Here is a 72,089-nt window from a genome sequence, read left to right as displayed (position 1 = left end):
ATACAGGTCTGCACCACCCTCTTTGCTGTGCTAGCAATCTCTGGATGCTCCCAGACTTGGGTAAGCAATTTCACAATTGCGGAAGCTCCAACATGTGCTAGCCCATGTGCCATCTGAACCATAGGCTGTACAAAAGCCGTGGGTAATTTCCATCTATCCATCTGCTTATTTCTCCAGCAACCCTCATCATCCAATTCTCCCTCACTAGCCCATTGTTCCCGCTCTTTGTCAGAAGCGGTCCTTTGCATTTCTCGCACTTCCTCCTTCGCATCATGCCATCTTTCCACCTGTGACTTTACTACATACACGGCAGTAGTACCGGGCTGCATCGCAGTTTCCCGTGCTACTCGATCTGCCAACGCATTCCCTTCTCCAACTTTGTCAACTACTTTCCTATGGGCGCTACACTTAACGATAGCAATTTTCTTTGGGTATGTCAATGCGGTTAAAAGATTGTGAACTAACTCTCCATGCATTATCTGTACTCCATGTGACGTTAAAAACCCTCTCTCCTTCCAGAGTAGGCCGAAGTCATGCGCTACTCCGAAGGCATAGCGGCTATCTGTATAAACATTCACACATAGTCCTATACTGAGCTCACATGCTCGTATTAATGCTATCAGTTCCGCTGCTTGAGCTGATTTCTGTGGTATGCGTGCTGTCTCCACTATCGTTTGCAATGTGGTAATCGCATACGCTGCTGAAGTCGTACCATCTGGTAGCTTCAGGCATGATCCATCCACCCACAGTTCTCCATCTACATCTGGAAAGGGCGTATCCTGGAGATCAATACGACCCTTTGTTTGTTCCTCAGTCACGAGAATACAATCATGCGCTTTCCGCGCCTCAGGCTGGGTTTCGGGGTATGGCAACAATGTTGCCGGGTTTAACGTCACGCACCTTTTTAACGTAATATGAGGAGCCAAAAGCGTCAACTCATATCCCGTTAAACGGGCGCTGGTCAAATGCTGCGTCTTCGTTTGATTGAGTAGGGCATCGACAGCATGGGGGACTAATACCAACAACTTATGGGATAACACAATTCCCTCACTTTGGCGTATTGACACAGCTGTCGCCGCAACCGAGCGAAAACACCCCGGTAATGCTCGGGCGACAGGATCAAGTACAGCCGAAAAATATGCACAATGGCGCTGCTTATCGCCGTGCCTCTGTACTAAAACTGACAATGCACATCCATCTTTCTCATGCACATACAACGAAAAGGGTTTTGCATAATCAGGGGTCCCTAACACTGGTGCTGAACAAAGGGCCTGTCGTAGTTGCTGAAAAGCAGTATCACACTCATCTGACCAAGGGATTGGGATAGGCGTGTCCTTTGTCAAGAGGGCTAATAATGGCTTAGCTATGTGCGAAAACCCCAATATCCACTGTCTACAAAAAGAAACAAGACCCAGAAATGCACGCACATCCTTCTGTGTGGACGGTCTCGGTGTATCCAGAATTACTTGGATACGATCCGGTGTGAGTGCACGTCCCTCCTTAGACAAAAGGTGACCCAAATAAGTCACCTTTGGTCTACAGAATTGCAATTTCTTCCTAGATACCTTATGATTGTGGGATGCTAAAAAGGAAAGTAAGGATAACGTACTTTTCTCACACAACTCCAGGGTGTCAGCCGCCAGCAAGATGTCATCGACATATTGAATGAGGGCGACACCCTCGAGCAGAGCAAAGGAATCCAATTGTTGTTTCAAAGCCTGACTGTAAATGCTAGGGCTTTCTGTGTAGCCCTGGGGAAACCTACAAAAACGATAAGATCTATTATTCAATGTAAACCCAAAAAGATATCGGCTATCAGGGTGAATGGGAATGGAAAAGAAAGCATTCTTCAAATCAATCACTGAGAACATGGTCGCCGTAGGCGGGACCAAGGTAAGCAACGTCGTGATATCGGAAACCACTGGGTACTGAGGTATCACGATCTTGTTCACTTCTCTCAAATCAATTATAAACCGATAAACTCTGGCATCCGTATCCTTTTTCAGTATGGGAAGGATCGGACTGTTACAAATGTTGTAGGGGACTTCCTCCACTACCCCTACCGCCATCAAATCCTGCACTATCTGTATGAGAGCCTCCTCGCCCTCCTGGGAAATACGGTACTGTGGGAGGCGTGGTAACACCGCCCCCTCCTGGACGCTAATGTGGACCGGTGGAATCACCATTTGTCCTACATCAGTATCCGAAGTTGCCCACAAAGCACGAGGGAGGGTAGCTAACAGCGCATCCTCTGACATCGTACACATCCGTTCTGATCGGGGGTAATTGTCATTCAGTATTACCCGTACACCAGCAGGGGAGCAACGGATCGTAGCCCTAAAATGCTTTAACATATCAAGACCCATAATGTTGTCCGGTGTGTACGGGGCAAGCAGAAACGGACAGGGTGCAGAAAAAGAATCAACCTTAAACATGAGGGGCTGTGAAAGAGGGCTTCGGGAGAGCGTTCCGTCAAACCCTACCGATGTGACCATTAAGCCGGATGGGGGAGCCCCCGGAACCAATTGCTTAGACAGTGCACTACGTGTCGCTCCTGTATCCACTAGGAACTGATCAGTAGAGCCCAAAACCTCAGCCGATACATAAGGACCCTTCTGATCAACCGGCACCTCAACTGATTCTAACCCCCATCCAACGCATTCCTATGCATGCTGAGAGTCATGGTACCCCGACCGGTCAATCCCCGACGCTTGGTACTGATGCTGGTGATCAAAAACGTTTGATCTATCGCGGTGCTGTCCAGCAGAGTCAAAACGAGCCTGGTCGGTAGAATTCCCTCGGAAGTTGGAGAAACCCCCTCTACCTCGCGGGCCACCATAGGGATGCCCCTGACGCGATGCATGCAACACCGGGCAGTCCCTAGCCCAATGACCCGATTGCTTACAATACGCACATTGGTTCCTATTTAAATCAGATCGGCCCGAGGGAGGACCATAAGATCCTCCCCTACCTCTATTACTACCCCGCCGGGGCGGGCCATAGACTTGTGCCAACATCACCTTTGTTTTCAAATCTTTCGATTTCTTTTCCTCCTGGCCCTTTGCTTCTTGCTCCTGACGCTCATAATACTGGGCGATAGTCAGGAGGGCCGTCGGTGTAGCGGAGGACCAAGAACTCTCACTCGCTTTTAAACGGGCCGCAACTGCCAGCAGCAGATTAGCCACATATTTATCCGCAAAAAGGTGACGGCCCGTATCGTCAGTAAGCGACTGGCCACTGAAATCATGAAACGTCTCCTCAAAGCGCGTAAAGAAGTCCGCAACTGACTCGTCAGCTTTCTGTTTACATGCAGCTAACATATTCCAATCAATCTTTTTGGGGGGGATAATTGTCTTCAGCTTAGCCACAATAGCAGCGGGGAGATCTAAAATATTCTGGGGCGGTTTCTGCGCGGGCTTCCGTTCCCTATCCTCATCCTCAAGGTCAGACCACCGAGCCTTAAAGGCAACTACATCATCTACCTTTCGGACAGATCGCCACATATCCAGTGGTAGAATAAGGCCAAAGAACAAATCGATATCTGCTAAAGTCATAACGCAAGAATTCAAGGCCCCCTCGACTTCTTCGTAGAAGGCCGCTGGATTCTTGCGGGGGTCAGGCAGCGCATTCTTTAATGCCATCACATCAGCTCTATGCCATGGAGTATAAACCCAATTATACACAAAATATCCCTTAGCATCGGCGGAGGTAATGTCCGAGCTAGTCCCCGCTCCTTTAGGAGGAACATACAAAGGCGCCGCCTCGCGCATTGGCTTAGCATGCACTAGATCGCTCTTATCTGATTGAGAGGTGGATGAGTGGCCTTCTGCGGTACACGAATCCGACTGCGTCTCCTCCCCTGCTCGTTGGCGCGCTTTTTCTCTATGGGCCAGCACCGCGTCCCGCAAGGCGAATAACCGCCGAGCCGTATCAGGAGCCTTAAAGGGAGAAAAAACACCATCATGCAATGCTTTAGCATCCGATGTCACTTCTTCAGGCTCAAAGACACTAGAATATTTCCGAAAAGCAGCAATCACTTCCTCAGCGAAATGACTCAAAAAATACAATCTCTCTCTATCCTGCCACGACCCCCAAGTATGGAACAATTCATCCACGGACACCTTACCCTTAAGTGCACGGAAAGAGATTTGCCGAAGCTCAGCCATATGCTCAGCCGATAACATGGACCGCGTATCTACCTTACCCGTACCCGGGACGGAATCTTGTGGCCTCGGAGCAGATGCGACAACATAAGGGGGCGGAGAGCGATATAGTAAATAAAAATCATCATCAAGATTATTAAGGACAGGATAGAGTGGCTGCCGAACAGCATATTGACCCGAAACTTGCAGCCTACGCTCTTTCTCTTGTCTCTCTGTCTGTTCTCTGTCTTCCCGACGCTTCGCTTCCTGGGCTCGCACATGATCATTCTTCCGTTGTTCCTTATCAAACAGCGCTTTCTCACGCTTCTCTCGCTCACGCACCTCCTTCACCCACAACCGTACACACTCAAACATATCCTGACGAGCACGCCGCTTACACATACACTGTTCCACATACTCAATCTTACGTATATCAAACGATCCATACAAAGGCCATCGTAACTCAGGATCTTTTTTTGTATATTTCCTCCATACTGTGCTGTACATTATGGAAGAAAGACCATGCTTCACATACATATCCCTATTAGGAGTCCCCTCTGGGGGAGCTGGAGCAGATTCCTCGAGGTTCAACCGGTTTCCGAAACAGCAACACCACTTACGGAGTGCGCTGAAAGCAGGCATGCTCAGAAATAATGCAAAATATGCAATATTATAGAAAAATGGCACTTAATCGTTGCGCCGTTCAAAGTTACACAGCTCCGGAGAAATCTCTCCACATTACCTGCCTATATGTGTTGCAACGCATATATTTTCACAAAGACAAATACAAAATATGACTAGTCATCACAAATCAAACTCAAATAGCCAGATCAGGCTTCAAAAACTCGGAGCAAGTACCGTACACCGGTTCTTACCAATCAAGAGTCCAGATTCCAACTGCCAAGCTCCACAATCGCCCAAACGGCTTTCACGGCAAGACCGACAGAAGAGGTCTCAGTCGAGGACCGGCGCCACCCAGACGGTCAGTTCGGAAGGGAAGGAAGAAAAACCTCGGGATGCCAGGGCTAAGACGCCGCTGGCAGTGATCACGTCCCCGGTCAAATTCCTCACCTTCGTCGCGACCAGTCCTTCGAGCATCCGAGTCGCCGATGAGCCCCACGTGACGGGCGCCAATTGATGAATACAGGCCCCAGCTAGGCCCGCAGGACACAAGGGTTCGCTCTCCTGTAATGGAATCTATAAGGAAGTTGGCATGGAAACTGCAAAGTACAAAGACAGCATTTATTAACCCTTAAGGGTGGTCCTACAATCCACACAACACTCTTCAGTATTGCATAGAGTAGCACAAAGAACTTGCGTACACGGTCCCCTTTTATACAGAATAGAGGGGCTCATGAGTGGGTGGATACAACATGAGGCCGAAGAACATTACCATTTATGGTCATTTTCGATACTGAATCAATATGTGGGTGGAGCTAACACACTCCTTGAGCCCGCGAAAACATGGTCAAGCAAGGCTAACTGATAACAGATGTGGTCAAGTCTGGGCATGTGCCAGATGGACAAAGGAGCTATTTATAGACTGTTACTAGGCAGATTACAAGAGCAACTAACACAGAGGTTGGACTCTTCTCGTGGGGAACACGTGGAAGCATGACAGTACAAAATGGAGTCCAAACTTCGGTCAACATTACAGAGAAAACATGCTCTATAAGAGGGGAATTAATGTCTTTAGTAAATGCTTAATCACATCGTTGTTTCAATTTACAACACCACGAGCATACAACGTAGCTTACTGAAAATGAACAGCTAATCTTCCCCAGCAGCGCTCATCCCATACGGGCAGAGCCTAAAACCCCCATTGGCACTCTACCGCAATGCAGTCCCCACCCTCCAAACCCTCAAAAACAATGTGGCGCATGCAGTGCCTGGCCAAACAAACATCAGCCACCGGAAAACCGGGTCCTATCCCCTGGTGCAGTGCGAAGTCCAACCACTCGCACCCATTCTTATCAAGCCTGTGCTCTGATACTCCTCTATTGCATTTATAAACTTCATTGCAGTACCAGCAAATTAGAAAATGTGCGGCCCTGACACTTAAGACTGGAGCACAGCAAGCGGCAGCCAAACAGTGTTACTGGGAATGAACCCGGGCCGCAGTAACGTGGAAAGAAACTCCATCGAGTTCCCCCACAACTGCGCATCACAGACACTCCGTTGCCATGGCCGGTTTCTGCTCTTTGCGGGCCCTGATTTGCTGGCACTTTGAGGCTTGCATGGGTCAAACCAGCGAAACGGTTTATACATAATAACATTTAGGCAACGTACCCTTTATCCCCCAGAACCACCCCCACTTCATCCTGATTGGCGGGCTGCTTGGCGGGAGTGTGGGAAGACAAAATCGGGAGGCTTTGTTCCGCGCGGCAGAGCAAGGTCGGTTGGCAGGGCTGGGGCACATCTGATTGCTTTTAAAAAAGTGTATGACTGTGTTTTTAATCTGCCAATGCTTATCCTAAAGATCGCCACGTTTTAATTAATTGCGTGTTTTGCACAAATTGATTTCATTGTTACACCCGCCCTCATTCACTGCTGTTCACTCGCCTGAGCCTCCGTTTCCAGTCCGTCACGGCTACCTGTGCCGATTGCATGGAGAAACGCACCAGGCTCACTCCCTCTATCCCCCAGAACCACCCCCACTTCAACCTGATTGGCGGGCTGCTTGGCGGGAGTGTGGGAAGATAAAAACAAAATGCTCACACGAACGCGCAGCAGACGCGCGCAGTGGGCGCGCCGAATGCGCTTCGAAGGCACGGTTAAGGCAAGCCCGTCTGCGTCCGTCCGCGGCCGTCCTGGGCCAGGGGCCACTCCTAATGCCCATTTTATTAAGCATTCTTACCCGCCCTGGGTATTGAAAGCGTGGCAGAATAATCTTCCAATCCCCGAGGTAACCAAACGTACTCTTGTACACAAGGACATCTATTTACACTGAACTAACTTTCCAGAACTCGTTCTGGATAAGCACACCAGGAAAAATATACTGCGATCCACTGTCACTCCTTCTAAGGCCCTGGAAACCGCAGGTCTCACAGTTTGTTATTTAAATACCCGCTCTTTGGTGAAACATCAAGCTGAAATTTCCCTGTTGCTACAATCAGAAGCCCCAGATTTACTCTTAGTAACGGAAACTTGGCTAACCGATGACTCTGCCCCAGACATCCTAGCAGCCGTCCCTGATGGCTACTATATCCTTCAGGCTAACTGCCCTTTGGGGAGAGCCGGAGGCGGGGTTGAAGCCATTATCCGCAAGGAACATCAGTTTTCTAGCCTAGAGGCCACTGGTTTGTGTCTAATGGATTTTTTGATTTTAAAACTTGATTCCATACCGTCACCTTTTATCTGTGCTCTTTTTTACCGACCCCCTGATAATATGCCCAACTTTCCACAAGCACTGGGAGAGATGATTTCTCATCTTGTCATTAACCATGCCAGAATTCTCATAATTGGAGACTTCAATTATTGGCCCTCCGATAACCTGGAGAGTCCTAGTTCAAGAGAATTCACCGATCTACTCACAGGGATGAATTGTACTCCTCATGTGAAGACAGCCACCCATATAAAAGGGCATATCTTGGATCAAGTTTGGACCTCAAATTTGGAGATCTCTACCCTTTCAACATCCCCGTGCACATGGTCCGATCACTATTTGATCCAATTTACTCTCCGATGTATCCCCTCTCCTAAACCCCAACAAATCGAGAACAAACTATCTAGGATCTGGAGACGAGCAGACCTGGAACAGTTACGGTCATATCTAAAGAGCTCGGCTCCCTCTGGCCTAGAAGATCTCTAGACCCAGGCAACGAGTATAGAACTCTGGCTGAAGTCAGCTAGTGATCAAGTCGCCCCCCTAAAAAAAATTAAGTCTGTGAAACTCTACGACGCTCAGCGTTGGTTCTCGGAAGATCTCAAATTAAAGAAACTGGAACTCAGACTAGCTGAACGTCAATGGCGCTGCCATTATCTCTCTGAAAAAAAAGTTCGATATTTAGCCCTGATGAAAGAATACAAAAATGTGATCACTCTTACCAAGACTATTTACTTCTCACAAAAAATAATAATGGCCTCCAACAAATCCAAAGAGATTTTTTCTATAGTGGACCAATTCTCTAAACCCGATAGAGTCACGCCTAAACCTGTCCCCTCTCAACTTCTATGTGACTCTTTAAATTCATTTTTCATTGAGAAGATAGCCACTATTAAGGCTAGTATCCCTCTCGGGGCGGTGTCTCTCATGATGCCAATAGCAAGCGGAGCCTACATCATCCTGACCGTATTCCTCTTATCCCTGAGGAGACCTTCTTGACATTACTATATAGGGTTACCTCAGGCTCTCCTCTGGATTGCTGCCCCCCTCATATTCTTCGGGAAGCATTCACTATATGCCCTGACCCGCCCAGATCATTTTTGAACAACTCGTTGGAACAAGGTACGGTCCCAGCCTCCTTTAAAAGAGCCGCAATTATTCCTATCTTGAAAAAACCGGGCGCTGATCCTGCAGTTCTCAGCAACTATCGTCCCATCTCCCTGCTACCCTATTTAGGTAAGGTCCTAGAGACCTATGTAGCCAACTGCTTGAGCTCCTTTGTGGAACAGTCTCAGATCCTGGACCCCCACCAGGCCGGATTCAGACCTGCCCATTCAACTGAGTCAGTCATCCTCTCCGTTATGGATGTGCTCAGGGAAGGGGCGGACTCTGGCACTTCTCAAGCCCTGATTCTTTTGGACTTGTCAGCAGCATTTGACACGGTCGATCATGATGTCCTGATCGACCGTGTCGCCAATGCTGGAATTCGGGGCATGGCCTTGGGGTGGCTTTCCTCCTTTCTGAGAAATCGGTCTCAAGCGGTGCACCTCACCGGTTTTTCCTCTAAAAAAAGGGACATCACCTGTGGGGTTCCCCAGGGTTCCTCTCTTTCCCCGCTTCTCTTCAACCTCTATCTTCTTCCCTTAATCCACTCACTGAGGAATAAAAATGTTGAAATTTTGAATTATGCAGATGATCTCCAATTGGTGTTTAATATTAATACTTCCACCTCATCTGAAGCCAACGTCCAAGACACAATGGTTTTCATTAGTGACCGGATGAACAATAATCAGCTGAAGCTGAATCCCGATAAAACTGAGCTGATCCTGACAGGAGGTATTGCAAATCCTTGGCATTCTAATTTTTGGCCCCCTAAACTTGGTAATCCTCCTATGCCTACTGCCTCCGCCAAGAGCCTGCGGATCATTATTAGTAATGATCTCTCGATGAAGGCTCAGATCGGCTCGGTGGTTTCAGCTGGCTTCTTCCAGTTGCGTAGACTGAAGAAGATTAGTAAATTCTTGAGTAGGGAGGCTCTGATCCTGGCCACCCTCACCCTCGTGATCTCCCGATTGGATTATGCCAACTCATTATATGTGGGCATTCCAGCTTATCAACTCAAGCGACTCCAACTGGTTCAGAACCAGGCAGCTAGGCTGATCTTCTCACAGCCTAAATGGCATCATGTTAGTCCTCCTATGAAAAGCCTACATTGGTTCCCAGTGAGCTTGCGCGGCCTCTTTAAGATGGGTTGTAGCATTTTCAAAGCTCTACAAGGCATTGGTCCGATTTTTATCTCGGCGCGTTTGCATCGCTATATCCCCTCCCGTAATCTTAGATCCTCCCATCTTAATTTGTTGAAAGTCCCCATCTCCAAGCGAAAGAAGCACAGTGGACTAAGATTCTCCGTTCTTGCTCCTCAATTCTGGAACTCCCTGCCGGTTGAGATTAGGTCTTTGACTTCCTTGGCCCAATTCAGAAAACAGCTTAAGACCTTGTTGTTTACACAGGCCTATTCCGATTGAAGCAATCCTTCTGCTCACTGCTGTGACCTTTTCCCCGAGCGCCAAGAAACCGTTGGTGTATGTGCGCTTAACAAATATTTTTTAACATAACATAACATAACCCTCCCGAGACGATCAGCCTGCTCTGCTGAATTGCCATGCCCACATCATCACCATGCTGCTAAATTGTTCCCCACGCCCGAAACCCACTAATGACCTGCCACACTGAAGGCCACAGAGAGGATGGAGAAGGGCTGGCAGCCCATGGGCCGTGCTTGCTGTGGACCTATGTCCCTGTAAACAAAATGCCCCCCACAGCTGCACGTACGGCAGTCATGCCCGTTTCCTGCCCTCAACGACCCATACTTTCTGTGGTGACAATGCCAGAACGTGTCAAACCCACTACCTTACTGATAACAGCAATGCTCCTTATACACAGTGAGAGGGTGAGGCCAAGCTGTCTGCCCTAGGATTTTTCTAATACCAGACAGTGCAAGACAGTGTTAAAATCAGGGCTCGAGTCGGGGTACCACGCGGGTTGACGGCATCCCCCCACTTATTTTACCGGGAGCTCGATAACTGGGGCAAATGGAGCCACACATTAACTCTTTGGCCTCTCTGGGGTGAGATCGGAGCTCATTCAGAACGCTGCTCAGGCGCTGGCTTCTCTGATGCAATCGCATCTTAGGGGTGAGTGAGGGGAGGCAATGAGTCTGATGGTGCAAGCCTCCTTTTGTGACGTCACTTCCTGTTTTTTTAGGACTTGTGCCCTGGTTACAATGGAACAGAGGTCCAATAATGTACTGAATGCAGTATTTACCACCAGTGGCTAAAGGGTAGTCTGGGCGAAATGGAATGATCGGGGTCCAATTACGGAGAAAATACATTATTGTACGGATTGAAGTGGATGCCATCACCTGCACCAAGTGGCAGGGGCGACCACTCTCTGCCCGACTCACCTCCAAACCCAGACAAACCGAGACCACAACAATGACCCCGACATGACTGGACAGGGTGTCCAGCGGAGTACAAAGAGGGTAGACAGTGGGTGGGGGCAGGTATAAGTACCTGTCCTCAGCCCACCGCGCACTGGAAATGATGCTGCAGAGTTGCCAGACCCGAAGGGGGGACTCCCAGAGGAGGGGGGTCCCAGCGACAAGGCACAGGGAGGTGCCTGAAGGGGCACTATGGGAGCGCCCACTTACAGGGCCCACTGAGTGCGCCGCGGGCAGCCGCATCATTCAATTAGAAAGAATCTCTTTCACGGCAAGCTGCGGCACATGCTCTTGTTCTGTCGGCCCTGTACTCTGAGTGACTTGGGGAAGGCATTCCACATCCGTGAAAACACTCAACAGATTCAACCTCACCAACACATATTGTGTTATACCCAGTGCTTTAAATGGAAGAAAATAAGTGCAGGTAATCACCAAAAGGAGCAGTGGGCAGAGTTTAGGGAGATGCTAATGTAGGACAAGGGGCGGGGATACCTTTTTGACTTTGCCAAGGTTGTATGCACAAAATCTGCATGCATTGTTAGAATGTCGAATGTATCTGTCCATTAGTTATCTCACTAATAACTATATATATGGCACTTACCGATAAGTGTTTATTACTACCCAAAGTAGCCTTTTTTAGCATCCTTAAAATAAGAAAATATTGAGGAAATAAAAGCGAGGTTCTAAATATATGCCTTCTTGTTTGCAGGCTGGTCCTTGCTGCAGGGTCATAACTCACTAAGCTATATACAAGTGAAGGAGAGTAAGATCTGCTTCACATGGGTACCCCCACTTTTTGCTGGTGTTTCACTGTTTTTCGACCTTAGTCTGGCTGTGGCCCTGCTAATCAGGACCCCAGCATAGCTGCTTCCTCTCTAAGATGGTTTCCATGTACATTAGGTACATCTTTAATTGGATTCTGGAGTGCCTTATACATCCCTAGTATATGGTATACTATGTACCCAGGGCATAGGTACCTCAGAGGCCTACCAGGGGCTGCAGCATGTATTATGCCACCCCTGGGAAGCACTCCAAAATGACACCACAGGTCTGCAACTGCAGCCTGGGTAAGGGGGTGCATGCACCCCTTACTGTGGTATAGGCTACCTATATCACTATCATTGCACACACATATAAAACCTATAAGTCACTCCTATGGCAGGCCTTAAAAATCCTGAAGGCAGAGTGCATGGTTTTTATGTGAGAGGGTGTCCCTGCATGAGCAGAGCCCCTCTGCAGTGTTCGGAGTACCTCCTCTGATGCTGTTTGTGGTGCAGCCTGACCATATACTCTTAAGTGCATTATAACCTCGCGGTAAATGCTAATGCGGACTGGCTGCACGGAAACATGTCGTGTTTGGTGTCAAACACTTTGAAATACTACCCCCCGCCCCCAGTTCTGGCAGCGGGGGTAGCCTTCCACCCTTCTAGAGGGAGAGACATGTTCACACTGGTCTACCCGGTAAGGACTTTCTAGAGCCCTGGCATCACAAAATAGATCGGTACAAAAGGGGGTGGTGATGGACGGAGCATCGGAACCAATCAAACACTCACACCCAGTCAACAGATCTGGGTATGATCCATCACCGTTCTTTAGCCCACTCTGCCACCCCAGTTCAGACATGGCCAAATGCAAATCTGTCTGACCCTGTGCCTCATGGGAACAATCCAGCCCGAACTGCCAAGCCATGCCTTCCCTGGACCGGAAACAAGCTTCCTAGGACCGGTTTCTGGCATTTCAGCCGTCTTCAGCCAGGCTTGCTTGAATCCAGTGGCAAAGTGAGCAAGGGACTCACGTCTGAGCATACCCTGCCAACTTAGGGCAAACAAAGCGGTCAAAAGGGGGTGGTGATGGACGGAGCATCGGAACCAATCAAACACTCACACCCAGTCAACAGATCTGGGTTTGATCCATCACCGTTCTTTAGCCCACTCTGCCACCCCAGTTCAGACATGGCCAGACGTGAGTCCCTTGCTCACTTTGCCTCTGGATTCAAGCAAGCCTGGCTGAAGATGGCTGAAATGCCAGAAACCGGTCCTAGGAAGCTTGTTTCCGGTCCAGGGAAGGCATGGCTTGGCAGTTCGGGCTGGACTGTTCCCATGAGGCACAGGGTCAGACTGATTTGCATATGGCCATGTCTGAACTGGGGTGGCAGAGTGGGCTAAAGAACGGTGATGGATCAAACCCAGATCTGTTGACTGGGTGTGAGTGTTTGATTGGTTTTGATGCTCCGTCCATCACCACCCCCTTTTGTACCGCTTTGTTCGCCATAAGTTGGCAGGGCATGCTCAGACGTGAGTCCCTTGCTCACTTTGCCACTGGATTCAAGCAAGCCTGGCTGAAGACGGCCTAAATGCCAGAAACCGGTCCTAGGAAGCTTGTTTTCGGTCCAGGGAAGGCATGGCTTGGCAGTTTGGGCTGGACTGTTCCCATGAGGCACAGGGTCAGACTGATTTGCATATGGCCATGTCTGAACTGGGGTGGCAGAGTGGGCTAAAGAACGGTGATGGATCAAACCCAGATCTGTTGACTGGGTGTGAGTGTTTGATTGGTTCTGATGCTCCGTCCATCACCACCCCCTTTTGTATCACAAAATGGATGCCACTGCCACAGACATGGGTCTGGCCTCCTGCTGCTGACCGAAACTCCAGCAGGGGAGGCCTGCACAATAGGTTTCCTGTCCCAGGGAGGTGTAACCACCTCCCCAGACAGGCAGATGTGTATTGGAGCTGGGCGGGAGCGCTCTCTGGTGCTTTGAAGTCCTGCACTGGGGGCACACTTGGTGTCCCTGTGCATAGTCCAGTTCAAACCGGTTGCATGGGATACCTGCCCCTGCTCTGGGGTGAAACTGGACAAAGGAAATGTGTGTAACCACCCCTCTTTCCAAACCCTCCCATATGTGGGTCCCCAGAGTATGTCCAACCCCCTATCTTAGTATAAGTATAGGAACCCATTCCTTGAGGCTTTGGATTACCCTGGACGAAACTCTGCAACATATATCCTGGACCTTCGACTTTCTATTTCGACCAGAAGACTGAAGAAATCTCCCTTGGGGTCAAGGATGAATCCCCTGCTTGGCAGGCACCAAAGAAGCAACTGTCCGGTCTGCAACTCTGAAGCTCCCACCGGACGCCGAAGTCTTTGCATCACCAGAGGTGGATTTCCAGACTTCCGCGAGGCTACCCTGAGTCCACAGCAAAGCTGAGGCCCGTGGCTATTGTGGGTGACGTGAAACCATGACCCCTGGACACTGTGAGCTTTTGCCGGTACATCATCTTCCTGGTCTTCCTCGAAGTTGTGCTTTGGGCTTCGAGTAGCCCCAGCTTTGAGCACCAACTGCACTGAAGATCTTTGGCCTCCACTCCATGAGTGACCCCTGGGCCAGTTTCCTGTGCGACTGCTTGAGGCTCCTTTGCAATTGCTAGCCCATTGGCTAGAGGGTCCCCACGAAGCCAACTCCTTTTCTGCTTGGGCTTTCCTGGTTGCTCCAGATGTGCCCTGACTTACTCTCACTGGGTGAGTCCCCCAGACCTTGCTGATCTGCACTGACGTCCTTCTTCTATTTCCCACTTGACTTGCCGTTGCCAAGGCTTGTTGGGTCTATTCTAGTAGCCGATACCGCAGCAATCGACAGACTTTGTGGGACAGCTCGAATCCAGCTCCTGGTTGTCGTCAATGCCTCCTGGACCTCGTGGCTGCAGAGTCAAGACACATGTCGACTCACCTGAAGCCCCCGACATCTGTGGGCATTGGACTATCGTGTCCCTGGTCACTGGTAAGTGACCCAGACTCTGTCCCCTCTGCTTTCAGGTTCCTTCCATCCTCGATCCAGGCTTGGATCTCTTCGGACACTTCTCCTCTTCACGGCAGCAGCACTTCTTTGCCAGCTTCCATTGAAAACGACGCCGCGACCCGACACCAAAAGACACCTATGCACCCGGCTTTCCTGGGTGAGGTAACTCGAGTACTCCGGTGCTCCCTCTAAGTCCAAAAGGGTTTGCTTGTAGTTATCCTATAAGTGTCCTTAACTTGTAACTTTCCAACCGCGACTTTCCCCATAGAAGTTAATGGCGATTCGCGCCTGTGTTTTAACCGCGGGTCCCCTACGTTACTACCTTGGGTGGTTCCTTGGGGCCCAAAGCTTCTAAAGGCTCTTGGCCTTGTGTCTAGTTCAGTCGTAGTTCTTATACCACTTTATTGGTGTATGGTTTGGTACGCTCCTAAGGCCCAAACGTGTATTTGTGCTTTTACTGTTGAATACTGACTTGTAACTTAAGTACTTCTAACTCCAGCCTCATAAAGAGACTAGAGGGGTGTGTTTTATCTTAAATACATATATTTTGAATATATACCTGGTGTGGTTGTCCTTTCATTTGGTCATTCAAGAGATTATAGACTGGTAAAACAAGCTGCTTTACATTCCTTCAAGACTTAGCCTGAAGGCTGCTCTCCATAGCTACCACTAGGATAGCTTCCAATAAAAGTTGTCTTTAACGTATCACCATAAGGGGTTGTTTGGACTGGTACTAGGCGCCCACTTTAATTAGTGGACAGCATATACCAGGCCAACTTCTCCCAACAAGGATCTTAACATTTGACCTGCAGGTAACACAAGGCTCTATGCAACAAAAACAGTAATGTTTTGATTTGTTCTGCATTCCGTCCATCAATTGTGTGTCTTTTGCTCAGTTTGTACAGCACACTCTATACGTGGTAGTTATTTATCAAGATAACCATAAAGGAAATGTGACGTCATCAGATGTCATGCTGTGAAGAAAGGCGCATCAAGATACTGTAAGGTGACCAGTAGAAGCTCCATAGTTTCTTTTGTGAGTTCGTATGCGTTTGGCATGTGTTTAATTGTATGTCTGCATGTTGTGTGTCTACCGATGGAATGTGTGTGCTGTGTGTCCGTGCTTGTGGTTTTCACAAGTGTTTGCGTGTGCATGCTTGGGCATGAATCTTTGGTGCATGTACATCTGTGCAGTATGTACTCATCCATGTCTGTGCATCATGGTTAGTGTGCATGTATCCGTTACTGTGTTGTGTGCGTCACTACTGTGTTTGCCTACAGTGCATGTCTATTTGTGGTGTGTGTGTTTTATTTGTGCAACAGTGAAATCAAGCATTTCATGAACATTTGTTTTAAAAAAAATGTTAGTAAAATTGAAGGGTATCCGAAGAGTGTGTTCTTCCGAGTGAGCTGTGTTCATTCCTGTGACTCATTCTGAAACAGCAGCAAGAGTTCAGTGCCTTCCTCCAGCACCTACTTGTTTTCTCAACCACGTACACAAACACTTGGCACTTATCCGATATAAAGAAACACGTTTCGTAATTTTGAAAGCCGTGCCTCGTCGTCCTTCTACGTGAGTGTACTTATTCTGGAAGGAGTTACTGTTACTCGTATGAGGCATTATTATACTTTACAGAAAGAACACATTTCACAACAAGATAGAGTTTTAGAATGAAGAGGGACTCTGGAAATATAGATCAAGTTGTAATGGTAGCCAGTGAAGCACTTGCTTAATAAGAGCTGAAGAACGGTGCCCTCCGGTGGATCATACACCCAGGGCAGGCCAGCGAAGCCTGTACCCGGGAAGGGCCCAAGGCCGAGAAGGGCAGGCCAGCTGGCGCCTGTCCTCAGGTGCGCTTAATGGGCCGCTGTTAGATAACACTCAGTGGACATCAATCTCACAGCCATAAATCCACTTTTAAATGAAACGCTGCTGGAATATTCAATCCTGAACAGTGCGTCCCACCGCCACCCACTTGATTTTACAGACCCCTCTCAGCCCCACTGTGAAAAAAACAATGGATAAGATAACCACTCTTCAGACCCCCACCCCTGCTCTGTTGACTTCCTAAGCAGATCATGCTGGTTCCTGGTGACAAGAGCTCCTGTGATTAATTCCATGCAGTGCTTGTTAAAGGTGCTTCAGAGATATCAGTGGAGGGATAAAGGAAGCGCTGCCTGGGTTTAAGTCAGGTCCCATGAGTACCGGTACTCTCTTCGTTCTAGGAAAAGTGCCGGTACTCAAGGGGAGAAAATGAAAAAGTGACGGTACTCAGTACCGGTGAGTACCGGCCCATTTAAACTACTGGGCTTTAGACAGCAGACACTGATCAGTAACCAGTGACTTCTGAATAAGCCAAAGAAAAGTGAAGGGGTCAGACAAGCACTGTGGCACGAAATTGAGAAAAATGATTTCAACTGTATCCACAGCAGAACACTAGAACAATTTCCCTCTTCCGTTTATGTCACTAATAATCTTCATTAATTCATAAAGTCCCTCAGAACTGTTTTAACTCATGAATCTATGAGGTCGCCAATGGAACAAACTGCCGCAACTTGTCGACAGTAAGGTACCGTACAAGTACTGCTTCCACAGAATGCACTTAACTGAAGCAACCATCACACCCAGGTAATAACAAAACTACAAAGACAAGTGGGAAAGAGCGAGCAGAGACTGCCTCTCTCTGTTTCTGACTTGTTCTAGCTTCAGTTCATGCATTAAGTTTAAGTTCAATGCATGAAATTTCCACAACCGAGACCGAAAAGACATACACTCAGCACTGTGCTGAACCGGCGTAGCTCTTCTTCATGAAGAGCTTTCAGATGGAAATAGCCCCTCATGGACCGACGCGATAGCATTAGATAGCCCGTAGAAAAAAAAAGTGACACAAAAAAATACCTGTGCGATGATATGAAGACTGGAGGTGGGATTAGCAATGCCTCAAGAAAATGGCTGAAGGTTCGAAAACAAAATAATCTAATGTCTGAACAAGTCTGTTCCTAACGCTATGAAGTGAGCATATAATTAAAAAAGTGTTCCATGAATTATGAATGCAAGAGGCATGTCAAATCCCCAAAAAGAACTTTGTCATTTATTTTTATACTTTTTGCTTGTACTCTTTACTGTTTTACTATGTACTAATGGATTTTGTAGGCAACAGCCCCTTTTAAGCAAATACACGGAATACTTTCTGAGTGAGAGCCGGGTCCTCGATTAATCCAACAATGCAACTTGTATAGGAGTCTAGATACTGTTTAAGGGGGAGGGGGCTGCCTAGAGATTGGTAGTGGTGCAAAAATAAATTGCACCTTCTTCAAGCCTGCACTCTTGCGAGCCTTGGGGCACTAACCAGCGATGGCACTCGATTGCCATTACAAGTCTGGAGAATTAATTTCATTTCCATCTATGAGGAATTCTTCAATAGCAATGTGAAAAATCAATGCACCATGCGCCATTCTGTCCAGAAAGAGAAAAGACACTCTAGCGTTCAGGAGCAGATTGCTGCCCTGTTGTGCATGGTAGTGTGGCTCAAAATACACCACAAACATGCTCTAAAGGAAAACACTGCGTCAGAAAGCATGGGTGGACGGAGTAAAATATTTTGGATTTACAACACCATGGAGCATATCAACAACAACCGGTGACAATTATCGCTGAGCGCACTTAGCGCTCGGATAATTATCGCCGGCTAGCGCCGATTTTTATCGCTGAGATAGCGTGCTATTAGCAACGCTTATCTCATCAGCGATAAAAATCTTAGCGCTAACTGGCTAACGTGAGATTATCGCTGGAAACCCAGCGATAATCTCACGTTAGCTAGTTGATAGGGACTCACAAACGTAGCCATGATATCCACCTTCCATAGGATATCATGGCTAAGTCAGTCCTGAAGCAGGTGTTAGGAAAGTAGCGATAACAGGTGTTATCGCTACTTTTCCTGACGCTATGCTTCATAGCGTGGGGCTTGATGATAGGAGAAATGTCGCTTAGCGACATTTTCCTATCATGTCAGGTCAGGAACGCCCACTTTGCATTTCATTAGAGATGCAAAGCTGGGCGTTAGACATCCCCACGCTAAAGCAAGGTTTCACGCGTTAGCGTGGCCTTGCTAATATAGCGATAAAATTATTGCCCCTTTTCGACCGAAAACGGCCGCTAAAGCGGCGATAATTTTTTATCGCCTCGTTGTAAATATGCCCTAAAATGCCTAAAATGTCGTGAAAGGTTTAGTAAAAGGTCACTATAGTACTCTGAAGTGACCTGAGGACCTGACCCAAGAAGGCTGTTCCTTACTTAAAAAACACAACTAAAGACAAATAAGAGATATAAATCAATCTATACAAGTGCATCACTTTGTATCCTTTACTCCCGACAGCTGTAAAACTCAACACACCAGCCAGCTTCTGTTGATTCTGAATCGTCCGCCAGCAAGTTCCAGTTCCACCCGGTGTGACCTTCTGTGTATTATCTCATTATCTCCAATATGCGATAATTTGGTGGCACAGTAATACATCTTTCATCTCTCTGTGGACCAGTGGCATAACGAAACTTGAGGGAGCCCCCCTGCACAGTACACAGATGGTGCCCCCTGCCCACCACCTACCACCTTTGCTGAGGGGGCCCCCTGGAGCTGTGCACCCCCGCACTGCTGGGACTTATGTTACGCCACTGCTGAAGAAAAATAATCACTGAAGTTTTGCATACAAATGTTACAGAAAAAAGAAATAGGGGCATGCACAGTTTATTCTGAATGTGTGGATGTGAAGCACGATTGGGTATTAACATTGCTATATTAACAGAACACCGCTCCTCCAGAGGAAGCATGGGATTGAAGACATTTGGGTCTTGCCTTTTGTCTGCTTTCATAGTTCCCACCCAGGGTGTAAGGGAGAATGGCTGTTGCTAAAGCCATTTGTCAAGTTTTTCATGTGTCGCAGCCCATCCAGAGACCCCGGACGCTCCAATAAGGAAACATCAATACATCAAATACCCTCGCAGGGCTGCAGGCGAACATCTGCAACATTTAGCAAAAGTAAGTATTTTATGATGGGTGTAAGGCTCGTGATGGCTAGAGTTGCGCAAACGGCATGCAAGCGAACCCGGGGCCCTGAATAAAAGAAGCCCCCACTGCAGAGAATTGAAGAGAGAACATAACTGAACTCAACCAGTGGTCGAAGTTGGGTAAAGAAAGTAGGGGAACTGTGAGTGGAGAATCGGAGGGTGGGAATAACCAGAGGATTGGGTCAGAGGCAGGGCCGGACTGGGAACCAAAACCGGCCTTGGCAAAGTACTCGGCTGCCCCCCGCCCCCATCCCGTGGGGGGTTGGGGGTGCCGCCGAGCTCTTTGCCAGGGCCGGTTTTAGGCCGATTTTGTTATAGGGCCGATTTTGCAGCTATGCTGCAAAAACGGCCCTGTAACAAAAACGGCCCCCAGGGGCCCAAAACCGGCCCCCACCCGTGCGGCACACCGGGGGATTGCCCGGTGCCCGCTACGGCCAGTCCGGCCCTGGTCAGAGGGCGGAGTTAGAGGTGTAGTCAGAAAGAGCAAGACATCCCAATTTCTAGTATTGCTAACATTTCACTGACCAGTTACAGCTTTTTACATGTAATACAACCAACGGATGCACATGTTTATTAAAGGTTTTTTATGAACTATTGACATTAAAATACATTCACAAACTGGGATACATTTCCAATCACAGAATGGCCCACATACGCTCAAAAGTGGAATCACAAGCTATCTGTCTCCAAGCCATACAGTCTCTGTCATCAGAACTTCTCTTGCACTTTTCCACAAGAGCAGTTAAAACATGAATGGCGAAATATCCTAGTTTGCAAATGTATTCCACATAATTATGGTTCTGCCATATTTGTCACATAATACATCATCTGCTGCATAATTTGACGATTATAACTAATAAATTGTTTGTAGCCCAAACGGACAAAAAGCTACTAAAAAATGTGACTTGTGGTGCTGCGAAGTGGAGGGCCCTCTGCAAAGGTTGACTGGTAACCTTTCCCAGTGCTTCTTTTGTATGTTACACTGGTACTAATGAGGCAAAATCTTTGCAAAGACTGTTAGTATGTGTAAAAAGCCAAAATAATAAAGTTTCAGAAAATATACCGCATTACGCTGCAGTCATTGTTTGCTGCATAATTTAGTCAACACTGCGGCATAATTCTGTCCTCCATTGCTGTATAATTCCAGTGGCTCCAAAGCAGGCAGCACATGTTAAAAGTGATTGTGCATGAAGCAGAGAGACCGTGAAGTTTGTGAACTTAGTTTGGTGTACGTGCAAATCCTGCATTGCCGATCCCATGTAAGTTTCAGCTACTACGGCTGTAAAAAGGCCAATGGAGGTACCAATGGGTGAGGTGGACTGGTTTCAAGGGTCCTGTGGCTTCAGTGACATAGTCACTGTTGCTCTAGGGGTGCTGTTTCATAGGCCTGCCCACAAGAATGAAGGTGAACTTCAGTATGGATTGTTGGTGGCCAGGCCTTCATGATTAACGCACACTTGTTAGCACTAGGGTCGACCTGCTGGCGCCATGACACCAGGGCCTCTAAGGTCTTGCAGTGCCTTTTAAGGTATAGCATGGGAATGTGCTCCCTCAGAAGAGTGGTCTGGTGAACTGGTCATGAAGGCTGAACCTGGTTTCCAGTTCCAAATTTGGGCAGCTCTGGCCATAGTGCCACATCCTCTCCCTCACTGAACACCATACTTCTCCACTGAGAGAAACTCGCACTGACTTCAGCTACAATCAAATTGTGCCGTGCTATAAACACCTGTGTGTGGCTCAATTCAAATAATGCACTAGACAAGTGTAATACACTGCCTGGAAAAAAAATTAACAAAATCCTGGAAAAAACAAACACAAATAGGTAATGTAAGATTAAGTAAAGCATGTGAAATGTAAGCAGGAACAACATGGGTATTTGATCGCTTTTACGCTCATTATTCAGAAATCAATGAGTGCTTTTGCTTGAAAAGTTAAGGACATGATTACAGGGCCCAGAAGGGATCCGTTTCCATGTCCATTGCTTATATCCATACAACACATAAGCAGTATGGTTTATAAAGACCACATCCCTGGACATAGATAAACTAAATTAAGCAAAACAGGTGATAATGATCACATTAAACATTTCCACTCTACACATTAACTAGGTATTGCAGTACCTTCAGGAATGCTGCACTTCCCTAACTAAGGAAAACAAAGCTGTTCAAAGAAAGATGAGAAAAAGAAAGTAGCGTTTCACTGATAAACACAGTAAAATGGCGCTAAAGTGTGTGAATGTGAATAAAACCAATCTGCCCAACAAGAGGCATGTGAACTCGCATAGAAGCCCCGCCCCACACACACTAGCGTTATGCAACATCTTCCTGCCCTTTCCCCACTATGATGGGCAGCTCACTCAAGTGACCCCGGCGCCTTTCAGCGCGGTGGCAAAGTTACAGACACATATGGTCACTGGAGGCAACTCTTCTGGCCCTTTACGCAGCTGTAGTGTAGGAAAAGCACTATACATTTACCCAACGAGGTAGCACTTACTGATTAGCCAGTAGAAAGTACTGCATTTGAGTAGAGGTATTGCACAAAACGGTGGCATCTTCTTGGATAAATATGCAGGGCAGGATTCATTCTGGCACGATGCTCCAGTCACAAAAATTAAACCTCAACAGGAAGCACTTACAGATATAAATAAAGCAGGTGCCCGGGCTGAGTTGAAGCTCAAATTCAGTAAAGCATTAATCAGCACAAAAAATTGGTGCGCACGGTCGAGGCTAGGCAGGTGTGCTTTCTCCCCATATCTACCATCAACAATTTGCTGTAATCCTTGATGCAGGTCTTTGCATCCAATGTGAGTTTCTCGAGCTCAATCCCCGTGTAGTTCCTGTGACCAGGAGGTTCTTTCTCCTCATCTGCTGCTCTGATTGGTCTCTAACCCTTTATGAACAGGAGGCATGTGAACTCGCATAGAAGCCCCGCCCCACACACACTAGCGGTATGCAATGTCTTCCCGCCCTTTCCCCACGATGATGGACAGCTCACTCAAGGGAACTCGGCGCCTTTCGGCGCGGTGGCAAAGGTATAGACGCACATGGTCACTGGAGACAACTCTTCTGGCCCTTTACGCAGCTGTAGTGTAGGAAAAGCACTATACATTAACCCAACGAGGTAGCACTTAATGATTAGCCAGTAGTACTCCAGTTGAGTAGAGGTATTGCCCAAAAGGGTGGTATCTTCTTGGATAAATATATGCTGGGCAGGAATCATTCTGGCATGATACTCATGTGTTTAAACGGAGAGAGACCCCTTGTCAACAACGAAGGGAGTAGGGTACTATCAGTACCAAAAACACATTATCCCTTGATTCACTCAATCAACAAGAACCCCCTATCAATAATGGAATTCTAAATTCATATAAAACACATAGATAAACTCAAAAAAGATCTCACTCAAAATCCCTGAAACACTCAAACAATGATACTACTATAACATGAAGTGCAAACTAGTCATTTTATTTCTTTAGTACATATGAATGTTATTAAAACACAAATATTATAAAGACACCTATAATAAAACACAATACATCATTTCAGCATAATTAAAAACAATACAATTCATCAAATAAGGACATAACATAACATAACATATTATGACACTTTTACCACAGTGAACCATAAAAAAATAGAGAGGACGAACAATGATATACAGTATGCTTTGTCTTTTAAATCAACAATTCCATAGGAATAATTTTAGCAAGATTAGCCTGGATACATATACTCTATTTTGTATCTACAGGTCCAACTTGTCCTCGGGATAATGTATAGAAATACGTTGGCGCGTTTCGATGGGTAGCTGGTTATTACATCTTTATCAAGACAGTCATTAGTAGTTGCCGACTTCAATTTGAGCGTGCAATCAATATATCCACAGTGGACATACCCATTTGGACACGTATCCATGATTATCAATTTGGAACCCATGTTCAAACTATACACCACATTGGCGCAATGATCGCTATTTATAATCATGGACTGTCCACATACGAATTTATGGGATCTATACAAACAAAGTACGATTCACTGCCATAATAAGCATATCAAGAACCTACAGTTGGTTGTATTCCTGATCAGCACCTTTATACAAAAGCGTAGAGAGAATCATTCATTTCTGTTTGGTCTTGGCTACTAAACAGACATCACACCTTCATCAAACCTGAACTCTGAGAGAGGTCCTCTGCACCCGTATCTATTTGAGAACATTCATATTGAGATACTCAAGAGTATACAACCTTGAGCGGGTTCCTGACGATGGCCTAGCCGAAACGCGTTGGGTCTACAAACCGCCTGTTGTGAAAGAACATTGTTTGGATATTTACAAGTTGCTACTTTTTAATTGTTTAGTATCCATTATTCTGATTTAATCCAGCGAATGCAGAATCAAGACAGTTATGTACTATAGTAAATGTATATTTCAAAGAATTGTAGTTGATGACATTATCATCTGTATACATTTATATCATGCACCCTTAGGAAGATAATATATGTGGATACTAATATTATCTATTCATTGTCAGTATTAGGCATGTTTATACATACTCACTTAAATTAAAAAAAGTCTTTTTTTGTATTATAAAAACATATAAACATATTAAATACATTTATAATCAGCTTGTTTTCTCTTTTTTTATGTCTGTATTTATTGATATTGGATTGTTATCAAATATTTGTTTAGTCTGGAGTCGACATGTGGTCTATATGTTATATACACTGTGCCCGGTGTTTCCTTACTTTTTCTAACTAATAATTGATTGTTATACCCGGTACAAACAAGTGTATAAAGAAATATGTATTTAAACCTTAAAATAATTCTACTATACATGAAATTTACAATGACATTCTACTAACACAATTTATAATTCTATGATTCATTTTATACATGCTCACGTGTTATGGCTCAATTTAATCTCCTTATACGATATGCCCATGTTATTTACATTAAATATATTCCTCCAATTATCTACACTGTATATCAACATTTCATAAGTATATTTTCAGCTTGTCCCTTCAGAGAATCACATTATACTCCTGCTTACAACCTTCAAAAAAGGAAACGGGTAAACGTTTTTTTGCTAAAGCACTTCTTAAGCTACCCCACATTTGTGTACAGTTTCTGGGTCCAAAAAAACTCCACAGTCACCCGCTGTATAGCAAATGAATACACCTACGGTATTACACTCTCCCTGCTGCAAATAACCCATTCGTCTGGGGGAATATAGACCACTAATGGCACAATTTGCCTACATTGCTGTTCGCATATCTTCGTCATCAAACTGAATTTGAGAGATACCTATATAGATCACTAAATTCATTTGTATGCCTCAAAGGCGTTCTCTTTATTCTCACCTGAATGAAAGGGAGTTGATATTTGCACTTATTCTTGTACTTCTTTTGCAGACTCGAAGAATGGTCTATTTACTGGACCCCAGTATAGAGAGTAGTTTTTTATATTACTATTGCTGTACCAGAGGATGTCTGCCATATAATCTAACTAAACACACTGCAGTACATCTCCTCTTATGTATTTTATGTCGTACCTTCCGAAACCGACTTGAATAATCCCCATTTCCCAACTGCCGTGTATTCTTGAACGGTTCAATCCGGAACCCCAGCTTTCTAATTTTGTGTCCAAGGGGTCTGCATATGAGGTCCAAGGTAGAGGGGCTTTTAGTACATACACCTCCTCACCTGTCGATGCGCTTACGTCGTGCTCTAAAATAAAGAGACACCCCCATTATATTACACCCATGAATATATGTGCCAGGGAATTCATTTAAATAGGCTGTTTGTATGTCTATCCCATCTATTTTATAGGCTTCCCTTCTCACCTTATTGGCTCAGGGGTTCCCCATCCTGCTTCATCCTTTTTGAAAATGTGAATGGGAGACTGCTCCATTGTCCTCGTTTAAATACTGTCTCGCGGTCTCTCATTGGTTCCTACAGACCACATAGCCTGCATGAATTTGTGCTCGAAGAGTTTTTTGCCGTTTCGCAGAACTTTGCGTAGCTTGACTGCGCAAATTCCGACCACCCCTTTTTGCCAAGACGTGCCAAGACGTGGGTCCCGTGCTCACTACGCCACTGGAGTCAAGCTATCCTGGCTGAAGAGGGGTGAAACCCTGAAACCAGTCCTAGGATGCTTGATTCCTGTCCAGGGAAGACAGGGCTTGGCAGTTCGGGCTGGACTGTTCCCATGAGGCACATGGTCAAGACTGATTTGCATATGGCCATGTCTGAACTGGGGTGGCGTGGTGAGCAAAATAACGATGGATTAAACCCAGATCAGTGACTGGGGGTGAATGTTTTGCCAATGTGCAACATTCCGTCCATCATCTTGTGTGTTTTGCTGTTCGCCCTATGTGGGAAGGGTATGCCCGGACGTGGGTCCCGTGCTCACTACGCCCCTGGAGTCAAGCTATCCTGGCTGAAGAGGGGTGAAACCCCGAAACTGGTCCTAGGATGCTTGATTCCGGTCCAGGGAAGACATGGCTTGGCAGTTCGGGCTGGACTGTTCCCATGAGGCACAGGGTCAAGACTGATTTGCATATGGCCATGTCTGAACTGGGGTGGCGTGGTGAGCAGAATAACGATGGATTAAACCCAGATCTGTGACTGGGGGTGAATGTTTTGCCAATGTGCAACATTCCGTCCATCATCTTGTGTGTTTTGCCAAGATAATATTCAACAGCTTTCAAACCAACAGAATTTGCGATGCTGGTGTATAGGGTAGTGATGTCCATGGTTAGGAACGCAAAATCACTGGACCATGTTTTTTGACTCAGTTCGAACAGAAAGTCAGTGGTATAATGGATATACGTTGGGAGGTTGGTGATAAATTCTTGCAGGTATAAGTTAACATATCTAGATGTGTTCTCAAAGATGCTTTTTTTGGCAGAAATGATAGGTCTACCTTGCACCGGCGATTCATTTTTTTTGTACTTTTGGAATAAAATAGACCGTAGGCATTGTAGGGAATTCATTGTTTAAAAACGTAAACTCATCTTCCGAGATCAGGCCATCTCTTTTCCAAAATGTCAAACCGTCCTTGTAGTTTTTACTTTTTCTTTTTTTTGCAGAGTTTTATATAACGCGAACTTGACCCGAATCCAATCAGGTATCAGAGCGCTTTACATAGCACCAGTTACTTTACATGAGGACACACATTCATTTTATGTTAGGCATGGGGAGATTAAGTGATTTGCCCAGAATCACAGGATGTTCAGCGTCATTACCGAGACTCGAACCCAGTTCCCCAGGTCCGAGGTCGAGTGCCCTAGCGGTTAGGCCAACTTCTCTCTCCTCTCTTTCTCTACTTGTTTTTTTCACTTGCGCAGAGTTAATTTTTTGTGACAGGCTACATCATCTAGGTGCCTATACACTTCTTTCTCACATATCTATATATATATATATACATTTGAACTACTGGCAGTCTAAAGTAGGTAGTTATTGTTAGGACCTTGTTTCTATTCAAAAAGTGTTTTTTCTTTTGCCAATATCTTTAGCACCGTTTGCCGAATCTTTTCAAGAATATTAAAAGTAATGGCCTGCTCATTTCAGCTGCTGTGTTGAAAGTTTTTAGGGTGATTCGTCAAGCAGGGGCCATGAAAAAAGGTTCATTTCCATAGGAAACTTAAGACACGGCTACAGCCCAAACTGATGAACAGAATTACACCAAATTTGGCAAAAAGGTAGCTCTTGGACCAGAAAACACACTTTTTGTTGAATGGTGTCAAATCCTTCAGTAGAAATGTAAACATTTCTCAGATATACAAATATAGCCTCGGAGGATCTGCAAACCTTCCCGATCTCATGACTGCAATCTGATTGGCTGCCAACAGTTCCAAGAAAAAGGTTAAAAAGCGATAAAAACAAGAAAAGGAAGGGGGAAGGGTTTGAAATCCCCTGATCCATTAGGCCACAGGGACTCCCAGGGCTTTAAGTGGGATGAAAAAAATGGGGGTCTCTTAAAAGGGCATGGTCAATGTAATTAAGGGGGTGGCTTAAAAACAGGTAAGCTAAAAATCTGTGCTTAACATAGTGCCGCCCGACTTGTACTTGGCTGTTTCTGTCATTGCATCCAGATATATGATACAACAAGTAACATCATACCTAATACAAGTCAGGACTATTGGCTTTGTCAATGGTTGTTAGTTGCAGAAGATAAAAAAGCAGCAACTATAGCTTGTATATAATATTGAAAAAGCTTCCACTTAAAGCCCTGGTGACACCAGGACAATGTTGCTGCTCCTGGGTATCAAAAAAGTGAAGGGAAATCCAGAGAAAATGACTCTCTTTAAAGGATTTCCCTTCCCCTGCAACGCTCGCCATGCATGACGTCATGCTTTAACTTCTCAACTAGTGAGAAGTGAGCACCTGCACATGGTAGTGCCTGCTGTCACTGCATTCAAGAAAAAAACGGCCTGCCTTTGTCAGGGCACAAAACAGAGACCGATAGAGACCTGTTTCAAGGCCCCCTCCTTAAAAAACTGCTGGTGCTCAGCAACGGTGAGACCCGGCCCACTTAAAGTCACGAACAGGACGAAAAAAGCATTTTTTGAAAATGAAATCTGCGGGATTCGCACTGGATGTGCAAATCTCGCCGGATTTTTTTTTTTTTAAACAAAGCTTGTTCACCCACGCTTTGTTTCTTTTGAGCCCGCAGGTGGACCAGGTCCCTGGGCAAAGCCAGATAATGATGCCCACGTGAGGCCCCCTCCCCGGGCTATGTTAATACATTGTGGGGGGGCCCACAATGTCCCCGTCACAAAATCCTCATGCTGATCATTTATACACTTCAATACCGTACCATCCTTCATCCAAAACAACTTCAACTTGGTCCCTGTCACTCTTCCTCGCATTTTTCCAATCCACATTTTGTCACCCACCCGATTGCAGGGTGGTGCGGAAAATCCCAAATTATATTTTCAGTATTCACTTTCCAACTTTTCCCCTCTACAACTGCTAGGTGTAAACTCTCTTTCAAAACACAAATGTATTGTTCCACTGTTCCACTACTTTGCTGGTAATAAACACATGTCTGGGTGTGTTTAATCCCCAAATGTTCGAGGAAATTTTCCCATTTCCATAGAGACTGCAGCCCATTGTCCATGAATATTTCTTCTGGGACATCCTCTCTCCTGCATACCTCACCCAGAAATGTGATAAGTGAAGAAAATATTAGCCAACGATGTAATACCCTTGCACATTTAAATTTTGACTACCGGGGTTTTGGACTTTTACTATGAGTGACTTTTACTTACTAATTCTCACTCATGGTAGGTTCGGTGGAAGTGGGCCGAATGTTCTAACTGCCAGTGTCCACCTTTTAAAATAAGGCTGCTGCTCTGCATCTAGAATATGATGCTCTGGGCTGGTTACATTCAAACATGTGCGCACATGTGTGTGAGCAAATGTGCAGGATGTGCAAGTGAACTTCCCGTATCACTGACAAAATATCGACGGACCGAATATCGAGGTACCAAAATATTGAAAAAAATTATCAATGTCAAAAATCTCGTTGTAAAAAATATCGGGCCTCATTTATGAGAAGTGGCGCGTCGCTGTGTGAAAGCATCGATGTGTCATTTCTTTGTGCCCCTCCCTGCGACACCAACGATGAGTCATATTTACTGTGTGATGCATCATGTCGCAAGGACTTACAGATACGGCAGTATTTCTGATGTATCTGTAGGCGGAAAAGTGACGCATTGCTGGAGTGTGTCACAAAAGTGAGGCAACACCAGCAATGCGTCCTTTCACACGGGGCAAGCCCCATGTGAAAGGACCTGCGTCAGTCTTACGCCTGCTGTGAGGCAGGTGTAAGATATTTACGCATTTTAACCCTAGAAGTGGCGCAGTGATATCCCGTAGATTACACTGCATCACTTCTATGAGGCTTACTTACGTGAGAACGCCCACCCTGCATACATTATACCTGACGCAGGTATAATGTAGCGCAGGGGTTTACAAAGTGACGCATCTGCTCAGATGCATCACTTTGTAAATAGGGCGCAACAGGAGTCATGTTTTACGCCACCGATGCATCAAAAAAAGTGACGCAATGTAATGTAATGTAAAATGTAAAAAGAATTTATAAAGCGCAACTAACACCAGACGGTTTCTTGGCGCTGGGGGCAGAGAGAAAGAGAACAAAACAGTCCAGGGGGCTAGGAGATTCTAATTGTAAGCTATACGGAACAAATAGGTTTTCAGGAGAGACCTAAAATGGGTTAAAGGGGAAGCCAGTCTCAGACTTAATGGAAGGGCGTTCCAGAAGGAAGGGGCAAGAAATGAGAACCTTAGTCCTCCATGTTTTTTACGTTTGAAGATAGGGATTTGAAGTAGGGCCAGGTAAGAAGAGCGAAGGTTACGGGAAGGGACATATGGGTGCAGAAGTGAAGAGATAAACAGGGGTCCTGTACCAACAAGGGACTTAAAAATAATACAGCCCAGTTTAAATTTGCACTGCTCAGTGATGGGGAGCCAGTGGAGAGATTTCAGAAGAGGGCGTACGTGCTGGTGTTCGGGTTGGTGGTAAATGAGCCGTGCTGCCTGGTTCTGGACCAGTTGGAGCCTCTTTAGTTGGTATACAGGTAGACCAACATAGAGAGAGTTGGCATAATCTAACCTGGAGATAACAAGTGCCAGTAATACCAGGGTAAGGGCCTCGGTGGTCAGGAAGCGGGCAATCTTACGGATTTTTCTCAGTTGAAAGAAGCCAGAGGACACCACCTCACTGATCTGTGATTTCATTGAGAGATCATTGCTGATGATGATCCCGAGGCTCTTCACTGAGCTGACGGGGTTAGGGGGGGTGCCCAACCTGGAGGGCCAAAAGGTGGAATTCCAAGGGTTGACTATGCCCCCGACAAGCAGAAGTTCAGTCTTGTCGGGGTTAAGCTTCAGATGGTTCACCCCCATCCAGTCGCTGATATGACAAAGAGTGGATTGGAAATTGTCGATGGACTGGGCCGTGGAATTAATGTTGAAAACCAGCTGGATGTCATCCGCATAATTAAACGTGGTGACACCACTGCCTTGTAACGAGCGGATAAGGGGGGGTGAGATATAAATTAAAAAGGAGAGGGGATAAGGAAGATCCCTGCGGGACACCACAGGTTAGCTTAACCTCATCCGCAGAGAACTGAGAGAGCCGGACCGCCTGATGGCGGTTGCTCAGGAAGGAGCGCATCCAGGCCAACGCAGGGCCCTGGATGCCGGCCTCCCCAACACGGCCGACCAGAATATCATGGTCGACCGTGTCGAAGGCGGCCGACAAATCCAGGAGCACCAGGACCTGACTGATGTTAGAGTCCGCCCCTCTCCGTAGTTCCTCCATCACTGAAAGTATGACAGATTCTGTGGAGTGGTTGGGTCTAAATCCAGCCTGTTGATGGTCGAGGAACTGAGAGTCCTCGATGAAAGTACTCAAAGTGTTGGTCACATGGGCCTCAAGGACCTTGCTGAGGTAGGGGAGGAGGGAAATGGGTCGAAAGTTGCTCATAATTGCAGGGTCTGCCGTGGGTTTTTTAAGGATAGGCGTGACCTCAGCTCGTTTAAATGATCCGGGAACAGTGCCAGAGGAAAGAGAGTTATTCAGCAATGCCAAAGGGGGAGAAGGGCAAGCTGTAAAGGCCTCACAAAGGACTGAGGGGGGGCAGCAGTCAGTAGGGGATCCTGACGTAACCTTCTTGAGAAGGGCTAAGAATTCTATCTCAGAAATTAGAGGGATCTGGGTCAGCTGCCTGGGATTGAGAAAAGGCAAAGAGGGCTCAGACCCATGATGGTAAGAAAGGGCTGAGGATAGAATGCTGTTCTTAATGTTAACTATCTTTTCGACAAAGAAAAGGTTTAGAGAGTCACAGAGTGCCCGAGATGGGAGGGGTTTAGGGGTGATCCTGTCTGGGTTTGACAGCTCCTCGACAATAGAAAAGATGTCCTTGGTTTTAGTGGCGGGGCTGGCAATCTTATTTGAGAAATACGTGGATTTAGTTCGCAGGACTGCTAGTTTATAATCTTTGAGCAGGGTGGCGAAATGTAGTTTCTTGTCAGGGGCAAAGCCTCGTCGCCACTGGCGCTCAGCCTGCCTAAGGCCCAACTTCAGGGCTTTAAGGTTGTCCGTAAACCATTTTTGGGCATCATGAGGGCGTCTAAGTTTTAATTGTCTATGAGGGGCCACGATGTCGCTAGCTGACTCTAGCCAGTGTGTAAGGGCAGAGGCTTGGGTGTCAATAGATCCCAGACTGGAAGGGATGGAGGTTTTAAGTAAAGTGGCAAAGTCGTTGAGATTAGCCCTGTTCCAATTCCGGGCTAAGAGGTTTCCCTCCTTGAGTCTACTAGGACTGGGACTGACTATAATAGAGAAGGAAATTATAAAATGATCTGACCAGAGGCAGGGGAAAATGAGGGGGATAGAGATGTCCAGGTTAGATGTCCAAACCTGATCCAAAATATGGCCCTTGATGTGAGTAGCTGTCTTTATGTGTTAAATACAATTCATGCTGGACGGGAGCTCAGTAAATGATATGGAGCAGGTGTTCTCCTTAGCATGAGAGGGCCAGTAGTTAAAATCGCCCAGAACCAAGATTCTGGAAGTATTAATGATGAGTTGGGATAGCATATCGCCGAACAGCAGAGGGAAATTCTGCATAGGTTGGGGGGGGGCGGTAGACTAACACACAGATGAGTGGGGTGGTAGGGGATTCCAGTCTAGCCGTAAGGAACTCAACTGAGGGAATACCGATTAAGGTCAAAGCGGAGAATCGAATGGGATTTTTAATAATTGCTGCTACCCCACCTCCCGGCCTTCCAGAGGCTCTATTTACATGGAGGATGTAGTAACCAGTAGGGATTGCAGCAAGTAAATCAGGAGCAGAGTCATCGTTCAACCAAGTCTCAGTGAGCAAGAGTATATCCGGCTGCTCAGAGTCTAGCAGTGCAAAGATTTCCAGCTGATGCTTTACCAGTGATCGTGTGTTAAGGTAGATCACGGTCAGCTGATTGGGTGAAGTCTGATTATTGGATAGGAAAGGAGTGTTAGGAGTATTAGAAGTGTTAGGGAGAGAAGTTAGGAGTGAACCTGTTATCTGGGGAAAAATGTCTCTGGTGCAAAGAAGTCCCAGTGACTCACAGTTTGACAGAATAAGGGGGGGGGACCCTATATGAATGAAGTCGGACCAAATCTATGGAGGAGTATTTCCTCAGACCAGCAGGGGGACGTGCCCCGTGCCCCGGCCGGCCACGGACGGGCGCAGACGGGCTTGCCTTAGGCGCGCCTTCGGCGCGCAGACGGCGCGTCCGGCCGAGGCACATCCTTTATGGCAATGAGGGGGGGTGTGGCCTCGCAGTGGTGGGCGTGGCCTCGCTTCAGGCTATGGCGGCGAAGGCAAGGTTTTTCCCGCGACAGCGTTGATCAGCTGTGCGGTGGGATCTAGAGCGAGTATTCCAGAGAGGGAGAGTGCCCAAGGAAAATATAGCAGTAAGTGATGCCACAAAGTAAAAGGCAATATAGTTTTAAAAAGCGCTAAGCTATCTCCCGGCTTTCGCCTCAGGAGCAATTTGTTTCAATCTCAATGTATCTGGGGGAGGTATCGCGCGCCTAAAATGCTTTCCGGGGGGGCGTGGCCTCGCAGTGGTGGGCGTGGCCTCGCTTCAGGCTATGGCGGCTAAGGCAAGGTTTTTCCCGCGACAGCGTTGATCAGCTGTGCGGTGGGATCTAGAACGAGTATTCCAGAGAGGGAGAGTGCCCAAGGAAAATATAGCAGTAAGTGATGCCACAAAGTAAAAGACAATATAGTTTTAAAAAGCGCTAAGCTATCTCCCGGCTTCCGCCTCAAGAGCAATTTGTTTCAATCTCAATGTATCTGGGGGAGGTATCGCGCGCCTAAAATGCTTTCCGGGGGGGCATGGCCTTGCAGTGGTGGGCGTGGCCTCGCTTCAGGCTATGGCGGCGAAGGCAAGGTTTTTCCCGCGACAGCGTTGATCAGCTGTGCGGTGGGATCTAGAGCGAGTATTCCAGAGAGGGAGAGTGCCCAAGGAAACTATAGCAGTAAGTGATGCCACAAAGTAAAAAACAATATAGTTTTAAAAAGCGCTAAGCTATCTCCCGGCTTCCGCCTCAGGAGCAATTTTTTCAATCTCAATGTATCTGGGGGAGGTATCGCGCGCCTAAAATGCTTTCCGAGGGGGGGCGTGGCCTCGCAGTGGTGGGCGTGGCCTCGCTTCAGGCTATGGCGGCGGAGGCAAGGTTTTTCCCGCGACAGCGTTGATCAGCTGTGCGGTGGGATCTAGAACGAGTATTCCAGAGAGGGAGAGTGCCCAAGGAAAATATAGCAGTAAGTGATGCCACAAAGTAAAAGAAAATATCATTTTAAAAAGCGCTAAGCTATCTCCCGGCTTCCGCCTCAGGAGCAATTTGTTTCAATCTCAATGGAAGCGCAAAACTGTTGCAAGAGCTCATAAATAAGCCCCATTTTTTTAATGTTAAAAAAAAAATGTAAAATAAAGTAAATAATACATATAATTAAAAGAAACATAGTTACAAATATTAAAACATGTCTAAAAATAATAACTAATGCATATAATGTTAAAATAAATGAAAAATATACATATAAAAAATAATATATATTCTACTCGACAGAGTGCAACAATAGGGAGAGTGTTGAATAGCGTAGAGGTAAAAATTACTATTCCCACTCCAGAGAGTGCAACATTAGAGAAAGTGTTGGATAGCGTAGTGGTAAAAATTACTATTCCCACTCCAGAGAGTGCAACAGTAGTGAAGGACTGGGCTATTCTAAGGCCCAGCGGTGCCAGGGGACAACACCTGAAACCTTCGTGGGTTACGTGTTCCGGCGTACAAAACACAGAGACACGGGACACTTCCTGCGGCGTCAAAGATCAGCATTTATTCACTGCAGGGATACAGAAATCGCAAGAAGTACACAACGTGTAGGTTCTGAGAGACTGCTTCGAATTGCACAAGTGGATCGCTCCTTTTATACACATTTTCGTCATTGAACAGCATGGCGAACAAAAGGTTACAACTCAGTTCCCACAATAAACTTCAAAAAGGTCGCATTCATGTTTTCAGAAACCCGAAACATAATTACAGCAGCATTGCCGGTTCCCAACTGTAAAAGCACATTAAGCACATTCCATTCTGACCATAACGAATTAGAGGAAGGGACAGAAACAGATGCAAAGGAAAAAGATATGGATGTACAACAGTTTAGAAAACAGTGTAGAGAGCAATAACGGAAACTTGATTGCAGGATCAAAGGACTCGTGCCTAATGTATGCACGACTGAAACAATAAACGGCATGGCAAGATGAGCCTTAAGCGGGGTCATCTGCCTTTGCCGTGTCAGCCCCCTCACCATAAAAGACACCTTCAAAGGAACATGTGTTCTCCACGAAAGCTTGGGAATCCCAGGGTCACGAAGCGGACAGTGTCCGTTCGCTGGCTACTTGAGGGCAAGAGACAAAATGGACGTCGTATCTAAAATGGAACCCAAGGGTTCAGATGGACATACCCAAGAATGAGACGAACCATACATAGTAGCATAGCAAAAACGCGTACACCCACTAAACTCGTCATTTGCGGTTCGTAGATACCAAACTCATCCATATTCCAACATACCCAAAATGTCAGTCAGATTCTCACGGAACCTCAGACGCTCCTTTTGCCCTCATATAGGCAAGCACTAGTCGAGATCAGAATCGATTTCGATATTCATCAAATCGTTCAGTTGCTGCTGGAACATCATTCTATTCATCAACGTCTCTTTGGTAACTGATGGCCGTCGTATACACGTTGTAGCACAGAGGCCACATAAGGCAGGACCACACGGTACGCAAAGACAACACGTGAACAGAAACATTACAACAACCCCCATGACCATCAGAATCTTCCAACCCCAAGTTGATATCAGGCCCCAAAACCATCCTAGAAGCGTCCAATTACCCTCGTCCACGTGTATGGACTCGGAGATCTTATGCAACTTCGAGATGGCTTGGTAAACAGTTGGAGCGTTGTCAGGAATGAAAATGCAACAGCTCGAGTGGATAACTCTGCACACACCACCTCTATCTGCAAGAACAACATCTAGAACCATACAGTTCTGCAACGTCATAAGTCTATCCGCCTGAAGTTCCGCTGTTAAATTACCAAGAGCACTCGCAGTTATGTTAGCAGTCAATTCTACCACACGGGTCAACTGTCTCAGGTTCCTACTATTAACCATAGGTCCCCAAAATGGCAAGAAACCCTTAAAGAAGTCTCCTGCTTCTTGACCCGCAGTGTCTTCTTTGCTGACAACGCCTCTCACAACTCTTGTTTTATGATAGTCGGAGGCAACTGTAAAAGTCGGTGGCAAAAGACTCGCAATATAACAGGTTCCCGAGAAGTCACGGGGCAACCATGTATATGCACGCTCATAACATACAAAATAAGTACCCTTGGCAGTCAGGAAAACAGGGGAAGAGAGCATCGGTAGAACGTACGTGTCAGTACAAGCACTGTCCCCAAGCTGGGCTCTCGGATTTCGACCAAGACCTTTCAAGCAGAAATTACCGAGGTGGGGTACGATCCATATTGGAGACGAGCTCTTGAGCTGTCTATCACCAACTGACATACTATTCTCAGCCTCACTCAGATCTTTATATGCTTGTATCTCTGCATCTGGAATAAGCGATACATCAAAAATATCTCGATGGAGATCAGCAATCGCTATCGCCAAAGGCTTGTGGTACGGACCAGGACCAAAGTTCGCGGAACGTGGCTCTCGACTGGGGTAGGAATCTAGTGCACTACGGAACATAGTTTGGAATGCTCGAGCTGACCCCTGGGAACTATAAGGAAGAACCAAATACGGAATACCTCTATCCATGGTATGTGGCATTAACCCACACACCCAACAGTTGGTAGTATTCATCACCAACTGATGCTGATGTAGGAGTTGAACAAAGGAGTTATTCATGAATTCCGCACGTCTAACCTGCTCATGTTGGGGCAGAGGATGAAAGGAATGTGGAGAAACAGTAGTAATGGAACTTAGTTTAGGAGAAAAGGTAGGTGAAACAGAAGGCAATAACGACTGTATCCCAAAATATACTCCGCCCACCAATAGCATAGAAACAGTCAGAAACAGTAGAAATACCTGAAACAAAAAACATTTCGTTCGCACAATCTTATGCAATTTTGATCTTTGCGCCGACATCCTTTCTACTTCCAACAGCTTAGAGAACACCATCCTCTAAAAACCGTCCGTACGTTCTTGACGCACTTCGTTCTGAGTAGCAATTATAAATCCCCAGGAGTTCCCAGGAATCGACAAAAGGTAACTGACCTAGTATCAGGAACCTGCTAAACAGAAGGAAGTACCCGCACGGCCCTACGGTTAACCCAGATGATAGGTTTTCTTAAACAAACATCCAACTTAATAAAAATCTCCTAGCTGTAAAAAAATGCACGTAGAAGGAAACTCAAAAATCAGCAAAGGATGCAACGGTTCTTAATGTTCGTGGCAACAGTAAAGGAAAATATAGAAAAAATTATTAGTCTTTGTCATGTGAACGAAGAAAATATCGACATCTTCCAGGTCGAGTCTGCTCTTCAAATAATTGTTCAGCTGGTGAAACAATGTTCAATCGATCAGATGACAATTCAGACCTTGAGTTTTCCAAAACTGACGACTCAACAGATGTGTCCGGCTGCAATGAATTGTCTACTACAGGTTGAGCATCGCTAAACGGCACGTAACGTAGAGGAGTCTCAGTTTCCGCTGTCGCAATACCAGTTCTCACCCAATTATCTGCTGGTGAAGGGATCGAAACCTTTTTGGTATGGGTGGCATGCACCCAGTTCTTTCTGCCTTCCAACCGAACTGCAGTCCTTGTTGCCAGCAGCACTTGAAAAGGGCCCACAAATCTTGGCTCCAGATTGCGTTTTCTGCCAAAATTGCGGGTAACAACCCAGTCACCCGGTTGGAGCCGATGTCCAGGACCCTCTGTCTGTGCCGGTAAAGCTTCAAAGACCTGTTGATGAATTAACCTCAGTTTAGCAGTCAGATCATGAAGATAATCAATTAACATTGGATACTCAAGGCTATCAAAGGCCTTAGGCCTCGGGACTCCCCAAATGTTTGCAGGGCGGCCGAACACAATCTCATATGGGCTAAGCCCTACTCGAGAGTGCACAGTCGCCCTGGTTGACAAGAGAGCCAGAGGCAAAGCATCAGGCCATGACAAACCAGTCGTAGCTTGTATCTTTGCAAGTTTCAGTTTCAGAGTACCATTGTACCCTTCAACCAAACCCGCTGCCTGAGGATGATTGGCGCTATGGAATTTCTGTCGAATTCCAAGGCCCTTACACACACTCTGCATCACACTTCCCACAAACTCACTTCCATTATCTGACCACACAATCCGTGGCATTCCATACCGAGGAAAGTATTCCTTCAGTAGGACTTTCGCTGTGGACAAGGCAGTATTATCCTTGAGAGGAAAGGCCCCTATCCATCTGGAGAACGCACAAACCACAACCAAAACGTACTTCAGATTATTGCATCTCTCCATATGGATGAAGTCCAGTTGGATAACCTCAAAGGGACATGTAGGAGGGGCAAAATGGCCAGGTGGAGTGGGGGTGCCTTTGCCAGGATTGTACATCAAACACACCATACAATTCTTAACCACTCTCTCAGCACATTTAGCGATACCATCATTCTTCCATACAGGAGACAATAGCTTACATATACCTTTCGCGCTAATATGTGACAAGCCGTGAGCCAAAGTCACAACGGCTAGCACATATGCATCTAACATCCACCTCTGACATTCTGACAAGTCAACCCAACATCCATAGGTATCTAACTTTCCCGTACTTTCTCTCCACTTGGTCTTTTCAGTTTTAGTGGCCTCGTTCTGAATTGCTTTCACGCTCTCAACAGTGTCTTCACACATACCAGTCTCCGTCGGCCACCGCACTGAACTCGTAACATACATTCGGGACGCAAGATTCTTAGCCGTTTCCTTAGCAATCTCATCCGCAAATGCATTACCACGACCAACATCATCCGTAACCTTTCGATGCGCACTACATTTAATGATCGCCACCTGTTTAGGCAATGTAAGTGCATCCAAAAGATCATTCACAAGCTGTCCGTGTTGGATCTTCGTACCATGCGATGTCATAAATCCTCTCTCTCTCCACAATCGGCCAAAGCTATGTGCAACACCAAACGCATACTGACTGTCAGTAAACACATTCACTCGCTTTCCCTTAGACAAGACACACGCTCACGTTAACGCAATCAACTCTGCCGCCTGCGCTGAATTCTGACTCAATCTCGCAGTTTCCACAACCGTACTCAACGTCACTACAGCATACGCAGTCGTCACATCACCATTCGGCAACTTAAAACATGAACCATCAACATACAAAGTGCCATCGGGGTCTATCAATGGAGTGTTTTTCAGGTCCACACGACCCTTCGTTTCTTCTTCAGTTCGTAAATAACAATCATGTGGTGATACATCATTTGATTCCACATTAATCGGCAACAACGTCGCCGGATTCAGCACATTACAACGCTTAATCTGTATATGACTTGCCAAAAGTGTTAACTCGTAACCGGACAACCTTGCACTCGTCAGATGTTGAGTTTTTGTACGATTCAGGAGAGTGTCAACTGCATGCGGAACCATCACTGTAAGCATATTATCCATAACCAGACCTGCGGATTGTCGAATAGACACCGCAGCTGCCGCTGTCGCCCTCAAGCAACTCGGCAACGCTCTAGCTACCGGGTCTAAGGTCGAGGAAAAATATGCACATGGACGCTGCTTACCACCAAATTGTTGCGTCAAAACACTCAACGCACAACCTTCTCTCTCGTGAACGTATAGTGTAAATGGCTTACTGTAATCAGGAGTACCTAACACAGGAGCCGAACACAACGCATCACGCAGTTCAGAAAAACTTTTCTGACATTCTTCCGTCCATGGCAAAGGAGTCGAAACATCCTTGCACGTGAGAGCTATCAATGGCTTCGCTAACAGTGAAAAGTTTGGGATCCACTGTCTGCAGTATGACGTGATACCTAGAAAGGCACGCACATCTCTCTGAGTTGTTGGCACCGTCATTCGAGCAATCGCTGCAATTCTTTCTGGGGTCAACCTTCTTCCCTCCTTTGACAATAAGTGACCGAGATAGGTTACTTCTTGACAACAATATTGCAATTTAGAGGGTGACACCTTGTGATGTAAGTCACATAGATGCTGTAACAGTGATACTGTAGCAGTTTTGCAAATCTGTTCAGTGTCAGCAGCCACCAACAGATCGTCAACATACTGAATCAAGGCCGCACCAGTCGGTAACGCAAACGCATCAAGTTGGCTCTTACACGCTTGACTATAGATCGATGGACTCTCACAGTAGCCCTGAGGTGCGCGTTTAAACCTGAAACTGCGACCACCTAACGAGAAACCAAATAGATCTCTGCTTTCCTCAGCAATTGGAATGCTAAAGAAGGCATTCTTCAGATCAATTACCGAGAACCATGATGCAGAAGCTGGAATCAGAGTCAGCAAAGCCGTAATGTCGGGCACTACGGGGAACTGTGGGATCACAATTTTATTTACCTCCCGTAAATCAATAACAAAACGATACACAGGAGGCTTAGATGGATCAGTTCGTTTCAAAATAGGTAACACAGGACTATTACACAGGTTACCCCGAGTTTCTTCGATGACATCCTTATCGATCAAATCGTAAATGATCGCTAATAGTGCTCGCTCTCCATCAAGAGAGATACGATACTGGGGAATGCGTGGTAAGCGCACATTTGATTTCAATTGAACAACATAAGACAGTATATCCAACAGGCCCACGTCGTTGGGACCCGTCGCCCACAAAGACTTAGGAAGAGAACTCAATTCCGGTGGGAGCTTACCAGTCGACAAATACATAGGAGAGATCACTTTCTGACCCAACGTAAGCTCCACTCCCGCAGGAGAACAGTACAAAGTCGCATATAACCGCTTCAACAAATCCAGGCCCAAAAGATTCTCACCACAACCTGTAGTCAAAAGCAAAGGAGCTTCTAACTCACGAGACCCAATTGTAAGGGGCAACGGGCTAGAAACTGGATTGCTAACGGGGGCGCCAGAGAATCCAACGGAAACATTCGTTAAGCCAGACAAAGGCGCGCCAGGGTGTTTCGAATGCATGATGGAGCTTTTCGCTGCACCAGTATCCAACAGAAAAGGCTCAACTACGCCCATTGTGGCAACTGTAACGTAAGGCCCTCTCTGATCAACCGGAACCGATACCACTCCCTTTCTTTGTCTATGGCTGTCCTAATAATGACCATCAGCAGCAACATCATGCTCGACATAATAGTCGTCCACATGATACTGTGCAGATCTACCAGCCGATAAATCGCGCCGATCAAAGCAATTTTGCGAGTCTGCTGAAGTGGCAAGACGCTCATTCTGATTCTGAGTAACACCGCGACCTCTACCACGTGATGCTTGTTGAGGACCACTACGACCTCCTCGAGCCGAAACACCATTGTTTCGGTCACGCAAAACTGGACAATTAAACTTCAGATGACCCTCACCCCTACAATATGCGCATTGATTATACCCCAACATAGTTCGCGGTGTAGAGGAGTCGGTACGCGACTGCGACCTAGAAAACTGCGACTGTAATCGATTTTGCTGTTGCGAGTTATTTTGATTCGAGCGCGGGGAATACGCTTGCTGCAATAAGACCTTAGTTTTAAGATCCTTCGTTTTCTTATCTGCACGTTCGCTTTCTTCTTTCTCTCTATTTTCGTAGTATTGGGCCGTAGCTAATATTTGAGCAGTGGTAGAAACAGCCCACGAACTTTCAGAATTCTTCAATTTGTTGCTTAGTTCAGGCAGCAGATTCGATACAAATTTATCAACAAACAGTCGCTGACCTCCCTCAGTGCTCATATCCTGACCACTGTGATCAATGAATGCCTCCTCAAATCTCGTAAAGAAATTGGAGACACTCTCCTCCTTCTTTTGTTTGCACGCGGACAGTTTATCCCAGTTAACTCTTATTGCCGGCATAAGTGTCTTCATAAGTGTTAATTATCCTCTGGGGCAGATTCTCAATGAGCTGTTCAGGTTTAGCCCCACCAACTTGCCGTGCGTCAGCCGCAGCAAGAGCAGCCCAATCACCGCCTAACTCGGCTACGTGATTCTCTTGGCGGATTTACGCCCAAATCGGTTGAGGTACTACATTACCGAACAACATGTCGATATCGGCAAGGTTCATAATAGTAGCATCCACTAGTTGGGATAACTCCTTATAATAACCTGCCGGATTTTTGCGGGGGTCAGGCAAAGTTTGCTTCACCTGCAAAACTTCCGATCGCTTCCAGGGGAGGTGTATCCAAACTCTCTGAAAGTGTGGTGGAATAGCAGGGTTAGCAGCAGCATCACCTGGCATCCACACTGGGGGAACTTCCCGCATAGGGTACTGACCAGATTGTGCCATCCGCTCCTCAGCTTCGTCCTTAAACAATGCTCGAGGTGATACCGTAGATCGAAAAGATAACAGACGCTCTAAAGCATGTCGGACATTACTACCCACAATCATACCACTCGAAAAGTGATTCTGAAGTTCAGTAATCTCGGGCGGTACATTGTCTACCGCATCAGTATCCCACTCTTCTCGCAAAGATTTACACATTTTCTCGTACACAAATCTTTGTGTGGGCTCATTAAACTGAGAAAATGTCTCGAAGACTATACGCGAAGTGTACTTCGCAGGATGACTAATCCATTTACGCGCCAGTTTTACCAACGACTCACGTTCTCTACCATCAGGAATTTGACTACGCCTCTGAGAGACATCAGAAAGATCGGACCCAAGTATCGGCCCAAAAAGCGGAGAATAGAGATTAGCGACAGCATTAAATATGCGACTACGAACAGAAGGGGAAGAAGAAGGAAGCAAAGGAGTAACTACATCAGGGGTAACCGTAGAACTAGTAAAAGTAGTCGAGATAGCAGGAGTAGTAGTAACAATAGGCTGAAGAGGTACAGGCAAAGGAGCAATAGGGAAAATAGCGGGTAGCGGAGGATGAATAATTTGCGGCACAAGAGGATTCGGAAGAACAGGAGGTACAACAGGCTGTCCAGCAGCCGCCAAGACAGCAGGTTGGGGAGCAGGAGGAATCACAGGACCCACAGTATCTGGTGCAATGGGAGGTGGTGATTTCAATAGATAAGACAATAAGGAATCCTCGACCGTTTCTTCTCCCGTCTTATCAGGACTAGACGGTAAAACCGGATAACATTTATCCACCGCCATATGATGCAATCTAGCAGAAACTTCCTGCTCCTTCTCATCCTTGTCTCGCTGATACTGTTCTGCATTTCGCATCACCGCAATAACACCTTCTCTCTTATTTTTCTTAGACTGTTTAATTTCTTTCTGCTTGGCCTCTTTACGCCATAACCGAAAGGAATCAAACATGGCTGGCCTAGCCTTCTTCTTAAACAATTTAGTTTCAAGATTATCCAATATTGCAGTTTCGAAACTACCATGTGGTGGCCAACTAAGAACACCATCATTTTTAGTATATCGAATCCAATATTCATTATATACGATAGGACCTACTCCATGGCGACTATAGAGCTCATAAATTGGAGTTCCAACTGGAGGTATCGGACATGAATCCTCTAGTCGGGAATCCGTGCTGCAACATTTAAAGAAACCAAACAAAGTACTACGGCCAGGCATCGTGCACACTAACCGAGTTTACAAACTTAAAGGGCTATCGAATTACGATGTCCTCGCAAAAAAATGCAAGACCCTCGGTTTTGGCAATTGCAATTGTCAAATAAAACCCAACAACTAAGAACCAACGACTAAGAACCACAAATGCAATGGAACCATGCAAACAACCAAGTCTACTTTGGGAGCGACCCACAAATACTTAACTGAAAGAGCAATGGCGTCACCAGGAAGGCCCGTCTATCGTCTCGCCGTACAAAGGACTATGCCAGGCGCCAAAACAGGTCGACAGTCAGGGCATCAGTCCGTCGCAGCCGTCAGGAGGCGGGAATCTTCGCGGGAAAAGTCTTCGGGCCACTTATTTCGACAACTGGATCGATGAAGCGGGGTGCACCTTCCCTCGGAGATTTCACACGAAGTTCCTCACGATCGTCAGGCTTTGGACCGGTACCGCTGATGTCGCCCCACTTGGGCGCCAACTGAAGGACTGGGCTATTCTAAGGCCCAGCGGTGCCAGGGGACAACACCTGAAACCTTCGTGGGTTACCTGTTCCGGCGTACAAAACACAGAGACACGGGACACTTCCTGCGGCGTCAAAGATCAGCATTTATTCACTGCAGGGATACAGAAATCGCAAGAAGTACACAACGTGTAGGTTCTGAGAGACTGCTTCGAATTGCACAAGTGGATCGCTCCTTTTATACACATTTTCGTCATTGAACAGCATGGCGAACAAAAGGTTACAACTCAGTTCCCACAATAAACTTCAAAAAGGTCGCATTCATGTTTTCAGAAACCCAAAACATAATTACAGCAGCATTGCCGGTTCCCAACTGTAAAAGCACATTAAGCACATTCCATTCTGACCATAACGAATTAGAGGAAGGGACAGAAACAGATGCAAAGGAAAAAGATATGGATGTACAACAGTTTAGAAACCAGTGTAGAGAGCAATAACGGAAACTTGATTGCAGGATCAAAGGACTCGTGCCTAATGTATGCACGACTGAAACAATAAACGGCATGGCAAGATGAGCCTTAAGCGGGGCCATCTGCCTTTGCCGTGTCAGCCCCCTCACCATAAAAGACACCTTCAAAGGAACATGTGTCCTCCACGAAAGCTTGGGAATCCCAGGGTCACGAAGCGGACAGTGTCCGTTCGCTGGCTACTTGAGGGCAAGAGACAAAATGGACGTCGTATCTAAAAGGGAACCCAAGGGTTCAGATGGACATACCCAAGAATGAGACGAACCATACATAGTAGCATAGCGAAAATGCGTACACCCACTAAACTCGTCATTTGCGGTTCGTAGATACCAAACTCATCCATATTCGAACATACCCAAAATGTCAGTCAGATTCTCACGGAACCTCAGTAGGGAAAGTGTTGGATAACGTAGGGGTAAAAATTACTATTCCCACTCCAGTGAGTGCAGCTGTAGGTAAAGTGTTGGAAAGCGTAAGGATAAAAATTACTATTCCCACTCCAGTGAGTGCAACAGTAGGGAAAGTGTTGGATAGCATAGAGGTAAAAATTACTATTCCCACTCCAGAGCGTGCAATAGTACGGAAAGTGTTGGATAGCGTAGTGGTAAAAATGACTATTTCCACTCCAGTGAGTGCAACAGTAGGGAAAGTGTTGGAAAGCGTAGGGATAAAAATTACTATTCCCACTCCAGTGAGTACAACAGAAAGGGAAAGTGCTGGATAGCAAAGAGTTTAAAATTACTATTCCTACTCTAGAGAGTGCAACATTAGGGAAGGTTTTGGATAGCGTAGGGGTAAAAATTACTATTTCCACTCCAGTGAGTGCAACAGTGGGGAAAGCGTTGGATAGCGTAGGGGTTAAAAATAGCATACTTATAAATTAAATAATTTTTGTAACTAAGTAATGATTTATTAATAATTTAACAATAAATTAATGAAAAATACCAATGAATTAAAATTAATAATTACTTTAATAACACTAAATTACTTCCCACCCTATTCCTCAATAAACACACAACCCACTAATTATCAATTAATCAATTAATAAAAATGAATTACCAATTAATAATCAATTAACCATAAATTAATTATAAATACCAATAAATAAAAAATAATCACCAATTAATAATTAATTAACAATAAATTAATTATCTATACAAATACATAATAATTAATAATTTCTTAATGATTTTCTGGTTCCAGTTGGTACATTGACTGTCCTTAGTGTCAGGGGCCCCGCAAATCAAATCCTATTGTTTAGAAACATGTCATGATCTTCTCGAATGGACAATATTGAAACAGAGTTTTATCATGATCATCATGAGTCACACCATAAACAAGAATATTATCTTGAAAATATGATTCATTTGTTATACCCTCAAATAAATGATGCATGCCATGCTGAAGAACATCAGAAGCAGATATCAAACAAAATATATATTTTTTTAAAACAATAAGCACCTTCTGGCTTTATAAATGAAGTTGCGTTTTTTAATTCCTCATGCAAGGTGATTTTGTGATCTGTGAACTACAAATCCAGGGTCATAAAAACTCTAGACCCCCCCTAATGTCCCCAATATTTCCCACAATCCTATGCAAAGGATGTTTGTCTACCCACACAGAGGTTCAATAATGTAAATCTTTACATAATTTGATTTTGTCATTTGGTTTGTTGCCACTACCGCAAGAGTTATCCACTAAGAGGAATCTATATACTCAATTACGCCATCATGCAAAACACTTTGCAATTGAATTTTCAAATCCTCTCTCACTGACAAAGGAATATTCTTCACTTTATGTTCTGTAGGAATAGCAACCTCCTTTAGAATAATACGATGGATAACACTTTAACCAAACCTAAAGATTTGGAAACAACTCTGAGAAACAACTTTCTTTACATTTGAAATGAACAACAGAGTGAACTTTTGGTATCAAGGAAAGATCTTCTAAACCAGTAATTTGTTCCAGATGAGTGGGATGTACTTTTATTAACAGATCCCTCTGTTGTGGCCAACCAAGCATATAGGACCCTTGCCTAGCAACCATCATTTTACTCGTGATTCTTGCATCTTTAAATTTTAAAGATTTTTAAAACATCCAATTAAATCTATTGGAAGATTGCCATAATCCACCAGCTGCATGTCAGCTGGTAGTAACTTGACATCATGGAACAATTCCATCGAATTATTTCTCATAAAAGTGTACCTGGCCCCTAAATTTAACAAGTACTTTGATAATATTTTGCAATAGGTGCCATCTTTTTTCTTTAGTACTATCTGACACACTTGTAATATATAATCTTCGGGTACTGATTCTTGCTCTACTACCAACCAATTTTTGATTTTCCTGAAACCAGAGGCTTTAAAGCTATTACTCCTTCCACACAAGTAAAATTATCATTATTTTTGCATTTGTGGCACCCCTGTCCAGTACAATTGACACTGGTGGCAAGATGACCACATAAAACACACTTGAAAAAACAACTCATTACACCATTCACATTTGTCTTTTCTTGACAGAATATACATTTGCTACTAAACTCTCTTCAACTTGCTCAGCTACACCTCGAACAACTTGTGTCTCACCCATTTCTGAAGGCTGTTTCATACCATATGAAGTTGCCTCAAATTGATTGGCAATTTTGACAGCTTTTTCTAAATGTAACCTTTCAGTCACTAACAATTTTTCCTGGAGCTTAAAGTTAGAGGTTTCGTGAACTAATTGATCTGTAAACCTTTCATCATGAATAAATCTATAGCTACACAAGCAGCTAAAGATTGTAAAGCAGCTAAAACATTCCAATTGGCCCCAAGAAGATGCCCTCTGTCACAAAATATGTGACAAACTACAATCTCATAGATATCCAGTTGGGCAATGGCTTGTTGGAATACATCAAAATTTTCATCTTTGTCTTTTTCTAACAAAATTGGGGAAGGTGTTTCAAAATGTGACTCTTCTTCTACCCATAGACAATGTTTTAAAAGAGCTCATTTCCTTTTTTGAATATAAATGTTGCCACCTATAACTTCGACATAAGATTCAAAACCCTCTTTCCACTGTTCTCATTCTAAAAATTGGTTCACCTGGAGTTGACAAAAAAACAAAAGGTGCAACAATGCCTTCTATGGTAATATAGAGAAGATGCTTCCAACTGAGTTTATCACCCCTGATCCTTGTTGACTTTAAATAAAGAATATGTTTTAAATTGTGACAGATACTGTCACAGGCCACACTAGACGAACTCTAGGTATGGAGAAAATAAACTTCCACCTCAACTTAAATTGAGACACTCATCCAAGACGCTGTGTTGCTTGTAAAACTAGAGGGCATATTTACAAGAAAGAGGTGGAGCAGGGGTTAGCTCCAAAATTGCTAACTCCGTGCTCCGTCACACTAAAAACGCAGGGATGCATTGTATTTACAATAGGAACGCACACCCCTATGTTTATCCCTGCACTGCTGCTAAATTCAGCTCCCTAGCGCAATGCACGCACCGTTGCAACATAGTGCAAGGGTGCCTTTGTTGAGTGAATGATTGTTTATGTTCAGGAACGTTTACCTTCCTGCAAATAAACAATCCAGAATGGCAATTTGTAACTCCTATTTTGCTGTTTTGTGCAGCACACATAAACATAGAAGTTGCAAATCGTAATTTTTTAAACAATTGTTTATGTGCAGGAAGGGACTGCAACACCCATTTCCCACCCCTCCCACGCTAAGTGTAGCGTGAAAGGGTGCCTTATTTAAAAGGGGGTGTAAAGTCACTTAACCCCTTCAGCGCTGCGCGGATTTCCGCGCAGTGCAGAAGGTTCTGAGCGCGGGCGGGCGCGGGCGGGCGGGCGGGGCCATAAGCGTCGAAGGGGTTAAAGTGGCTTAACGCAACCATGTAAATAAGGTGAAGCCCCTATTGCAACAGGAACGTCATAAAAATGATGTTTCTGTGGCAATAGGGACTTGTAAATAACCCCCTAAATTTGTTTCTTTTTACTTTTTTTTCCCATCATGTCATTAGGTATTTATTTAGAGGAGACAAACAAGAAGTGATGTTTCTCTCCACACCTGCTTTCTTACAGCCCATGCGGGTTTCATCCTTGAACAAAAGATGCACACAAATGCACAGTTCAGAGGTTCTCAAACAAGGTCCAAACGCAATTGACATGTAAATGAGGTTATCGACCCTGCACTAAATGGACACCATTAAAACGAAAACCAGTCATTAACTAAGAGAGACTCATTATACTGAACTGGATACACATAAAGTATAAAAAGGCATTATCTAAGATAGCTTCAGTAAATCACAACTGTTCCTAACTTAACCCCACATAGAGTTATTCAACATGTCCTGCTGCAAGAGTGAACTTTATTTCTGCAAAATTAAGCCAGTCAATAGCATTTCTAATCGTATGAAACCATTAGCTGTGTCAGACTAAAGCAGATACGTCAGCGAAGGACTTGGGTCAAGTGCCATCGTAGAAGCATTAACACCAATCACCGCCTGATCTGAATCCAAATGAACCCCTGTGTGAGTGGCAGGATTAGGAGAGTTGATGAGCTTATACAAAATAATTAATAAATCATGGACACCCAAAAATATATGAAAGTAGTCCATGTCCATATCCCAACAGATAGAGAACTTGCAAAATACACTGGGGCAGATTTACAAGCCCCTTGCGCCATCTTGCGTCACTTTTAACATGGGAAAATGTTTTAAATCTGCCCCACTGTCTTTTAATACGGTTTTCCAAAGTAAAGTACCCAGATGAATTCTGATGAAGTGTTACCTCTGAAACGTAGCTCTCCTGAATCCCATGGCTGCCAACAGAAATGACCTGACAAACTTTGCCTCCTGTAGCAGTATACCATCTTGGGGCTATTTTGAAAATGTATGGCAGGGTCTTTCGCCGTCAAGTTCACCCCACGTAACACACATTTGTGATAAGTGAATGTTCCTTGTGCAATAAAGTAGTCTCTGTTAACGCTATCAGTGGATCCATTTTCTTTGCCGTTGTTTACCCACTTGAAAAAAGGGACCCAGTTCCTTGTAAATAACAAAGGCGCTGTTGTCAGAAGTTTTTGCAGGGCCAGCTAGAAAAACTAGTTACATAGCCTCACTTCTTTATGGCAGCTGCTGTGTTTTTTATACAGCTGCTGTTGTCATCCAGTGGCCTTTCTGTTACTTCCCTTATCTTTAATAATACAAAAATGTCAGGTTTGCTTTATAAATCAGAAATAGATTTTGAAGCAGTGATGTAGAGCCCTGCACCAGCACATGGTCTGTAGTATGATGTCCCATCTGACATTCTGTTGTAGCAGCTCTGGATGAATGAAGGGAATGTGCTGACCTGTAATATCCTGCATTTCCTGGAATAAACCTCATGCTACCATTATTTCTAAAAGGTCACCACTAGTTTTCACCTTCTCCAAATAAGCTGCATTTTATAAATCGGTATTTTTGGAAATTCAGTTTCCTTTCCACTGAGAATTCTTAGAAAAGTGAAGAGTGTTGTATTTTTTCCTTAACTAGAAATAATATAAAGAGCCCTTGAATTCAAGTCAAACTTTACTTTGCATTAATTAAAATGCACACAAGTACATAAAAACAATTAGAATAACCACTAACACTAATTTAAGTATTTCCACACGGACTTTTCTAAGTATATGTGGTGGAGCAAGGACTCCTAGAAAAGAAACTTGCTTGTAGACGATCCTCTCATATAACTCATAAGGTCATACTAATTGTTTATTGAGTAATTAATTTGCACTTCATTCCATTTATAGAGAAGAGGAGAAGCTTGCGAATGTGTCTTATTAACAAGTAACTCGAGCGAAATCTAAAATGGATGCTAACGTGGGAAACTATAATGCGCATGCGTCAACTGCATCTACGTAGTATGACGAGCTGTCGCTTGGAGGGAATTTTCTGCACCTGCGCAGGTGCATCTAAAATGGTCACTCTAAAGCTGCTTGCTGAAACTAAACCAAGCTATTTTTACTAATTGTTAATGCGGGGAGATCATTTATAAGCAAATGGGATTAGAGTAGAGATAGGGGGTATAAAGTGAAATAATTTTATTTTGAAACTAATATACATTTTTTCTCGACTTTTCCTATTAGTTTGTATTCGGTCCTTTGAAAGAGACCGAAGTCTATATCCCATGTGACCGTTACACATGCGCAGTCTAAGTGAGCCAGAAGCCGCGCTGTAATCCTTGAATGCCATCCAAGAAAGAAACTGCAACATACCATGGGAACCAGCAGGATGTCCTGTGAAAGGAAGAAAATGTACACGAAATGTATACTTTGTGTTCGATGAAAATGTGAATACGTGTGGGAATAAAGATTTTGAATAGAAAATTAAGTGGGCAGGATCATTAGACAAAATATTGAAAATCTGTCATGGTGCGATGATCATCCTCTTTGCCTGTCCAACCAGAATTAGGAGTTTTGTGAAATTGAAACATTAATGGGTGGTACATTACTTTAGAAAGGTATAATCAAGGTAGTTGAGTTAGTTAGTTAGATACGGAGAGACCGGAATGCTGCAGAGCTCGGGATGCTGTCGGACTGACGAGCGAATGCTGAAGAAGAATTGTATTGCAGATTTCAAAATTAAGCCAAACAATTAAAATAAGATCGAGGAAGAATCAAGGAGGAAGATAGTGTCAGAGAGGGGTGCGACGCAGATTTCGGATCTAGAAGAGGTCACCTTATCCTGTCCTGAATCCTGTCCAGAATCCTGTCCTGAAGTCTTGGTCTCCTGACCAGCCACGGCCCGTATAGGGCGTGGCACCGGGCGGTGACGCGGGGCAGGGTGGGGGGTCGCAAAATTCGGCAAACGGACGATTCCAGGTAAGTAACGAAAAAAATAAATAAAACGAATTTCGCTGCGCGTGCTGCATCGCCAAATGCAATGCAGCACGCGCAACAAAATTCGTATTTTTTTCCGTTACTTACCTGAAATTGTCCGTTTGCCGCTTTTTACAACCTCCTCCCCCTACGTCACCACCCGGTGGCATGCCCTATACGGGTCATGGCTGCTCCTGACCTTCCCGGGGGGATCCTTTCCAACTTCTTGGCTAAGGGGTCGGTTTTCACACCATCCAAGGTAATTATAATGTTCTGTAGATTTAAAATGGTGCTGCTCTCTATCCTCTCCTATCTAAGTATCATCATTGAGAGTCTTACTAATTTGAATCTTTCTTCCATGAAAGTAGGAGAATGAACTGTATTTTGCGTTTGGGTCATATGAATTTAATTTAGATAAACTCTTAAAATGTTCCAGAGTCTGTGGTTATTTCATTTCAGAGAAAAGTATATTTTCTTAATGTCATTTCACCATCAACTAGTTCAACTAATGGTCCATTGACCAGAGGAAAGAACATTTTTATACGTGAAGGATTGGTTAGTGATGACAGATAACTAATCTTAAGAAAGAAAAATATAAAAATTTACCCCAGCGGATTTAACTGGCCTGTGTGCGAATGTGTGTTTATGGCCCAAGGTGAGTATGAGGTATTAGAGTATCTGAGGCTGGATTACTGCTGGATCATATGCATCACCTTATATAGAAAACCAATTGGAGAAGAGAGATGACACAGAGCATGCTGGAAATGCAGGTTATCAAAATTAAGGGAGCATCTATGAGGTGGCAACAAACGCTTAGTCCTTGACACACACATTTAGGAAGCGAAGCGCTGCTGGAAAATCAGCAGCACTGTGCTGCACGAATGTGACAAAATTGCATTGTGCCATCTATTGCAAGATACAGATGCTGATGATGCTCAGCATTGCGCTGTCATGCAAGAGGAAGTTAGTTGATTCTAGAATAATATTTGTAGTGGAGATACAGCCTCTTTTACAAATCTCAACGTCATGATACTAGAAAAAGGTAAGCAGATTAGAACGTTCAATTTCACCAAAATTATAAATGTTATGTGTTGTGCTTTACCTAACCTGGAACGTGCCTTAGAATCACCTCTTATAACTTTCTGGGGCTTGTTTTTGACCTTTGCTGATGACGGGTCTTCTAGCTTCAGGCCATCATTGCAGGCAACACTTTCATCTTCAGCCAAATTACAGTCCTCTGAAAATGGATACACTCATGAGCGATGGTTTATCTGGTCAGATACTCTGCTTTTAAACATAAATTGACCAATGTGGGTACTCTTTTCTTATTTAGTTCATCGTGTTGATTTTATGTCTGATCATAATAACATTCTATCATGTTTTTCTACACATAATACCTTAAATGTGCTTTACCGCATATCCAAGATAATGGCGCTGTATGCAACAAGGTAATGCAGTGATGGATCATTATATGTAATGTTCTGCACTTCTTGGCAAGCCTTTGCTTTCACTCACTTTTTTGACTGATCAACACTTATGATCTTTTTATGCTTTAGCCCTCCTCCTTCTTGTATGGGTAGATTGAAATTGTATTTGAGAGTATCCAGAATTCTGAATTAATCAAATAAAATTGGTAATTATACACTTGTTATTGCTAACATAATTTCCTCAGGTGCAAAATCCAAAGAGGTTTTATATGCAATTTTGGATGAAGCAAGAGCCTTGCAATCTTTTATGAATACTACCAATGAAAAGCTGCAACAAATAGAAGAAAGTATCATCATAATGGAAAATAGGGTGGTTGAACCAGAGCAACTTTAATTACAGTTCAAGATGTTTACTTGTAGTTTCCTATGCTTGAACAGGAAATCTTCAGGTTAAAATTTTAAATCAAAACCCCTAAAAGCCTTGGATGCAAGACATGCGGTGTAGTACAGTCTCAGGACCACAACCACACTAGTTTAGACTAGTTTACTTCGTTATATGATATTCAACAGCAGAATATAGCATTAACGTTGGACTTCAAGGTTGTAGCTCTCTCAACTTTTGCAAGAAGCTGAAGACCTCACTTTCTATTAAGCCCTAATGGCTGGCCTTATCCATCTGCTACAGAGCATCTAGATACCCTCTTTGGAAAGACGTAGACATACCAACAGCACGTTCTGCTGCAGGACATTGAGCTTTGGGGGAATTTGGAGGTGGAGCGAGAAGCAGGAGGAAGCAGTTGCAGAGCAGCTTAGCTGAGGAGGAGAGACTGCCGGTTGCTGGTCATTGGACACTGGATACAAAGTGCAGATGTGATGTGTGGCACTCGGGTCTAGGGCCAGTGACAGAGTTGGAGGACAGTAGCGGAGGTCAGAAGGTGAGGAGGTGAGCACAGTGCATTAGGTGCCCTGAGTGATAGGGTGAAGTGCTCTAGGGCCACGGAAGTGAAAGCAGCGTTTACTTGTGGGCGAATCAGAAGGACTTGTTTGGTGCCACAGAAGTGACTGGTGTGCTCATGCCCTCACTTTGGGCATCAACAGTTGAGGACCCTTATTAAGGCCATTCAACCAACTGACCACGCCGCCGGGGTGCCAACGGCAGTGGTGTGGGAGTGGTCCAAGTGAGATCTGCTTGCTGAGTGTGCTGTTAGAGAGAAGGCAGCATCAGTGCAGCTTGAGGCCAAGTTTCACCTGTGTATCAAAACAAGATATTTTGTCCTACTCTTTGGCATATGACTATAACAAACCTTTGCTTAGGAAGGGTGATCCAGACAAGAGCTTGCAGAGAGACCACATCCGATCCATGAAGGAACAACCCCAGCCACTTGAGTACTTTAAAGAGCTCTAAGCCTATATTTTCTTTCTTCCGAAAGGAGAATGTCGGCATTTGCAGTGTCAACCAGCAGGAAGCCCTATCAGCCAGCCCTGATTTCCCAGGAGCTCTGAGGTTCTTTTCTACTGACATAGATGCAAGAAAAGTCATAAGAAGAAAATTCGGTACATTCTGGTACTGGGGAGGATTTTAGGCTCTGTGATTGGGATTTTACTCAACTTGATGTTGACACAGATTTTATGATCAAAGCCACAATGGAGCAAGCTTCCCCAGTTACTCCACGTTGCAGTATGCAAAAATCAGCATAGATGCTTTTTAGCAGTACCCACTTGGAGCTATTCTTAGCTTCCCCAGTGTCTTTGACCACCCTTGAATTAGGGTTACTTGGGAACTCTTAACGTAATTTACTTGGTCATTACTTTCAATACTTCGAGTCTCTAAAGAGCATGGAAAGACTTGTGTCATCTATTCTAGCCCTTTTGGAGAAAGCAGTAAATAATTGAGATCATAATAAAAACTCTTAGCAAAACTAAATGTATTGATGGACAAAAAAAGCGAAGAGGTCGCTCAAATCAGTTTGCGCAGATGATCAATAAAAAAAAAGATAGAGCTGGTCCCTCCAGTTTAGGGGCAGATATCTCTCCTCCACTGCCCCCAACAAAATCTGGTTACAGAAACTATGGTTCGCAAGTGGGCAAACCCCAATTCAGGATCACAGAAAAGAATAGCAACAGTCCTGTGAGCATGGGCAGTCCTATCCATTCCTTAGAAAATATTTGTATTCCTCTTCTATAAGTTTAGTAGATGAGGCACCCATAAAGATAGCCCCAAGGACTGCTCTCTTCCCAATATTTAAGGACAAAGAATCCTCCATGGTACCAAAATATGATCTGTCTGCTACCGCCAAGATTAAAGAGGGAAAAATAAATTTAAATCACAATCTGCGGAAAAGAAATGAAGAATTTCCAAATAACGCTCAAGAAAGCTTTGTTTTAATGAAACAGTAGAGCCCAGCTTAGAGACAGATGAGACAAATAAGAAAGACACTGATGATTCAGATGATCCAAAGCCTCAGTAGGCACACTCTCTAACCTGGGACAATGTTTCTACTATTTCCCAAGTTGTAAAGATTGCAGAAGTTAACTCAAAAGGTGGTTCCCATGCCTTGAGCCATTACTCAACTGCTCCTAATCCCTAAGCTAACCCATTTTAGATTGTTATTGTAAAAAAATGTAAACCATAGTCATAGCCTCGGGGGGAAGGATCTACCTTGCCTGTGCCTATTGCATCCGCCATGCTCAATTTTGTGATAATATTCAATAATGATTTGGTTTCAATCATTCTGGTTTATTACCATACTTTGCAGAGAATGAGGTTCTTTAGATGATTCAAAGAAATGCTATTTCTGTTCTACGCATTTTAATCTCCCATAAGATTAATAAATCAAGAGTAACATTCCATTCCAGGGTGATGGCAAAGTTGATTCCACATAACCATTTTTTTCTTTGTAGAGGTATTGATGTAATCCCTGTATCACAGAGTAAAAAATAGAGGAGTTCACCCTGAAAGATGTGGTTTGAGATGCGGGAGCTTCCTGGTCGAGGATAGGGACATATTATGAGGAGCCAAAACATGTACTGGTCTCCTTACAGAAGGTCAGAAGGCAGGTTGCTTTGCTAGAACTAAAGGGATTGGCCCCAGAACCCATTAGTGAGGAAGAGTTGAGCAAATGGAGTTGGCTGGCTGGCACCCTAAATGGTAATCGCTAAGGGCCAGATGATTAAGACATCTAGCTAATGATATGCAACAGGGCTGTTGTCTAATCCAGAGAAACTGGATTTTTTAAACATTCTGGTGTTCTAATTTTACCTGAATGGATATTTTGATCTTAGCTTTAATGCATGTCCCTCTAGGAGGGGACATGCTAGGGGTGGTATAGCCATTCTTATAAGTACTTATTTTAATGGACATGCAAATGTTTTCCTGATGGCTTCAACCTCTTTTGAGCTGTAAATGATAAGTCAATGCTGGGGATGAGTTCTAGAGAGTCAATCTGCATAATAAATGTGCATAGTCCTCCTGACCCTGTATATCACAAACTGTTTCTGTTCATTACTAATAGCAGAGAACAGGAGGGGATCTCCCAGATTATTTTAGTTGGTGATCTATTTGCTGATATAGAGAGGGATAAAACCTTAAAAATTCCTCCTGCATGTTTTCCAACAAAAATAAAAACAGATATAAAAGGTTGGAAATCACTTGATATCCTCCGTAAGAATGATTGTTTGATTGTAAATGGCAGATCTGACTCTGATTCTCCTGCCCATCTTTCTCACAAAGCAACTACTGGATGTTCCCTAATCGATTACCTCATTGTCTCATATGTAGCCTTTTCCTCTTATTTCCGAAATGGAGCTTATTGATAGCTTGCTTAGCAACCATAGAGCACTATCTTTCAATTAGAGTTTAGTACTGTTCCTGTGGAGGGAGTGGGGGATTTAATGGGTTTAATTCTACATTTGTTAAGGTTACCAGAAGAACTCACTGGTATGCTGCCAGGATTCAACAACAGAAAGGGCCCCTGAAAGCTTTTCTTACTAATAGGGTTTCTTGGAACTCTAATATAATTAATTCATTTTCCCAGTCTATAAAACAGATGGTACAGAGGAAGTGCCTCATGCCTAAGTAGACACAACAAAAACCTACATAACAACCCCTCCTTAGTCTAAACAAAGAGATAAATATATTAATTAGATTCCAGTGGTGACAATGAAGGATTTTAACCCTATGACCGTGCAGGATACCTTGGACCTGTTAATTGGTGCAAAATCCGGTTCACCCCTGGACCCATGCCCTTCAAAAATTATTAAACTGGCCCCTGTCCCTATTGCATGCTGTCTTACCTCTATTTTTAACGGTGTGTTTGAATATGAACGTTTTCCTAAACTTTGGAAGATGGCTTCCATTCTACCTCTTTTAAAAAAGCCCAGCCTTGACCCACTCGATCCCAACAACTTCCGGCCTATCTCCCGCCTTCCTCTTCCTGCGAAGATGGTGGAAAAGGCGATGAATAGACAACTCAGTACATTCCTGAAGAATGCACAAATGCTGGACTCTTCCCAACATGGTTTCAGAGAAGGTTATAGTACTGAGTCGGCCTTGATAAAAGCCACAGAGGAGATCAGATTAGCTCTGGATCAGGGAGGTAGGGCAGCCCTGATCCTGTTAGATCTTTCAGCCGCATTTGATACTGTCCATCATAGGAGGTTGATGGACCGTCTAAAACAATGTGGCGTAGTCGGCAAAGCCTGGGAGTTGCTGAATTCTTTTCTAACCGATAGAAGCCAGATAGTAGCATTGGGGAAATTTCAATCTAAACCTTTCTCACTGCCATGTGGCATCCCGCAGGGGTCGTCCCTGAGCCCGACTCTTTTTAATGTATATGTTTCAACCTTGGCACCAGTCATTAGGGCGTTCGGGTTTGGGATCACCTCGTATGCAGACGATACACAAATTGTGGTAGCATTATTACCTGGCAAAGAAACCGGGCTGGATAGCCGTTTCCAGTCTTGCATGGAAGAAGTTGGACGATTGATGGCAGGTAACTGCCTGCGGCTGAACTCGGATAAAACCGAGGTGATGTTGTTTGGAAACAACCCCAGTTTTTGGACCCCCTTCGTGGTGGCCATTTTCAATGGGGTATCTCCCCATCCCAGCAAAAAAAGTTACAAACTTGGGGATACTGTTAGATGAGAAATTCTCTATGGGAGCTCAGGTTAATGCGGTTGTTTCTAAAACAAGGTACGTTTTAAGAATAGTGAGAAAAGTATTAAACCTCCTTCCGCTGGACGGTCGCAAAACAGTGGTCACGGCCTTGGTGCTATCAAGGCTGGATTATTGCAACAGTTTATATTTGAACATCCAGCAAAAGCTGTTGCACAAGCTCCAGATGCTCCAAAATGCCGCGGCTAGACTCCTCACTGGTACCACAAAATTTGCCTCGATCTCAAGTGTGATAAAAAAACTGCACTGGCTCCCGGTTAGAAATCGGGTTCAGTTCAAATCACTATGTATGGTGTTCAAGGTATTGCATGTAGAGGGATCTGAGCACCTCAAAAGCCAATTCCAATGGTACAAACCAATGCGCAAGCTTCGATCTTCTGAAGCAAAATTGACCGTTGTTCCACCAATAATAGAGCCCACTGGGGTGGTCGAAGTTTTACCTTCTGTGCCGCAAAGGCCTGGAATGAGCTCCCATTCCATCAGAGAAATGCTAAGAATCTGTTAAGTTTCAGAAAAGACTTGAAGACCTGGCTTTTTGATAAATAATCCCGCTTGTCCTGGCCTTGTCTTGAGAGAAGTGTTTCAGTGCCAGGACACCTTCGGGTAATCGTGCGCTCTAGAAATCACCTTAACATAACATAACATAACATTGCAATTATCCTCGTTTGCGGCAGAAAGAGAAAAATGTATAGCTCTTCCAAAGAGGAGAAGAAGACTTTTACAAGCTAATCTAAAAAAAATATGATTATGATAGAAAACAGGGAGGTGATATTAAGTAAGAATATGAGGAAATTATGGGAAATTATTGAAGTTTCTCAGGGACAAGAGTGAGATCTCACCCTTTACCTTTTAGGGAAGATCAGTGGAAAGATTTTATTTTAGAGCAACATGCGTCTAACTCTGGGGCAATCATTTTTAATAAGGAGGAATTCCTCCCCTCCTATAGCTGGAACTCACTAAATATGTCCCTCCCTCTACAAATGACATTGAGGAATTCATTAATTTGATGAGATAATCTGGTGAAATGGGACCAGAAGAAATTCTGATCTCTGTTATAAAAAAAGAAGCTAAGCTATGGCTACCCTCCGTACCCCGGTATTTGAACTCTGCTATTTCCATTCTGCAGTCCCCCCAACGTGGACAGGATGTAATATCATCCCTTTATATAATAAGGGGGAACATAACCTGTCTATTAATTTCCCACAAATAGCTGTATGTTGACCTGGTCTGGCTAAAGTAGCCCAGGTCATTAACCCAATTGTAAACAGAGTATTAAACACCTCTTTACAATCTGGCAAGGTCCTGGCCCATTTGAAAAGCACAAAAGTCATACAATTACTTGAAAAAATCAGAGTGTATCCATAATCACCAGCTAACTATAGACCCACTTCTCCTTTTACAAAATATTGGAAACATCGGTCAATGCAAAATTGTTGCAATTTCTGGAGGAGAGCAATCTCCTACATCCTAGCTAGTCAGGTTTTTGGATTCACTTTAGTATGGAAATGGTTCTTTTAGAAGTTGTGGAAAATGTAAGAGGCACCCTTGACACAGGAAGCAAGGCCATCTTGATCAAGTTGTACTTATTGACAGCTTTCCATGCGGTTCCTCACCAAAGGCTGCATGATCATCTTCAGGCAATTGGGATTAAGAAGACTGTCCTAAACTGGCTTACCTCTTTTTCTGGATGGAAGAAGTCAAGAGGTTTGTATGACTACTTTTTTCTTCCAAGGCCTCCTTTCACTTCCAAGGTGTGCAAACTAATGGTTGGTGTACCTCAGGTTTCGGCTTTAAGCACTACTCTATTTAATGTATATCTTACACCACTAGCGGTATTGCAGAGGCTTTGGGAGCTACAGCGATTTCTTACGCAGATGACACCCAGCTTCTCTTCTCCTGTGGAGAGGGAGAAGAGTTTGCTGGGGAGGCTATTAAAAACTGCTTTTCTATGGTATTCCAGTGGCTGGCAATTCCTCAGCTGAAATGCAACCCGGATAAAACCGAGATTATGATCTTTGGCTCATCTCCCCCTAAGCTTTGGGGATTTTTCTGGCTGAAGGATGCTCCGCTACTGAGCCCTCAACAAGGCTCAATTAGGCATCAAATTTGATATTGCCCTTTCCTTTCAACCACAGATCCAGTCTCTGATAGGTTCCTGCTTTTGTACTCTTCGGATGCTGAACAAATTCATGCCTCTTTTGTCAGAGTCTTTCAACAGAATGGTAATCCAAGCATTAATAACCTTTAAATTGGATTACAGGAATGCTCTCTACTTAGGCCTTCTGCAGGATCTTCTTGGTAGACTACTGGTGGTCCAGAATTCGGCAGTCCAGTTGGTTCTCAACTTCCCTCTGAGTGCACATATATTTATATATAGTTTAAATACTTGGTCCTGGTACACAAAGCCCAGGATGGGGAGCCTTTAGACGATAGTGAAAGACTTTCTTCCTGGTCATAAGCACAGCGCATTTTAAACCGGGCAGGAGCCCTTTGGGATTGCAATATCGCAAAGGAAGCACAGTGCACTTTTCCACTGCCGCCGCGAGGGGACCGACCACAACTCCCAGCAGCCCTTGCGCAAGGAGGCATCAGCGCGCTTTCTGTGTGCCAGCCGGCACATTTAAGCGTCCGTGGGATCCCGAGGCGTGGGAGCCTTTAGACGGTAGTGAAAGATTTTCTTCCTGGTCATAAGCACAGTGCATTTTACACAGGGCAGGAGTCCTTTGGGACTGCAATATCGCAAAGAAAGCACAGTGCACTTTTCCACCGCCGACACGAGGGGACCGGACCACAACTCCCAGCAGCCCTTGCACCAGGAGGCGTCAGCACACTTTCTGTGCACCAGCTGGGACATTTAAGCGGCCGTGAGCTCCCGTGGGGCGGGAGCCTTTAGATGCTAGTGAAAGACTTTCTTCCTGGTCATAAGCACAGTGCCTTTTAAACTGGGCAGGAGCCCTTTGGGACTGCAATATCGCAAAGAAAGCACAGTGCACTTTTCCACCGCCGACACGAGGGGACCGAACCACAACTCCCAGCAGCCCTTGCGCCAGGAGGCGTCAGCACACTTTCTGTGCACCAGCTGGCACATTTAGGCGGCCGTGTGCTCCCGTGGGGCGGGAGCCTTTAGATGCTAGTGAAAGACTTTCTTCCTGGTCATAAGCACAGCGCCTTTTAAACTGGGCAGGAGCCCTTTGGGACTGCAATATCGCAAAGAAAGCACAGTGCACTTTTCCACTGCCGCCGCAAGGGGACCGGACCACAACTCCTTGCAGCCCTTGCGCCAGGAGGTGTCAGTGCGCTTTCTGTGCACCAGCCGGCACAGTTAAGCGGCCGTGGGCTCCCGCAGCGCGGGCGTGCCCAGGCCGCGCCCGGGCAAAGCCCGGGCCAAGGTCGGGCCCGTCTGCGCCCGTCATAGCCCGACAGAGGCTGGGCTGGGCCATGGTATTAACTTCCCCCAGACGTTACTGTGACATTTTGCAGTGGCATTGTGGTATTGACTCTGCATACGCTGTTTATACCGACATATTGAGATAGCAGGGCAAACAGACGATGAATAAACCAAATTCTAGAAATGGGCAAGGGGTATTTGGGACATTGGACGCCTTCCTGTTGAGGGCTGAGTCGGCTCTGATCCATGAAATCAAGCTGACAGAACGTAGATTGTCCCTGGACCCACAAACTGTTCGACAATGTATTGCCCCTGTTACCCCTGTTGCCCATGTTATCTCTGCCATACATCCTAATCTGGAATTGGGTCCTTCACGAACTGTCACAATACAGTCACCAGGTTCTGAAATTATGAATGATCAGGTTGACATTGAAAAATTTGACATTCCATTAAGACCAAGTATTGTTACACGTGGCCAAAAAGCAAAAGCAAAAACTAACCATGGGTCCAGTAATGCACCTCCTCCAAAAAAAAGAAAGGGGCAAGCTCCGATGAAATCGAAAAAAAAAAGTAAATCGAGTCTTCATTTCTCCAAGCCCCCAGGGCCCAGGAGCAAACCTCTAGAGTTAGACTGCAACCAAGGGGCTTCTCAAGTATTGGGTGACACAGCATTGTTGGACGCCCCATCAACCCAAGAGATGGAAGACTCCTTAATGAAAAAACTGAAACTTGTAATTTCAGCCCATCTAGATCCTACATTAAAAAGGTTAAGTGATATTGAGGATAGGATAAGCAGTTTGGTAAAATCTGTGTCTAGTACCTCTGTATCTTCTGAAACCAGTGGGCAAGGTGTGGCTGGGGGTATTGCTAAAAATGGTGACATACAGCATTCTGAGTCGGCCCCTAGATCGACGAGTCAGGTTGATCTCTCTTACTCAAGGGTCGTAAACCACCCTACAAATGGCACTAATACATCACGTTAGCCTGAAGGGTTGAGCCATAAGCAAGGCCATGTAAATATACCAAGAGATACCTCAAAAGATAAGTCTGGTACTAATTTAGCAGATGGTCTCCGAAATGTAGGAGCCATGGAGGGACAGTTCCCTGGACAAAGATCTTTTAGTCCCTCGCACCACAACTTACATTTACCACCAGAGGCAACACAGTATACTGTGGTACTTGCCAATGTTCCGATATTATCGTGTGAAGACACTGAGCATTGGTTAACACTAAGGAATACATCGCTTCACTTTTTGAGTATCAGGACTGGTGTTAACAACAGACATTTTTTTTCTGAATTCAAAATGGCTCGCCCCATAGGATCGGTGGGGAAATCCAATAAATCATTTAGGGGAGATTGTATCGTCCTGACTTTTGGATCTCCAGGATTAGTTAAGACCATACTAAATAGGATGGAGCATTGTTTTGAGGGTGTGTGGGGGACGTCTGTCCTGCCCTTGGGGTTCTTTTACCAACCATCAGGAGTTGGATGGAATATTGTAGAGGCGGGTAGATCAGCAGGGGCATCACAGCATCCCCCACCTCCTTCCTGGCTCCATCGTAATCGTTATGAGGCATTGAGCGTTCTTGCAGAAATAGACTGACTAACCCCAGTCGGGAACAACACAGTGGAAAGTGTTATATTGGTCAGCACCTTAGAACCTGCTGCTAGGGAATTAGGCCGTACATTAATTATACCACCTATAAACTGTCATGATGACTGCTTACAGTATTCCCAAAATCTGAATAATGAGTATGTAGGATTAACAGAGACGGATAGAAATGTTGATATGGTCGATCCAATTGTCAATGATAACGCAGGAAGTGGCACTTATGTCCCTGAATCTTAATGACACTGATAGTGCTCATAGAGTACCCAGGGGTCAGATTCCCAATAGACAGCCTTTTAGGCTTACATCATGGATTATTGCTGGTACCTCTCGAAAATCAACAGACAAGGCTTGGTTACAATATGTGAAAACATTTGACAATATTTGTCTGCAGGAAACTTGGAGTCAGGTTGATGTCACTGTAGATGGATATTGCGCATTAAATACCCAAGCAATTCCATCAGCTGCAGGGAGACCTATGGGAGGTTTAGTAACCTTCATTTCGCTTACGTATAATTCGATAAAGATAGAGAATATAACAAATTCCCATTGGTATCAGTTTATTTTAATTTCCAATTTAATTGATACTACAATTTTATTAATCAACAGGTACTATAATATTTTCAATGCAAATAATACTGAGGTTATTGACACACTCAAAGAAGAGATTGACAATGTTGCAGCAAAATTCCAGCTCTGTGTATACTTTAGGTGGGGGATTTTAACTGTACCGTTTGCCGATATAGTCCACACAAAGTTTTTGGTATAGCTGACACAGAAAACCAACCCGTGCAGCATTTTAAGCATTCATCGCAGGGCGGCGCATTGAACACTATTCTTTTGGTAAACGATCTCTGTATGTTGAAACCTGAGGACAGTAACCCCTCCGTGCAGTTTCCAACCTACCAGGGAGGAGGTAGTGGGAGTACAATAGATTTTTTGCTAATTACTAGCAAAAACACCTGGTTTGTTGACAGGTTTGCAGTTGAACCACATCCTGTCAGTGAACATAATCCCGTTATTCTGTCCATGTATGTCTCAGCACAGAAAGTTAGGGTCGAGGAACACCCGTTAAAGTATAACTGTAACTAAGAGGTAAGACTCAAATGGAACTTAATAGACTCCAAGCAATTTGAGGAGGCCATTCTTAAGTAAAATCAAAGCAAAATTATGAGCTGCCTAAATTTTGATTCCCCCTCAGACATAGTCGTACAGTCTTTTGAATTAATCTGTGCAGATGTGGCAAACAAAATAATTAAACCAATTAGGAAATGGGATCTACCTGAAACTAGGTGGTTTATTGCTGAGTGTTCCAGGGCGCAAAGAGAACTAAAGAAAGCTCTGCAAACCCTCCCCCCAACTATGGCCTTGATAAAGATAGCGAGACAGACTTACAAAAAAACTATTAACTGCAGGAAAAATGAATTGAGAAGATTAGCCTGGGAGGACTTAGAGAAAGCTAGTTCCCTCAAGGACTCTAAGAGTTTTTGGGAAATTATAAACAGCCCCCTCTTTTCTAATGATGCCAGGAGCATGGATTCGACCTTAACAGGTGAGATTTGGGAAGCCCACTTTTCAAAAATATTCAACCCATGGGGCATATCAATACAAGTAAAAAGAGTTGAGGCAGCCATCAACTCACAAACTGCACATGAATTGATTATTACAATTTTCTTGAGTGAGATCAAAGAGGCAATAGCTAAGGGCATACCCCACAAAGCACCTGGTCCAGATGGTGCTCCCTTAGATTTGCTTAAAAGTAATCTTCAACTATGGGCCCCTCTATTGCTTAATGTTTTTAAGGCGGTAATAGTCGGTCACATCCCATCCTCTTGGAAAGAAGCAGTGGTGGTACCAATCTTCAAAAAAGGTAATAGAAACGACCCTACCAATCTCTCTAATAGATGCTACATACAAGGTCATGGGAGGGTGATTTTAGCCAGGTTGGAATCATGGGCAAATGTATCAGGTTTAATGGCGGATACTCAATATGGTTTTGGAAAGGGTATGGGAACAAACGAGCAGTGTCTTAACTTATCCCTGATTATGGGCAAGTACATGGAGGCCAGGGGGGTCTCGATCCACCTGGCCTTCATGGACTTGTCCAGTGCTTTCAAAACTGTGTGCGGGGGGAAATTGTGGACAAACATGGGGGAAATGAATCCCTCATCACCATGCTACGTAGGTTACATGAATGTACCACTGTAGTTGTTCGCTTTGGTCTAGGAGGGGAGAAGACTAGACCCATCCCCTCCATGGAGGGGGTTCGACAGTGTTACGCGTACCTGTATCCGGGTGGTGAGAGCGTTACGAGGTCCCCGTACTTCAGGGAACGTGGCAGGAACCTATTCTGTTTAATTGGAAAGATATTCTGACGTTGGAGGAGTTTATCGTGGGGTCAGTGAAGATTTGTAGACTTGATACTTGCGGAAACTTTGTGTTGCTGGCCCGTATACTGATAAGAAGTAAAGGGTCTAGCATCGACATTTATGTTACTGGGCAAACTTTGAATTTTAAGAGAATCTGAACTGAAAGCGTACCAGATTAGGAGGTATTTGAACCAAAGAAATAGGCCCTGAGGAAGTCGTTTTGGTCAATCCCTATAGCGACGAAACGCGTTGGGGAGTGGAAGACTTTACTGAAAATTAAGAAAGTGGAAGACTTTACTGAAAATTAAAGAACAGAAGCCCAAAAGAATTTTGTCCTTTTTTGGTTTACTGTTATACTCTGTCTTTAACTTATGGCGTGCGCATCAACATAGGAAAATAGTGTAATCAATCTTGGATTGAGTTTTGGGGAATTGGGTGTTAATCCCCGAGTTTGAAAGCACCGCAGTTTACTTACGAGTATACAAATACAATTGTGGAATCTTGTGGGAGCGCTAGGATTTCCTTTACACCCGAACTGTATATCAGGGCTTGCGTCCTGGCCCCCTTTCTTTTTGTTTCATATACCAACGGTAGAAGGGTTACTCGGTCGCAACGGTGACGGATATACCGTCTCCGAAGTATAAATCACATAGGATATCATGGGATTTATATTTCAGCAGACAGGATGTCCATCAGCGTTGTGACCGAGTAACCCATCCGTGGAGATCTAAATCAGGCCCATAGATTTATTGCAACAATTTATTTACTTCAAATCATATTCTAAGTTATTATTGAGTCAAGTTTTTTATTAATGATTTGGAACTCATATGCGGTTTACATGAATAGATTATATCCATATAATTATAAGATTTATAATAACGATGACATTAACAAAACTCATGAATAAAATGTATTACATGATAGAATACTATAGAAACTATTCAAGGAAAACAAAACTTATTCAATACAAATTTAAGAAACAAGTAAGAAATATAAATACTCTATTACAGAACATTTCATTTGGAGAAAGCATTAAGAGAAGAGCTTTAGAAGTTATTCATCAATGCTATTTAATGAGTAAAGGTCTTACGGCGATACACTTTGTCTGTCTGGGTTGCAACCAGATATTGAGGGTCTCTTTCTTCTGAATGTAATAATTAAATATCTTCCGGAGCTTATACATATCTCTAAATCAGCTTCTATTAACTTACAAGGTAGCTCATTGCCAGTGAAAGCATAATTTCCACTCCTCAAAACCTAGAGGCATCGTTATGATTTTCCTCAATTTTTCGGAACTTTCTACTTGTATTAAGAGCAGCTAAAAATAAGAGGAAGATCATTTGATCTGGTCATATTTGTTTATATCACAAGATGTATCTAATGTGTCAAATGCCAGATGAAAAGAATAGCTAACAATGAGACCTCTAATGAGATAACTTTACTTTAAGAGATTTTCTCCAGCGTAGTTCTCCTCACAGGATGGAAATTAGTTTGGCTAAATATTGAAGACCTTTTACTGCTATGTTAATACTTATAATGTGGCTTTATTAGATATTGTTTTTCTTTTTTCTTGCTCTTCTGATCATTTGCTTCTCATGTTTGTCATAGCCATTTTTACACATATCTTCTCAGATCAGGTTTTATCCCTTGATCTGCCTTTTTTTCTCCTCTTACTGTATGTTTTCTTATTCTTTATTTCTTTATTTTCTTCTTTACTGAGTGGTAATTGATTATATGATATTGTTTGTTTTCCAATTGCATCTTTTTTGTGTATCACTGCTATTTTCTTGATTGGGTGATTTCACTTTTTTTTCAACAGATTATCACCTTTTGTACAGTATTTGTTTCCCCCTGTGTCAAAAATGTCTAACTTTGTTTCTTTAAATATTGCTGGACTTGGGAACCCTGTCAAATGGCAAATGGTACTTTCTTATTTATGTAGACTTAACAAACACATGACTTTGTTCAATGTGTACAACTAAGTTAAGTCATAACCTAAGTTGTAAAATATTATTAAAATCAAACTAAGTAATGTTTATAATTAAAACTTTGTTATGGCCAGGGATTTTAATTAGTCAGTTGATCTTTTTTAGATCTGAAATTCTAGTATAAATTCTAACAATACAAATCTCATAAGGCAATCAAATCTACTATTTCCTATGGACTATTATTTGATGTGCAGGGAACATATAATACAGATAAATCAGATTTTTCTTTTTTCCGAATGTACACAATACACTTTCAACTATTTGTTGTATTTTGGTTAGTAAATCATTATTACTAAGCCTTCAGTTTGCAGAGATAGGTTTTATTCTTCTATCTGGACATGCTTTGATTTTGGCTTCTTTGATTTTGGCTTCTATAGTAGACCTGGGCAGAACTATTGGAGTTTTGCTCCACAGAATTCCACAGAGCGCCACAAAAACTCAGTGAGAATCCACCTGATTGCACTGCTTTTTTACATTCCCATAGCATGATCTGGACTTCCAAACTGAAAAAAACTAACAGAACCACTTGGTCCGCATAGGTGTGGCCATTTTGTTTTACCTGCTTTCTGTTCTCTGCAGGGTGCTGGGTGTGAATTTTGGATCTATTTAAATCCTCACCCATCCCACTCATCCACCCCTCTTTTACCAGGCAGCAAGTTATGTATACTTAATAAACACATGACTTTGTTCAATGTGTACAGCTAAGTTGAATCAAAACCTAAGTTGTAAAATATTATTAAAATCAAACTAGCAATGTTTATAATTAAAACATTGTTATGGCCAGGGATTTTAATTAGTCAGTTGATCTTTTTTAGATCAGAAATTCTAGTATACATTCTAACAATACAAATCTCATAAGGCAATCAAATCTACTATTTCCTATAGACTATTATTTGATGTGCAGAGAACATATAATACAGATAAATCCGATGTTTCTTTTTTTCAAATGTACACAATACACTTTCAACTATTTGTTGTATTTTAGTTAGTAAATCATTATTACTAAGCCTTCAGTTTGCAGAGATAGGTTTTATTCTTCCATCTGGACATGCTTTGATTTTGGCTTCTATAGTAGACCTGGGCAGAACTCTTGGAGTTTTGCTCCACAGAATTCCACAGAGCGCCACAAAAACTCAGTGAGAATCCACCTGATTGCACTGCTTTTTTACATGCCATTAACATGATCCGGACTTCCGAACTGAAAAAAACGAACAGAACCGCTTGGTCCGCATAGGTGTGGCCATTTTGTTTTACCTGCTTTCTGTTCTCTGCAGGGTGCTGGGTGTGAATTTTGGATCTATTTAAATCCTCACCCATCCCACTCATCGACCCCTCTTTTACCAGGCAGCAAGTTATGTATACTTAATAAACACATGACTTTGTTCAATGTGTACAGCTAAGTTGAATCATAACCTAAGATGTAAAATATTATTAAAATCAAACTAAGTAATGTTTATAATTAAAACATTGTTATGGCCAGGGATTTTAATTAGTCAGTTGATCTTTTTTAGATCAGAAATTCCAGTATAAATTCTAACAATACAAATCTCATAAGGCAATCAAATGTACTATTTCCTATGGACTATTATTTGATGTGCAGAGAACATATAATACAGATAAATCCGATGTTTCTTTTTTTCAAATGTACACAATACACTTTCAACTATTTGTTGTATTTTGGTTAGTAAATCATTATTACTAAGCCTTCAGTTTGCAGAGATAGGTTTTATTCTTCTATCTGGACACGCTTTGATTTTGGCTTCTATAGTAGACCTGGGCAGAACTCTTGGAGTTTTGCTCCACAGAATTCCACAGAGCACCACAAAAACTCAGTGAGAATCCACCTGATTGCACTGCTTTTTTACATGCCATTAACATGATCCGGACTTCCGAACTGAAAAAAAATAACAGAACCGCTTAGTCCACATAGGTGTGGCCATTTTGTTTTACCTGCTTTGGGTTCTCTGCAGGGTGCTGGGTGTGAATTTTGGATCTATTTAAATCCTCCCCCATCCCACTCATCCACCCCTCTTTTACCAGGCAGCAAGTAGCGTCACCAGTGTGACTGCTACAAACTGCACACCATGCAGTTGCCGGCTCCAAAGAAGGGGTGCGGCCCCATCCATTTTTCTGAAGCAGAGGTGGGCCCACTTGTTTATTTATTGTGCATCACTACCTCCCCTCCTTGCTGGCAGCAGGCAGCAGGCCAGGGGGTGGGTATGCCCTGTGGGAGCATCAGCTGCTGTGGGTAAGAGTGTGCCGGTGTGTGCGCCAGAACACTGGGGTACAGCGAACGGCACAGCAGCTAACTTACGACTGGGCAGACATCATCGATGGAAACAACTGCTAGGTGTCCAGGTTGCTGGGACTGGTGAGTACATATTTATTATTTTCTAAAATGATAATTTCTTTTTGAAATAGCCTGCTGCTCACACTCAGGGGTAAGTTAACCCCTTCGATGCTGCGCATATTCCGCCGCTGTGCTGACGGAATCTTGCGCGGGTGTGCTCATGACGGAATGGTTCCGTCATGAGCACAGCTCAACCGTGGGTCATGACGGAACCATTCCGTCATGAGCACCGAAGGGGTTAATGGTCTGTAACGTTACAAATATTATGTGATTCAGCTTGTGTTAGTCAGGTCCTCGGCGCTACCTAATCGGACTTGTCAGTGTTTGCTTTGGCTGATTATTTAAGAAGTCATGCAGACTCCTCTGTCCTGTCACTAAGATAGTTGTAGTATTAATATCAATTTTCCAGTACCAATCTCCCAGTGATGTGTACTTACATAACATACCATGTGTGTTTGTAAAGCACACGCTCACCCAAGGGTATCATGGCGCTGAATAACAGATGATTTATTGTTACCAAACTAAATTGTACTCTTATATTGACCTTAGAGGGATGAAAGGATGAGTGGATCACCCAGGATTTGAACCTGTTACCATGAGGTTGAAACACAGGCCCCTACAGTGGATGCATTAGTCCACTAAGCCACCAGACCCAAAATTCATCCCCGCATTGAAAAAGGAGATTGAGTTGGCCCATCATTGGGGGTGGGAAGCAAATATCATTTGTTGCACTGTCTTAGTTGTTTCAAATGTCATTTATGTTTAGGAAATTAGGAATAGGGCTTAGGTGTAGGAAATTTGGAAAAGGTCAATTCAATACTAGTACTATAGGCGATCTGATTTAGAAAAGTACAATGTTCATGCATTTGACTGTACCTGTCAATATATATTTGGGGAGATTACCTGTACCACTAATCTATTTTTTTATATTTTCTTTATTTCTTACATCAGCACCCAAGGCTAAGAAGAGGGCGCCTTCGCAGGGACTGATGATATTAATGCGTTTTCCTTTGACCCAATGTCTTCTTTTGTTTCATTCATATTTCCTGCTATCCGCAGGAACTGTATTTTCTTTTGTAACTGTACCAAGTTTGTTTTTATTTGATTTATGTTTATTTTCAATAAAAAAGGGTTATAAAAAAAAAAGAAGAGGCTTTGAAGTTGGGTCAGGGTGAAGGGGCTGCTTCCACCAGTGCTGCAGCAGGTGGAAGTACCACTACCACTAGCACCGCAGCTGCAGCCGATGGATCTGCCTGCCACAATATGTCCTGTTATTATTATTTCCCTAACTTTTACTTCTTCCCATTTAGAACAATGGCGCTTTGTTCTTTTTATACTGTCTCCTTTTTTTCTCAACTCCTCTTTTATCTAATGTTTGTGAAATTCTTGTTACACCAGCGTTATCGTTTTTTTCTATATTTCAGTAGCTGAATTCCTCCTGTCTGCAATAGTCTATAGCTTTCTTCTGCTTTTTCAGTAAGCTTTCTCTCTCCCTTTATATATCTTGTGGATTTGTACAGTAAGAATAAGAGAAGAATAAGAGAACAGATTTTAGATACTCTACTGTGAATATTACAGACCCAAGTACGCAATTCTTCTCTACACGTGTGTTGAGAAAGTTTTCTTGATCTTGCTCGAACAGTAAAACAAGAGAGTGGTCATGGTTACGGTGGACCTCCCCAATGCTGTGATAATTCATTTTATACCAGCAGTTTCCATGAAAGTGCAGCATGACAGGAAAGTAGTATGAGATCCCATTGCATTTGCATTTGTCCTTCATTGACCAATTTATTCCACCCCTTCACTGCGCTTCATTGACTCAAGGTTATCATGGCTCTGCCCCTCCATTACGAAAAGTTTTTTGGTTGGCCTGACTACCTGGCTTTTCTAACATTGTCAACCAATGTCTAAAGTGATATTTTCGATAAAAGATACTGCTAACTGAACTGTAGTGATGTATTAGATCTGCATTTTATTTTAAAATAGTAATAAGGGGTAGCATATCTGGCATCTAAAATGTATAACGTTTAGTCGAGCCACACAGAAAACTAGTGTCCGGGCCAACTGCAGTGACAGTGCACAAGAAGTGGCAGTGGTTGGAGGGGGAATACGAGCAATAGCAAGGATGGGCAGTGATAAGTCACATTGCTTGCTAACTGGCAATTTATTAGCATACTCACTGTTTTTATCAAGCATGGCAGATATGTCTCCCAATAATCACCATACATCATTTCCCTGCCCAAGGTATTTTGCCACCCATGACCTAACTGCAGCAAAGTTCAATTTGGCACTGCAGTTTTGGCTGTGCAATGTGCTCCTGCTTCAGGTAATGTAGCATTTAC

The sequence above is a fragment of the Triturus cristatus genome, chromosome 7 (assembly GCF_964204655.1).
Source record: "Triturus cristatus chromosome 7, aTriCri1.1, whole genome shotgun sequence".
NCBI lineage: Eukaryota > Metazoa > Chordata > Amphibia > Caudata > Salamandridae > Triturus > Triturus cristatus.
The sequence above is the reverse complement of the archived record's forward strand: the minus strand, read 5'-3'. Positions refer to the sequence as shown.